This window comes from Lepidochelys olivacea (genome assembly GCF_965140295.1).
Source record: "Lepidochelys olivacea isolate rLepOli2 genome assembly, chromosome: 7".
Classification (NCBI taxonomy): domain Eukaryota; kingdom Metazoa; phylum Chordata; order Testudines; family Cheloniidae; genus Lepidochelys; species Lepidochelys olivacea.
In genome coordinates, this window is record NC_140417.1 from 99,120,327 (window position 1) to 99,192,415 (window position 72,089).

Genomic DNA, 72,089 nt, shown 5'->3' on the forward strand with positions numbered 1-72,089 from the left:
GTCTACTAAATAATGGAGAAGTGGACAAAAAAACTCTTAACCCTCCAAATCTTTGCTTAGAAGATATTTGGTTTGAAACTGAGGCACAACCATGCCCAGCAGCTGATGTGGATTTATTTTAGTTTTCTAATGTGAGAAACACCATGGGAATAATTCTCATGATATTTCCACTCCATCTCTTCAGATTCTCACTTGGAAAAAATTGAACTCTTGAAATATCATGACACAGGCTCCTTGTCATATTTCTTTGATGTCATGGCAGTGATAACAAAATGAGGAGAGTAGGTGTAACGGGGTGGCGTGGTGTAAAGGGATGGCAGGGGAAGACCGTTGGAGCAAGTAGACTCCAGCAGGGAACCCTGAGAATTCAGGGAAAAGGTTTCAGGCAGGGAAGGTTTGAAAGGCCCCCCGTAGGAAAGACTGGAAGCATGTGCTTGATGGGTACTTTGGCTTTGTTTTGGGAATGAGTTTATTTTAATAAATCCAGCCCCAAGGATGGGTATTGCTGAACCAAAGAAAAGTTGCTTTGATTGTTTGATTTAAGGGACCCTGAGCTAAAGAAGCAGGGAAACTGGGGCATGGTGCCTGCAGAGCAACTTCAGGTCATTAATGGGGACTCGGGAGGCAGCTGATCAATTCCCAGTGGTGTGATTTTTAGGCCTTTCCTTAATGTGCTCTTGTAGAAGTTGGTGGTGTACTTGATGCATTTGTATTTTATTTTGCTGTATTTGTAGTGTGTTGCATGTGGTGTTCTAGTGTATTATTTGTATATTTTGCAAGAATAGTGGTTTGTTTTTAATGGTATCTTGTGTTTGGTCCAACCTCTGCTCAAGTCCACAAACACTTCTAAGACCTCTTATACTGGTAAAACACTTAATGTAGTTTATTTATAGTATTAGTGGCCACCATCCTTACACACTGTGTAACCGCCCCGACCCAAGGTGGAGGGGGATAGGAGAAGAATTCACATGCTCTTTGCTTCCCCCTTTTCCCACTTCCTTCCTGTGCCTTTTGTATTCTCTGGCTAATGGCTTAATTAGCCTCTTAGGTGTCTTCAGCCTGCCAATTTGGCACAGCTCTCCTTAATGAGGTTTGCTGTAGACAGAATAATTAGAGTTCCAGTGATCAGAGTGCTAGCACAACAGCTGTTGCCCAGGGTGTAATAGCCCCACTAGCTAGAACCCCTCTTGCTGTTTCCCTGGTTGCTGTGGCCTGGGAGCCCTGCTGCTGACCTTAAGGAGGAGGAGATGCTTCTACTGCAGAGCACAGTGGAGAGGGTGCTTTGGTTAGTCTCTAAGGTGCCACAAGTACTCCTTTTCTTTTTGCAAACACAGACTAACATGGCTGTTACTCTGAAACCTGTTGGACTGAGTAACTTTATTGTCATCTTTGCTATCTCCTGGGCCTGTGGTGGTTGCTGCTGTTGTTGCAAGGGGAGTGATGAGTGGCCACTCATCTGGGAGTACCTCCACTCCCTGGCCTGGCTGCTTGCCTTGATCCTGCTTCTACCTGGGACTCAATCAGCAGGGGTGGTAGTGACTTCTCTTTGCAAACGCATGTACCCTCCCACCTCCCCCTGGGATTTCCCTTCCCCTAGCAGTGCTAGGCTGGTGACCCCCCCCCCGCCCACTTTGTTTGCCCATCCACCCCTCTGCCCCTGTTTGTCACCTTTTTCTTTTTGGTACCCCACTGTCCCATAAGACTGTGAGGAGGGCAGCCCCTGCCGAGCCTTTCACTGTGCCTCCTGGCACGTTCCAACGTGTGGAGTTAGCTGAGGAGATCATAGCAGCAGAAGGGGGTGGTGTTGCTCCTCCGTGCCCCCCCCAACACTTGGAGACCCTTCCTGAGGAGGCAACCCTCACCTCTTTGTTATCTGTGCCTCTATCGATGCAGAGGTAGATATAGTCTTGGTCACTGACTGGGAGAACTCCCTTGTGGTGGGCAGGGACCTGTACTCCATCTTTGAGGAGATCAAGGCCCTGTGTCTGACCCCAGTTATCCATGGGGAGGACAGCCCCTTGCCAGCAGGCCTTGGTCTGGACAATGACTTTGTCAGAGCACCCTCTCCTTTCTCCCCCTTTCCTGGGGTGCAATTCCTGCTCCTGCTTTCAGGGTGTCCCTAGGCTCATCCACCTGCCCAACTGTGTAAGCACCCTGCTTGAGGTCGCTGTGCCCATTCTGGCATTGACTGATGCTGAGTGGCTGGGCTTAGAGCTGTTGGGCATGCTCTGTGCCTCCTACACAACCCCCAATTCAGTGTGCAGGTGGTGGAGTCCCCCTTGGTGCACCGGAGACTGGTCCTGGCTTTGGACCAGGATTGGAGATCTCCTGGGCTATGACTGGGAGGACTGGGTGGATCCCCGGTACTCAGCAGGTACATGCGGCTCTTCACTCCTTGTGTCCCCCAGCGCATGCTCCAGGAGGCGAGGGCAGTCTTACTTCCCTCCTCATGGGTCTTGGTTGAGCGGGTCCTGTGGGAGAGAGCTTCCTGTCCACCCCTTACCTGTGCCTTCCAGACATCATCATTGGGTGTGAGCCCCCCGGCCATCCTCTCTGCACCACCCAAGCCAGCTGCATGACCTTCAGCTGGCTTGTTTCTGAGCTGCACTCAGGAAACAGGAGTATGCGCTTGTGCTCCATACCCATCATTTCCTCACTGTAGTGTGTCCCACCCCAACACCAAGTGGCAGGACCTTCTACCACCTGTGGTATAGGTATAGTTTGACTTCTGTATTTGTAGGGGCAAGAGGTGGGGCGGGGTTTAGACTTGGTAGGGGATCCAGGTGTGTGGCAATGGGGGCGGGGGCATTGGATACTGGGGGGAGTCTGTTTGGTGGGGATTCAAGTGTGGGAGGGTTGGGTGGGGGATGGTTCTGGGGGTGGGGAATCCAGCTGCATGGGGGTTGGGTAGCTGGGGGGGGGTGGGCAGCTCCCCATACAGTGACTCCTACCTCCAGCAGCTAAGGAGTGATGGAGTGGGGGGTGCAGAGCTACCTGGAGACTGGGGAGTTTCCTGTGGAGGGGTTTGAGCTCTCCCCTGTGGATCCCTGCAGGGGAAGTCCTGTCTGCCTCTTCTCTCTCCTTCCCCTGCCCCCGCACTGCCCCCCCCCAAAAAAAAACACCCTAAAGAAAACATCTGGGACTTGCAGCTGAGAACTCACCTGAGTTGGGAAGCAGCTCAGCCTCCTGACTTTTGTCGAAAACGGCCACCAGCTAGATCTCTGCTGGAGGGTTGCTGCACTCCTGGCCTCCCCTCACACAGCTCACGTGGAGAAACTGACTGGCAGCCTCTCCCCCACATCATTCCTCTGTGCTCCCGGGAGGGGTGGTGAGCAGCAATGCCAGGCTCTGTGCATCAGGAGCTGCTTTGCTGTCCTCCCCTTACACAGACCACGTGGGGGAAACTGCCCAGCAGGCACAGAGCTCCTGGTGTCACCCCTCGCCTCCCATCCCCAACATTCCTCTGCAGGGAGAAATCTGCCCCCATACTGATATGACACGTGGGGGATGGATCCAATGTTCTCCCCTGCCCTCCCAATCTTGGCTCATGGTGGGCAGCCCCGGTAGACCAGTCTGTATTCCACCCTGGCCGACAGAGGATATGAATTGGTGGCTCCTTCATGGAGTCGTGAGCATGGTCATGTACCTGAGTTGTTTCACCCCATTCCTGACCTCTTGCTGCATGAGGGAGACCCTGGTGCACATTTGCATCGAGCCCCTCTTCCGGCTCCTCCAGAACTTTCTCTTTCGGTTCCAGCTGCACTTTTCCTTGCACCTCCTGATGTACACTCACCCCATCCATGGCCCTATGAAGTCAGAAGACTTTCATCAACCTCCCTGTGGTGTTGGCCAAGGCAGCCATCCATCATACCAGGAAGAAGATGCTGGATGGGGAGGCGCTCTGCGGCTGTGGGGCCTATTTCTGCTCCTCCCTCAGGTCATGTATCCAGGCAGAGTTCCTCTGAGCTGCGTCCACTGGCTCCCTGGATGCCTTTGGAGGAGTACTGTCCAGGGTTCTCTGCTTGGTGTCCCACTCTGGACCCCTTGACTTTGACCCTATGACCTCACTCCTGTCCCTGTTTTTCAGTAGTCGTCCCCTGATCTCATCAGAGCCCTGAGCTCAGTGGCTTCTCAGCTTATGCTGGGAGAGGGGCTGTTAGTTCCCCCCAGGAACTCAATAGTGCTTTTGCCAGCATTCTCACACACCTTCATAGATTTCAAGGCCAGAAGGGACCATTGTAATCATCTACTCTGACCTCCTATATAGAACAGGCCATAGAACTTCCCATAAATAATTCCTAGTGCTGAGCTTCTAGACCATTCAATCTTGATTTAAAAATGGTCAGTGATGGAGAATCCACCATGACCCTTGATAAATTGTTCCAGTGGTTACTTACTGTTACTGTTCTTGTTTTTGTTTTTAAATTATGGTGGTTTCCAGTCTGATTTTGTTTAGCTTCAACTTCCAGCCATTGGATTGTGTTGTACCTTTCTGTGCTAGGTTGAGGAGCCCATTGCTAAATATTTGTTCTCCATGTAGATATTTATAGACTGTAATCAAGTCACCACTTAACCTTCTCTTTGTTAATCTACATAGAGTGAGCTCTTTGAGTCTATCCCTGTAAAACATGTTTTCTAATGCTTTATTCATTTGTGGGTCTTTTCTCTGAATCCTCTCCAATTTATCAACATCCCTCTTGAATTGTGGACATCTGACCTGGACACAGTATTCCAGTAGTGGTTGTACCAGTGTCAAATATGGAGGTAAAATAACTCAGACTTGAGATTCCCCTGTTTACGTGGCATCTCCAAGGATCTCTGAGCATATACAAACATTAATAGAGATTGCAGCACACCTGTGAGGCCGGGAAGAGTAGAAGATTCCCATTTTATAGATGGGGGGGGGGGAACTAAATAGCAGTGATTATATGAGTTGCTTAGTATCACAGTATATTGTAGTAGTATTGAATGCAAGTTGGTCCCAGGATATTAGAGAGACAAAGTGGGTGAAGTAATATCTTTTATTGGACGATCTTCTTTTGGTGAAAGGCAAGCTTACCAGTTATGGCATAAATAGAACCCAGGAGTCCTGACTCTTAAGTTTTCCCTGATCTTGTCTCCAGACACACTACTTTTGCTGTTACTACTAAAATAGTTTCTAACCCTTAACTTGCTTTTCTCTTCTTTACAGTAAAGGCAGACTCAGCTCAAGTGTGGGTAGAGAGATCTGATAAGTGAACCTGATGAACCGAATGAAGATGAGTGTATGGCAAAGTAATAAGTAATTTCTGGCTAATACTCCAGCAAGAGGAAAGAGATACAGGAAAAGACCAGAAAAGATTCAGTATCCCTCTTATTACTAGTGTGTCCTTTTTTTTAGAGGCCATTGGTAGTTTTATACCTTGGTGAAATCATATATAATGTGTTTTACAGACATGATAACCTAGAGCCTGTCAGCAACCTGCAATAAGAGATTAACTTCCTCATACATTATCAGAGTCTGGATTTAACCCTCACTCTTTATTCTATGTATAGCATCCTTTATTTAAAGTCATCTGATGATGAAATTCTGTATCTCTACATTTTCCCTGCAGAATGAACAGCAGCCACAGAGGTCAAATAGTCTCTTTCTTGAAGATGAACAGACTGCACATGAAACAGAGGATCTGAAAATGGAAGACAAGTAGGTCTCATTGTAGTGTGACACTGTCTGTAAAATTAGGTGTTTCAAACATATGAAAATTTAATTTTTATTGCTAAATAGACTTATTTCTATCTACTGCTGTTCTGGTTTTATCAACTCCTGCACAATATATGGTTTATACTTAGAACATGAACACAGAAATATGAACTTTCTTGTATTAAACATTTCATATTAAGTCCCAAACGCTGCAGGGGTTTTCCCACCTCGTCTTGTCCATTACACACTTGTTTAAAGAAAAGGAGGACTTGTGGCACCTTAGAGACTAACAAATTTATTTGAGCATAAGCTTTCGTGAGCTACAGCTCACTTCTTCGGATTTTCCACTGAATGCATCCAATGAAGTGAGCTGTAGCTCACGAAAGCTTATGCTCAAATAAATTTGTTAGTCTCTAAGGTGCCACAAGTACTCCTTTTCTTTTTGCGGATACAGATTAATGCAGCTGCTACTCTGAAACAATTGTTTCAATCTCTCAGTAAGGTACCTGCGTATGTTTTGGTTTGTAGGAGAGATAAGCCAGAACCAAGTCCCCATTTGAATGCTTCCAACACTTGGGAGAGGAAGATAGTATTGTAGTCATAATAATAATACAATATTAGCAATTGTACAGTGGTTTTTCTGTCCATAGTCCTCAAATCTCTTTACAAAGTGGTAAAACATGATTTTCTGGATCCTAACCCAGACCTTAATTTTGTGACTCCCCTACATCTAGGGATTTGGCTTTTATGCAAACTAGCATCAGTTCTGCAGGAATTAGAAAATCCATAGATCCATATCTAATCTACTGTATTTTAGGTGTTTTGAGGACACCTATCATCTACATATAGCTAAGAGTTCAATACAGTTAGACAATGTTATCACAAGAACTGTTACTTCTATGTTCATTCAAGTATAATTTAAAATGGCTGTCTCTTAACAGTGTACGCTTCCTGGTAAATAAAGGAAGTGGCCATCTTTGTTGTGATGGCACAGGACACTACCTTTGACAACTTTTCCAAAGAGCGTTTAACACAGTTTCAATTCTGTCCTATCTACTTTCTCTTGTCTACTCCCAACGTACGTTGGTTCTACCTCCGTTCCGCTACAAAAGTGTGAGGGAGGTCAGATTTTCAGCTCAAACCTCTCATCTGTTGGAGAGCCTTTAAAGCTACAGAGATGTTTTTTCATTGAGCCACAAAACCTTCCAAGCCTTGCAGGTCGATTGCAGCCACTCTGTCACATTAGCTCCTTAAATATAAAGGGAAGGGTAAACCCCTTTAAAATCCCTCCTGGCCAGAGGAAAAATCCTCACCTGTAAAGGGTTAAGAAGCTAAAGGTAACCTCGCTGGCACCTGACCAAAATGACCAATGAGGAGACAAGGTACTTTCAAAAGCTGGGAGGAGGGAGAGAAACAAAGGGTCTGTGTGTCTGTTGGTATGCTGCTTTGCCGGGGATAGACCAGGAATGGAGTCTTAGAACTTTTAGTAAGTAATCTAGCTAGGTATGCGTTAGATTATGATTTCTTTAAATGGCTGAGAAAAGAATTGTGCTGAATAGAATGACTATTTCTGTCTGTGTGTCTTTTTTGTAACTTAAGGTTTTGCCTAGAGGGATTCTCTATGTTTTGAATCTAATTACCCTGTAAGGTATCTACCATCCTGATTTTAGAGGGGTGATTCCTTTACTTCTATTTCTATTAAAAGTCGTCTTGTAAGAAAGCTGAATGCTTTTTCATTGTCCTCCGATCCAAGGGTTTGGGTCTGTGGTCACCTATGCAAATTGGTGAGGATTTTTACCAAACCTTTCCCAGGAAGTAGGGTGCAAGGGTTGGGAGTATTTTGGGGGGGAAAGACGTGTCCAAGCTATGTTTCCCAGTAAACCCAGTTAGAGTTTGGTGGTGGCAGTGGTTATTCCAAGGACAAAGGATAAAATTAATTTGTACCTTGGCAAAGTTTTAACCTAAGCTGGTAAAAGTAAGCTTAGGAGGTTTTCATGCAGGTCCCCACATCTGTACCCTAGAGTTCAGAGTGGGGGAGGAACCTTGACAGCCCCAGTGACACAGCCTGCAGGTCCTGCTTCAGCTGCCACCACAAGCAAGCAACATTCCAAGGCTGTCTCACAAGATTTGTGAGATGTGCACCCTTTTTATACCCCTCAAGCACAGCTTTGAGATCCCACAACAGGATTAATGGCCTGGCTGCTGGTTTCTTATTGATACTGCTTCCATTTCCCCTCCCCCCGCCCTCCTTTCCTTTCTGAAGCATTTTACAAATAGCAGCTGGATAATGAAATCTCTCAGCACTCCTGTGAGTAAGTATTCTCATTCTGCAGATGGGGTACCTGCAGCACTGAGGTTAAATGACATTAATTCTGTTTCCTTAGGAAAGTCATGTCAGAGCCAGGGCTAGAGCTCATGTTTCTTGATATCTGCTTGCATAGAAATTTAAGTTGTCAACTCCAAAACATTTAAAAATCATGAATCGGGTCCAATGAAACACTATTTAAAATTACAGTACCTTGTCTCCACTGAGATTTTATAGAGGAAGAGCTGATAAGCACTAGCTATCCGATGGTAATGCAGCTTTTTGTAGCAGTGAAGAGAAAATCTCTGATTAATGGCAAGGCTTTGAGAGGGGCAAGGATGAAGTGAAAGAATTATGGTTATCTTGAGTTTGTTCTGTGAAATGCAAATAAAGACTGTTCTTAAACTTACCATTCCATTGAATTTCTTCATAGATCTCTTCTGAAGTCATTAACACTGGGAAAGGATTTTAACTGTAATTAGCTTTAAATTTTATCTCTGTGTTAACACAGGTGATATTCAAACAAATTTAGTTTCTTACAAGCATATATGGAGCTCAGATATGCATGTTCTACCTTAATTTCGCTCAGTGGGAGGTCAAGGAACTCATCCCTTCACAGGATCTGGCCCATGTAATAACACTGAGGGTGTCAGTATTATTAACATTAAGTTGATCATGTTAGAGAATTGGCACATCCATATAGTGGAGAGGAATGATGGCAGTGGGATAATGGCTGGAGACTGGCAATGTCAGGATTTCCTTGCTGGTGTTGAGAGAACATACTTGAGCCACCTTCATTGTCTTTAACAAGTGTGTGTGTGTGAGAGAGAGAATGATACTGATCTATATAGCTGTATGCCTTTTTAAACCACTCTTAATATTTAAAAAAAATCCCTTCTCCCCTCATTCCTTCAGCTTAACTATTAAAGGTATTTAACATCAGTAAGGCCAATAAAATATGTTATGAGTTGGTAGATTGCGTCCTTTTGGAGGTACAATGAACAAAAAGAAATCTGAAATGTTAGGAAAATATACCAAAATACCAGGCAGGAATATTTTCTAAACACTGACTTTGAAGCATTTTTTTTTTAAACAAAACTAAAATAAACAAACAAAACCCCTCTCAGGAAGACTCCAGCCTCAGCTGAAATGCAGCATGTGAAATTTCCGAAAGATGGGTTTGTATGTGCAGAAGTTGCAGGGGAAGAGTTTAAAAACAGGATTTATAAAGGGAAGCCAGCTTCAACCTTAACGCTGGAGTTGTTACAGCCATGCCATAATGCAGCCTATTGTTTTTGGAACTTGCCTAAGAACTTGAATGTGTAGAACAGGTGTTTTGTTACTGCTTGGCTTATTGGATGACTATCTCTGTGGATTTAGCAAGAGAGATTGCTTAATTAGGGACTGTCGGAAGTCTGGACACTCTTGTCAGGGAATTTATTTTAGTAATTTACCTCACAGATGGCATGGATATCAGTCACACATTAGCTGCAATTTAGGTTTGCAATACTTTTGGAGAATCACTTTTGGGGGGAGACACAGCCGAAAAATGGATGCTGTGGTAGCACAAATGGTAGGATGATGGATTATCATAGGGAGATACTGGTCTTTTTAAGAGAGAAGAGGCCAGTGAATCCGTGAGTGGTCAGTTGACCCAAATTAGGCCTCAGAGAGCACTGTGAGGAAAAGGGAGCAGGTGAGCACTACCTGAAAGACTCAGGAAGGAGGCAAGTGACAGCTGCTTGAGAACAGAGGAGTGGTAGAAGAAGCAGAGAGTTGCTTGAGAGGAGGAGCTGCAGGAGAGCAGTAACTGAGCTGCTGGTAATGAGTTCTGTGGAAAACAGTTGGGAGCATGGGCTTGGGCTAGAGCTAGGGCACCCTGCCACGTTGTAGGAAGGCTTATGCATGGCCCCTAGGAATGAAGGGAAGAACCAATGTGGGCACTGTAAGCCATACCCAGAAGCAAGGGGTTGACTCTGGAGGGAGGTCCTGAGGAACAGGGGTCAGACTCGCAGACAAGGAGGCCTGGCGAGTATAAAGCTACAGGGAGCCCTCCTAGATTTATAGATTCCAAGGTCAGAAGGGACCACTGCGATCATCTAGTTTGTATAAAAAAGGCCACAGAATGTCCCCAAAATAATACTCCTGGGGGAGTGAAACACTGTAGGGAGCCCTCTCCTGGAAGTCCTGACTGGGGTTAGCAAAACAGGTTGTAGAACTCTCAGGGAGTAGGACCTGGGAATGGAGGCTAATGGAACTGCTACAGTGGTTACTGGAGCTGGAGTGGGTGATCTGGGAATGGTGACCTCTGAATGACATGGAAGAGCTGCTTATTGTAACCTTGTTTTACTTAACGGTTTTAAGAGGACCCATCTTTGCTACAAGCAATTTGCAGACCACGGCAGTTTATATAAAGGGTTTGAAGTTGCTGCTGCAAGAGACTAATGTTCCTTTGTATGGCCCTTATAAAGGGGAAACTGAGGCAATTGTGCATGGTGTGCCATGGTTTGCCACAGGAGGGCACCTTAGACATGGATGTTTAGGACTGCACTATACAAAATCAGATCTGTGCACCAGATTTTGACACACCAGGTTACAATCCAGACCAATGAGTAGCTGTGTGACTCCTGTGCTGTAACCTAGGATGCCCTTGCTGCTGTAGCCTCCAACCTGGACTACTCACAAACAACCTCCAGCATTTAAGTCCCTTCCAACTACATCTGTGTGTGCTGCAGCCAGCCACATCTTGGCTTCTACCAGCCTTAAAGATTTCTACAGGGTGACCCCAGCACATTCCCAGTCTCAGATTTTCCCCCCAGAAATGTATGTCCGATACTGCCCAGCCCTCTGCTGTACAGTACAAATTGAGTCCCTTTATTCCTTAAGGAAATAATATGCGCACAACTTGTTACCCAGACACTTCACCTTAAACACACTTGAGTAGATAAAACAGTAAAACAAGTTTATTAACTACAAAGAGATTTTAGATGAATAAAAGTAATGAGGCATAGGAACCAGAGATGATTACAAATGAAAGATACAAAAATGAAGATAAAACACTCACTGGTGCCTAATTTATTAAACTGTATTAGGTTCAAAGCAAAGTTTTCTCACCACAAGCTTCAGCAGATTACTGACCAAACTCTCAGGTCAGGACCCCTCCCAGAGAGTCTAATGACTGCTTCCTTTGTCTCTTCAGGTGCAGTGAATGAAAGGGAGCGGGTGCGCTTTTTTTTTTTTTTAAATAGTCCTGTCCCCCCTTTGAGAAACATTTCCAGCTGGGAGCAAGGCAGTGTGTGTGGAAGGAAACTACATGCTGTTTCTTTGCTAAGATGTAAATTATTATTATTTTTTCCCTGCCCATTTTCTGCAAAAGAATGGACACTTAACAGATTAAATGGTCTATCAGATTTGTTTGCATGTGCCTGAGGCATCAGTTTATCCTTGGTCTCTGAGGAGCTGGTTTGGCCATTCCCCAGACTTATCTGGAAAACTTACTTTTGGTCATGATTTCAGCTTATGTTTATAACATAATATATAACATTGCTATGTGCATTTTGCCATTATATTACTGATTATCAAATTACAGTATAAGTTTTTAAATGATACCTTACAAGACATACTTTATACAAAGATTATGACAACAACATATAGGGTGGGAACACGGCTATATTCTGTTACACAGATATGTAAAACTTTCAATCCAGCTTCACTCTGTACTGCATGCTCTAACTGGATGCAAGTGGTGCATATAATGCAGGTGCATGTACCCTACTTCCCTCTAAGGGGGAGAATGGGGCTTCCAAGCTTCCTTGTAGGGGAGGGAAAATACCTGTTGCACCCAGAATTGAGTGTCAAGTTCTCAGTCCTGGAGGAATGGGCTGCCAGCTGATTCTCATTAAGCATGTAGGCCATTAAAGAAATTGTTTGGGCTATGAGACAGACCCTTAGCTGCAGGGTTGCCCATACTGGTCCTGGCTCTGGGTCAAGAAGACCTCTGCCTAGAATTGAAAGGCACAAACAGACCATGCTGATGCTGCTTGCGAGTCCTGGGAGCTTATTACAGAATTCTACTCAGTACATATGACTAGGCCATGCCTCATTCTGTGAACCCCAAAGTCAGCTGGATGCTGTCTCCCCCACTGAGTTTAGCTGAAGCTGCATTGAAAAGATTAAAATCCACAACAGAGAAGAATTGTATTTTCTTCTTCCTTCCTTCACATGCTTGGCTTTTTCACTGACAATGCCTCTAGTGCTGTAAACTGATTCAACTTCAGTCAAACATTTTCAGGAAACTAATTCACTTATAGGAGACATGAGCAGTAATAGTGCAAATGTCCTCACTATGTTCTCTGTCTCTCCCCTGAAAACTGAAAATTTGGCTCAGTAGTAACAATAAAACTATATTAAAAAGATATAAAAGAACGTTAAGGTTGAAAAAGTCAAGCACTCAAAAGTCAGTTATGGTTGTCCATGCAACCTTAATTTTGTTCCATATTTATTATGAAACTGTCTCTCTAATTACATGATCAGGTGCTATTTTTCCACAGGGTTGTTTTTTGTTTAACTCTGAACTGCTGTTTATAACCAGAGGGGAAAGCTGTAGGGGGTGATTCTTGGCTAGTACATGCAGGGGTAAAAATAAGCCGAGTGACTGACTGGGGCGGGGCCTAGGGCGGAAGGGGTGGGACTCCCTTGCTTCTACTGCCCCAGTCCCTTAATTAGCCGCTGGAGCCCTAGAGTAGTGGCGGCAGGGCTCCGGCGGCTATTTAAAGGGCCGGGACAGTAGAAGCAGAGGAGGCCTGGGCCCTTTAGATAGCCCCCGCTACCCCAGGGCTCTGGGGGCTATTTAAAGGGCCTGCGGCTCCCCTTCTTCTACCGCCCCGGGGTCCTTTAAATAGCCGCTGGAGCCCCACAGCCGCTACCCCAGGGCTCCAGCAGCGGGGCTCTGGAGGCAATTTAAAGGTCTTGGGGCTCCAGCCACTGCTGGGAGCCCCAGGCCCTTTAAATTGTCCCTTGGGGAAGCCGGGCTGCACCAGTACGGTGCATCGGCTCTTGCCGGTACGCCGTACCGGCTTACTTTCACTTCTGAGTACCTGTGACCATGGAATCTTCCCTTAGCTTTAGACAAATTGATTAGCCTCTTTGAAGCTGCTGTCCCTGGACTAGGGTTCCTTATTGTCTCCTGTTTTCCTTTACTATTGTAGCTAGATTTTCTGAAAATCTTCTAGGTGCCCTAAGCACAAGGAAATTGCTGAGTTAGTGTTTCAAATTTTTGTTCCCACTTCATTTGTCAATGACTGCATTTTTTAAACAGGTGCAATTCCTAACCTTCAAACATTATTGAAGCTAATGCTTTTATTTACTTGATGGACACGTAAGGCATCTACAGATTGTTTGAACACATGACTGTGGCCTCTGCATTTTCAAGAACCTAGTCTGTAATGTCTAAACATAATAAAAACAACAATTTAAGAATGGGATAAGTCTCTCTGAACTCTCCTGCCATGTACAACAGTAATAAGGCACATTCCGCTACACATGAATCAAAGAAATAGTTTGATATATAAGATATGTCTGTGCTACCTGCCAGATCGTCAGGTAGCGATTGATCTGGGGAGGGGGGGACTAGACTAGATGCGATAAATTGACCCCCGAGCGCTCTCCCCTCGACTCCTGTACTCCACTGCCACGAGAGATGCAGGCAGAGTTGATGGGGGAGCAGCAGCAGTCGACTCGCTGCAGTGAAGACACCGCGGTGAGTAGGTCTAAGTACGTTGACTTCAGCTATGTTATTCACATAGCCGAAGTTGCGTAACTTAGATCTATTCTCCCCACCCTACTCTAGACCAGGCCATAGTTCACTAACAATTCTGCAAACTAATTTAAAAAAAAAATTGGAGCATCAGAACAGAAAATAGATAATACCAAAGGTCTAGTGGTTGAGATGGAATTGAATGGTAATGACTGTACAGGTTCCTAGAAATGACTTTGCTTGGAGGACACCGTGAAAGTCCATTTGTTTCATGATTCTAATATCACCAAGCCTCAGCTGGGTGGGAGAGTATATGAAACATATTCTAGTGGAGACATTACTTTATGCTACTTTCCATGCATCTGCTATGATCACAGTGTCTGTGGGAGAAGCTGATGCTAGGAAGTTTTTCCTGACCATTGTGTGCTTGAATTCTCAGGCTCTCTAGCTAAGTCCCCAGCCTAGTAACATAGGAACAATTACAGTAGAATTCACTGCATAGTGCTCTCTACTAAGGGTTTGTTTTGGAAGTACAAAGAAGCAGATGTCTCTTGTAGTCAGGGAGCTGCACAGCCGTAAGAAAATTAAACCCAGCACATTCTGAATAGCTACATTGCAGATTTAGCCCTAAATTTAGTCCCAATTTTTATAAAATCTTTTAGAAAGAAGAAACAGAATAAATGAGCTGAAAATCCACACTGATATGATGGCAGGATAAAGTACAGAATCCCAGTCAATGAACAGAGAAAAGAACAGAGACGTATCCATTGCCTCTTCCCTAGAAAATCTACTGTGGAGGGACTTGAATAGTTTATAATTAATAAGCATATTAAACAGAAAATGCATTTTAAAATATTCATACCGGCTTAAGGTTGCTGTATTGGCTATGCAGTACCTGTACTATATTAATCAGATATATAGATTGTGCTATTGCCATGAAACAGGATTCCTTACAGAGATAAAACATTGGGTCAGATCCTGGCTCTGGCTGTATCCATTTTGCCATAAAACAATGAAAAACAACAACAAAACCAGTTTAACTGGCTACCTAATGATGCACACATGCTGGGAAGGGATCCTCAGGAGGTATAAAGCTGGCATGGCAGTTCCTGCACCACCCTACCTTGACTGCTCCCATCATAGCAGGTTCCTGGCAATGCCCTGCTATTTCTGTCTGGCAAAAGAGTTCTGTAGCATTTATTACAAGCCAGGGAGTGCTGAGTGTGCTTTAATTTGTGCTTTGGTCTGGCCTGGCATCCCCAGATCAGGAAGGTGTAGAAGTGTCTTAATGTCCCTTTCATGACTTTGGAAGTCACTTTGGAAGCATTATGTATATAAAGCATTATGTATATAAATATATATATTATGGTCTGGTCTACGTTGGCGGGAGGGGGTGGAAATCTATCTAAGTTACACAACTTCAGCTGTGTGAATAACGTAGCTGAAGTCAACGTACTTAGATCTACTCACTGCAGTGTCTTCACTGCAGCGAGTCGACTGCTGCTGCTCCCCCATTGACTTTGCCTGCACCTCTCGTGGCGGTGGAGTACAGGAGTCGACGGGTGAGCTCTCGGGTCGATTTATCGCATCTAGACTAGATGCAATAAATCAACCCCCGATAGTCTGTGTATCATCTTGATTTTGGAAGTAAATGGCAAAGTGTGATTCCTGAGTATTTTGTTCTTGTTTTACTTATTGACAGCAAATGAATTCTTTCTTTTTATTTACCAGAACACCTTTTGACTATTTCCTTGTGTGTATAAATGAATTATTTTATGTGGTTGCTAAACTCTGCGTCAGATCCAAGAAAGGCCCATTTGAACAGACTACTTATGCATTTTTAATGCATTCAAATAAGGCATTCTTAAGACTCAATATACAACAGCTCAGGTCTTGGTTTTTATATATTTGGTTGGACACGTCAAGAGGAGATTTAGGATTTAGTCCTTAGGCTATTGGAGAAATCTATAGAATAATCACAATCAGCTGACTGCTTCCGGAGACAAGAGAATCTTAGTATCTGTACACCCAATAGGACAGATTATTTTTATATCACAAGCATTATGACCTATTAGAAATTTATGAACTATTACCCAGAATGGTTTGCCCCCAGATACCTTTAATCTAACATCAAGACGACAGGAACACTGATAGTATATGTTGGTAATTAATTTTGCAGTTACCTTGGGACCCCTGTTCCCCACCCATCACAGTTTATTAAACAATGGATCAAAAGGTTTTCAGTCAAAATGCAGACACAGCTGCTTTTTTTACTAGTGGTTTGGGATGCCTGCAAGGTGGTCTTCTAATAGAGAAGCGATTATATATTCAACTAATGTCACAGTGGGATTAAAAAGGAACTATTAAATAGATAAGGAAATATCAGCATATCCTAACGGATACAGTTACAGGACCCCAAATCCTCATTCTCTCTGAGCTGTCTCAAAAGAGACATTAACAGATGCTAAGTGCCACATCAGATGAAAGGGCCATATTACACTCTTAGCCAATTATTATGAATGAGAAAATAAAACTAGGAAATTGTTAACTTGCCAGATAAAGAGAGTGAGAGACAGTCTGGTAAATAATGAGATTGTTTTGTCCTTTCAGGTAATTACTTCAGAGTCCTGTGAAATAAATAGTGTAGTAAAGAATTTCCCCACTCCTTCTGCAGCAGGGATTGGAGCTGAAGTTCTGGGCTTTCCTCCAGAGGCAGTACTTGATAGCCAACACTGATACAGACTTGAGGGAAATGTCTTTTAGGAAGAAATACGAGAGATAATACAGGAGTTACAAGGATAAACACCAAGTCCTGCAGAATAAGCTCCCTGTAAAACGATACAAAGTTTTCTAAGATATATTGGCCCCATGCTGAAAGTTGCACTGTACTGAATTACATGATACAAAAGAAAAAAAAAAAACCAACAACCCAACCCAGGGTAGAAAATGTTTATGTCTAAATCAGCCCAGTATTACATTAACAGTGGAAAAAAAAGGTAAAGATGATTCAGAAGCTGAGCAGTCAGAACCTTAGATGGTTTGATAAATGCTATTTATAATCTTCTCTCTACATGCCAAAGCTTTTGATTAAGTATGTGGGCATCTTTAGCCTATTCACACCTCAGTTTAATTTATGAATATGTAAAGTGGTATTCTTTCCATTCTATCTTGCACAGGTGTTGTGAGCTTAGTGTGCAAGGAGATATGATGTTATTGAACAAAAGGAACGGTATAAATACAAAGTGTTAATTGTTTAATTGTTAATATGTTTAATGAAAAACATATGCTTGATAGTTTAATTTATATTCTTTGGAATTATCCACCTGATTCTGTTACTGTTAGAGGCATGTCCTAAGTTTTCCCCCTTTCGTGGAAAAGGGGCAGAGTTGCTCCCTTTCACATGTATCTGGACTCATTATGTAATACAACAGCTGGCCAAGACAGACCAAGGGCGGGGGGGGGAGGGGGTATGTATTGGGGTAAAAAGAAAGGACAACTGGAATACTATATCAGATTTTCTAAAGGCCCTATTTCCTTCCCTGTATTAGTAGAAGATTGACATCTCATTTTTGAGTTAAAGATTAATCAACCAAAAAGGGAAGTGATACACATGCTTGCATATATGAATATTAAACTCTGACAATGGTATCTTTGAAAGGAGACAAGAACACTAAGCTCCAGTTATTAGGGAGTGAATAAGAGTGCAAATTACAATGATCTGAATTTGAACTATGCCACATTCTTCTCTAAAGGTCTTTGAAATTAAACTGATCTTTCCTTGCACTGTAGAAACAAATAGATGGTTAAAATATTCATTTTAATTATAGTACTAAGTGTTTCTTTCTGCCAGCTGCCTTGCTGATGCAGCCCCTCTCCTGATGACATCAGGTGTCCGTTTGAGGGCTTCACACACCGCCTGTCCTTGGTTGTCTTTTGTTCCCGCTAATGTCATCTGTGTTTAATTTTGTATTAGGTGACATCAAACTGTGTTTCAATTAGAAATCTGGTCTGGCAGCTGTCAGTGGTCCTGCATGCCTGAGACTGTTCCTGCCCCACCATTTTGAGCCTGAACTCAGAGGAGGAAAGGACAGCAGTTGAAAACTGGTCTTCCTTGCAGCTGTCATTCCAGCTGGCCAACTATAATCAGGTCCCTGTGATGGGGTTTACAAAGCCACACCAAGCAGGAAGGGGTTAAGGAGTTAGTATTGGCTCAAGTGATGCTGCCCTGGAGCACCTGCAAATTATGTTGGGAGTGGAGGAAGAGTTCAAAAGGTGAGAAACTCAGTTCAGTACCAGGAAGCTCTGGGAGGAGTGCTAATCTCCCCAGCTCCCAGGGAGAGGCCTGCCTATAAATGGTCCTATGGATGATTTTTCTTCGCACTGTATAAATGGATAGTACTATAATTAAAATAAATATTTAACCATGTGTTTCTTGCCTATGGATGGTTCAAGCTTCCTGAAGTGAAGATAGGATCGACTATTGTTTCTGGTGGCTAACCAGCGGGTACTGAGCTGGACTGTGGCTTGACCAAGGCCTTCAACCCCACACACACCCTGAACAAAAAGGGGTTAGTGGCTTGTCTGGGACTGGATGTTTATTGTGCGTGAGGGTTCCCTCTTTCTTCATTTCTTTTTCCTGGAAAGGGTAAACTCCTGAGGAACTCATCTGAAGGGCAGATCCTAGGCCCTATTCTACTACCCACCCAAGTCTAGATGACTGGAATGGGAATGAGTATATAACCCTGTCACACCCTAAGGGGGGGCCTGTTGGGTGACTAGCTTTTTTTAGGCTCATGTTTCATTTATCCCAGGACTTTGAACCAATGGATAGGGGGCTTTCCTACATTGGTTTGCCTATCTGCTGTTGGACTTCAGGGGCAAATCTATATTTTCAGTTCTGATCTTACTATATTTTTATTTAATATATTTTTTTCATTCTTTTTTTCTAATTCCTTAGGTCTATGTTAGGCACTGTCCAACCAAGGATAGATGCCCAGGGCGCACACAGCTATATTTCATGAACTCCAAGAAATAAATAATGATTTTGAAATATTACTGGCTTTTTTTTGTTTTCCTAGACATTTTTAATATATCTTTTTGGGATGTAATGTGCAATTAAAGTGGCCTCTTTCCCTTTGTCCATTCCTCTAATTATTGTAGTCTTTAAAAGGAATGAGGAAAGAGGGGAGATGCAATGGACAAATTTATATCTATATCTAAAGAACCTTCAGCCATGATGAATTCAATGGCTGAATTGACACAACATAGTCTTTATTTCATTCCCTTTACAAGTACAAATCCCAATAGAAGAAACAAGCATAATACAAATAATGCATATTCTTAATAATCCAGCTAAAAATAGCCCAAGGATTTGATAATGCTACAGAAAAATCTTACAATGGAAGAGAAAATAAAGATATAGGATGTTAAGATTTGGTCCTTTCTAAGATTTTACTCAAACTCTCCTTGACTCCAATCTAAATACAGATCTCAGAATTTCTCCCATGTTTTACTAAATAACATTTCAGTATCTGTGAGATCTGGTTACAATGTGGCATATGGAAGGAGAGCAGCAGTGTGTGAGGCCTCACTTTAGGCAACCTTACATTTCTGTACCTGGGTAAGGAATTTGGAATTCAATATCCCCCTCCCCTACTCCTCTAACTTGCTGATCAGCCAAATAATATGAATCAGTCCATTCACCTTACACATTCTAAATGGCAAAATGTAGCAGTGATACAGATCGAGGTCATATCTTTTCATGACAGCTCACAGTCTCCCACATGCTCAGTGCCACGATCCATATCACAGGAATTAGTTTACTTATTAAAATAAATGACAATGATATAATTTTACTTCCCATTGTCAGAGGGATTGGGGCATAAATGGGTGAGGGGTTGCATTGGAGTGCTTGGTTTCTAATTTGACATTTTTTGGTTGTACATGCCACCAGTGATTTTTGCTGTGGTGGATACTTTAGGAATAAAACAAAGTGATACCTACTCAACCCCCCATTATACCCATGCAGTTTTTCTTTCAAAGTTGCAAGTTAACTGTTGCACGAGTGGCAAAACCAAGTGCTCTGCAAGCTTCCCCATGCAGCTCTGCCAGTGCACCTGCAACACCCATTAGTTTTTTGGATTAGACACAACACAGTGTAAGAGTCAATGAAAGGACTCCCATTGGGCATTGGATTGGGCCTTTCATGAGCAGAAATTGCTAAGACTATGAAACTGTGTGGCACATTTATGACATGGGCAAATGGGACAAGTATGACATCACCAACCACATTTTCATTTGTGACCCAAGGTAGGATCTGAAGACTGGTTTACAGACATGGAAGATTACCCCTCTGTTTCTGCACCACATAATGTCCTACCAAAAAAGTACTTTTTTTTGCATGAGAAATCCCATACATAATCGCATGAACCCTTTCAACCGGATGGCTAAGTCATTACTTTGTATTTTAAATACAGATGTTTTGCAATTCCTGCCTGATCATGTGAACCATGATCATTGTTTTAGCAGGCACACAAAATGTTGTGAACAAAGCAGTACAGTTTTCAAATGCAAAATGAACCCAGATCCAGCTGTGCCATACACTTCAGGATTCTCACAGTGTGTCTGCAAGAGGTTGCTTTTCTGCTCCAGATCTGCCTATTAATTTTTTAGATGATCTCTTGGCAATCTGTGAAACTGAGAACAAAAAGAAAACCAAGCAGCAAGCCATTGTAATCCAGAGTTAAATGAATAATCTTTCTCTTAAACTAGGATTAGAGTTAGAGCTTTGAATTCATATTACATAATGCTTGTGACATGGACATAAGTGGAGAACAAACTTCTGGTATGGTCATACAATCTGACATCTACCTTAAAAGAAGCATCTACAGATGTATATTAAAATCAGTTCAGGGGTACAAGAAAGGGTTATGTTCAGGCTGGGATAGTTTTTTGTCTTGTTTTTATCCTATATATAAGATTGTATCAAGTTCATGCAACCAAGTAAGGGTTCCAATTAGAGCCATTTTATAAGATCCTTTCAGGGAGCAAACTGTTCTTGGGACTCTGCTGGGGTTAGCGTTGAGACCAACTTGTTTGCCTAAAATAGTTAATTGTATAGTAGTTCATGGATGTGGGATAGGATTATGCTGAGCCTCAGTTCATGAGACAGGACTAGGTTTATGTTAAATTTATGAGCCAATTTAGGATTAGGATTGAGGCCGGTTCATAGGTTTAGTCTACCTTTAAAGTGTGCAACATTTTACATGTCCAATCAAGGGTCAATTTTGGGGTTTGTTCTTGGAATAGCTGAGGGCTTGAGATAGGTCAAAGGTGTATTCTGAGACTACGTTTAGCACCAGATTGTAAAACCAATTTGAAGATGAGGGCTAGGATTAGCCTTGGAGCCAGACCACATGCCTGGGATAGGGTGGTGGCTAGTTTCTGGACTTTGTAGGGTTAGAAGTGAAGTGAGATTAAATTTGATTCCCATACTAAGAGTACAGAAGGTCAAGTTTGCTGGTCTGATGTAAGGAGAGGGTTGGGGCCAGTTAGCTTCTAGCCTATTGTAGTACTAGTTCATAAGCATAGGCTAGATGGCAAGTTCATGGGCCCAGACTAGATTTAGGGGGTGTGCCAGATAGTGTACTTTGGGTAGGAATAGAATTGGAGCCAGTAAACAGGCCCAACTAGGATTAGGGCCATCCAATTACAGTCTCTGACGTGTGACATTTATGACCCTATGCAACTACTCTGTAAAATTTACTTCAGAATGAAATGCTAGGACCAGTAGAAATAGTAATCTGTGTATTTTGATGTGTAAAAATTCAAATGGCTTTAAAGAAAATCTTGAACAATTAAGAGAATTAAATAAAGTCGCATATTCCTGATTAGCACAGATTTGATGTTTACAGTAAATTATGAAGGAAACTTCATTTAGTAATTATGTTATTTAAATCACCAAGAAACATAAAACACTACTATACTTTTAGTAATGAATTGGGGCTGTCTGTGCCATTTATGAATTCTGATTGATATTACAGCAATTTTTTTTAACTGAAAAACTTTGCATCATGAATACCTCTATGTATGTGGATCATTGCTGACCGATCATGTAGCAGGGACATACCAGCTAGATACAAAGGGAAATACTTAAGGTTAATGATGTTACTTAAACCTTACAAAGACTATGCTAAAAAGCTGCTCAAGTCTTGGAAATCCAGTTTAGTTGGATTAGGCAGGAAGGTAGGACCAGTAGAAATTAGGCTCAGTGACCAGGAGGGATTTAACTGCACACAGGAATAGTGGGATGCACAGGAAGAGGAAATGTGGGGCAGGACAGCATAATGTCACAAACTGGGTAGGGGGCTTCCTGAGGGGCAGAGACCAGGCAGCATGTAACAATTTACATGAGGAGGGGATGCTCTGCTAGCTTGTCTTTTTGGATCCCGATGGTTCGCCAAGGACTCACGGGGGAAGGTTGAGATAGAAGTGAGGGACACTGGGGTTTGAGATGCTTATTGTTCTGTATGATCAGTACTTCCTTGTGCTTTACATGACTAAATGTGAAAGAGCATAAAGGTGTTGGACACTGACTTTAACTGCTCACTACTGCTGTATGCCCCTTGAGAGAGTTAAACTGTAAGCTAGAAGCTTCACATGTTTTGCGTGGAGTTCTGGGGGAGAAGTGTTTAAGTAACTGGCGTGTATCAGGGATCAGTGCTGGTCCTGGGGCTTAGAATAGGTGGGCTGAGGAGCCCCATTTCAGAGAAGGGATAGCATACTGAGAGTCAGTGCCCAGGAAATGTGCCAGAAAGGCCAAGGAAGGAACTAGTCTGCATCCTGCTGAGGCCCTACAGCTCAACACATTACAGGGGAGCCAGAACAGAGATGTTTGTATTCCTCTCATGGGTGACGTAGTGGTTGGCTGGAAGGGGGAACTTGCTAGGATCTGTGGCACTGAGACACCTTGATTTCTCAGAGGTCAACAAACAGAGCTAAACTCTGTTTCTGTTACACTTGTGCAATCCTGCCCACTTCAGTGGAGTTGTACGAGTATAATTGAAGGTAGGCTGTGTTGCACAGGATGACAGTAAGGGGAAGAAAGTCAGGACTGGTAGGATTATAAACTACTGGGGTCAGATCTTCAAGATCAGCTGAACTGTCTCTAGTGCAGGACTCGAGGTGGGAGGACAGAGATTCTTCAGAAGGGAGGCCACTTTGGTCTGAAGTGCAGGTGAGGCTGCTATAAATTACCCGTTTATGATTGCCAGAATGCAAGTACTCTGAACACCCCTGATGCTGACGAGGAAGGAGACAGGATCAGCTAGCTTACAGTCTGTTCGCCATCCATGTATTCCGTTATGCAAGGAGAAGGTAGGGCCTCTAAACTTCCAGGAAGCTTCCTCTCTTTCATTGTAGATAACAGGATCCTTCTTTGTGCAGTTATATTTTGTAAATTCCAGTACTCACCCTGAAAATAAGAACTAAACAGCTAGCCGGAGAGGACAGTGAAATGTGCAAACCAAAGCCAAGTTGGTAGATCTAATTTGAGGTGTGAGCCTTGACAAAATCCCTTTAATGCAAGCATGTCCTTATTATTGTAGGTTTTTGTCTCAAATATAAAGTTTTATTTAAAGACAAAGTCACCTGGAATGAAATCCAAATGATTTTTGCCTTTTACAGCTGCAAATTGCTAAACAAGATTTGAACTACTAGTCTTAGTCGAACTTGGGATGACTCCTTACATGTTGTTTTAATGTGATTTGAAATGTGGATACACTGAGCCATCCATAGTGAGCTCCACTTTAAGTAGAGCAGTGTTACTCGTCTTTATATACTTGCTTTGTTAGTGTTTTTTCACTCTGCATACATTACATCAAAGAATTTTCAAGCAATTTAGAACTTAATATAAAATTCATCCATTTCCGGCATACCTTCTTAGCAAGTGTGCTACAGAAATGGCACGCCTTGTTCCCTTTACAAGGTTACCAGCTGTCATAAAATATAATGCACCAGTCTGCTGAATATCACAGAAGAAATGGATAGAGAGGAAGGGAAACAAAGAGCAAAGTACTGTGAATCAAGAGAAGAAAGATAAACAGGAACATCTATGAAAAAAAGCAATTTGTATTAATATTGTTACTCCTTTTTGATCCGAGCAGTTATCCAAAGTTCAGGGCCCTGCAGTTGGTTTCTGCTAGGAAGAGAAATTGATGATAGTCTGTTTTGTATGTGTGTGTGATCTCTTTTTTTTGATGCAATTTTTTACAAAGAATAAAGTTCTGGTTCTCTGCACACAGCAGGAATCAAATAGGAGACCATTTATTTGTTCAAAGTTCCAAACCTCTTTTCAGCCAATACTTAATCCAAAAGCACTCTCTCAGCTTTTTCCTAGGGCCACTATACTGGTGCTCCTGTGTCTGTCTGGAGCTTCTCTGGTCTTTGCTTCTCTCTGAGATGCAGATGTACGCCGCTCCACCACTCTCTGCCTTAGACTCTGTGTTTGCTATCTCAGTCCCCACGGAACTCTCTTGGGCCACACAATTCAGTTTCTACTTTAGACTTGCTATGTCCCTGTGTTTTGAGTAGTGCTCCTATTATTTCTGCTGCCTGGTTACATAAAAGACCTGAATGGCTTCTTTACATTTATCATGAAAGAAAGGCAGTGATTACGCCCACTGACTTCCACAGGGTTTAAACATTTAAAAATATTTATGCTTCAAAGATCAAAGGCAAAACTTAATATGGTTGAACCAAACCTCTCATACATAAGTGTAAGCTACAATGGCTTGGATCTTTACAGCTGGGTTTTATTTATGGGAGTTATGAAATGTCTCTGCTCCTTTGGGATGGCTTATGGGAGCAGCTTTTACTCTCAGGGAAGCACAAGGAATCGTGGCTCGCATTAGAGATTAGGTTTTGTGTAATTTCAGTTGGATTCTTATAGGACATCAGGAAACAAAAACAAACTAAAAGAACCTGAAACAAACACCAGGCAATGACATCTCACACAGAAGATCTGACTTGCTAGTGTGCTCCTACAGTATACTATTTAAATGAAAATAAACGAGTGTGGTGAAAAGTCTAATTCAGCTTGTGGAAAATAGATGGATAAAAGAGTAATGTTGAATTGATCATGATTCTTAATGTAAAATAATTCTGCAGCCAGGTATTTAGGATTTTATTTCACTCTCAAACTGAGGTTTGGTGAGAATCTTGGCTTCTGAAGAGAGAGAAGGTTGTGCTTTATGTGACTATTATTATGAGCTGGGTGAAACCTTGCTATGGGTTGAGCTAAAACCTCACAGAGATCAGCTTCTCTGTGATACACCCTACAATTAACATATGTGTAAGGATGAGCTAATCAGAAGAACCCCCTAGGACAAAAAGGGGTTGTGAACTCACACAGAGTTTTAAACTGAATGGGCAAAGGGCTTTTTGTGGGAAGGGAGGAGGAGACTAAGGGAAAGCTATAGATACAGGAACTGAGAACAGAGAGAGTTAGAGGCAAAAGCATGAAAGCAATAGTTGGTGAGCACAGTGTGACCCTGGAAAAAGCTTAAGGGAGAGCTTTTGAGTGAGTTGGCTATAGTGGTTTGGGATTATAAGCTAAGACCTTACTAGAGTGGCATAGCAGTGGCACCATAGCTGTGCCACCATACTTCCATAGTGTAGATGCAGACTACAGTGATAGGGGTTCTTCCATTGATGTAGGAACTCCACCTCTCCGAGTGATGGTAGCTAGGCTTCTGGAAGCATTCTTCTGTTGACTTAGCTGTGCCTGGTTGGGTCAACATCGTCATGGTGCTCAGGAGTGTGGATTTTTCACATTTCACGAGAAGACAGAGGCAAAAAAAGCATTGAGTACTTTAGCTTTTTCCACATCCTCTGTCACTAGGTTGCCTCCCTCATTCAGTAAGGGGCCCACACTTTCCTTGGCTTTCTTCTTGTTGCCAACATACCTGAAGAAACCCTTCTTGTTACTCTTAACATCTCTGGCTAGCTGCAGCTCCAGGTGCGATTTGGCCCTCCTGATTTCATTCCTACATGCCCGAGCAACATTTTTATACTCTTCCCTGGTCATTTGTCCAATCTTCCACTTCTTTCTTTTTTATGTTTAAGATCCGCAAGGATTTCACTGTTAAGCCAAGCTGGTCGCCTGCCATATTTACTATTCTTTCGACACATCGGGATGGTTTGTCCCTGTAACCTCAATAGGGATTCTTTGAAATACAGCCAGCTCTCCTGGACTCCTTTCCCCCTCATGTTATTCCCCCAGGGGATCCTACCCAAAGGTTTCCTGTGACTATACATTGTCTGTGGATGGAATACAAATGCAGATACTGGGACAGAATCTGGTCTCAGTTGCACCAGTTCTACCCTAACGTATCTCCACTGACTTCATTAAAATCATTCTGTGTTCACACTGGTGTAAACTGGAACAGAATTCAGCCCTTCACCTATTTTCTAAGGCTTAGCTGTCCCTGCTAATTGTTTTTCAATTAAGTTTGTGTTGCTATATGTTATCTTACTACATTGGATTACAGATGTTTACATCATGTTGGCTGTCAAACTAGGTTATGACAGTTCACAGCTGCTAATAAAATAAAGGACTTTGGCCAATGTCAGCATTGCCTGGTACAATATACAGTAGAGTAACTGAGTAGCACAATGTGCAAGAGACCTGAAAAATCAAGTCTACTACACATGCAGAAATTTCTGTTTGCTGTAATTGACTTACCTAGGAAGAGTCATAATCTGTGCCTTTTTACTATTTTCCAAATGAGTTAACTGAGGTCAGTGGAGGCCAAGTTATTTGCCCAAAGCTATTGAGTGAACTAGTTGCTCAGTTGGGATAGGAACAACCTGGATCATGTAGGGAGGGCATATTAAAGTAGTTCAACAAGCACATTTTATTTTAAGTGCTTAGAAGAGATTTTAACTATGTTTCTCCCAACCCCCGGTTTCCTTCTTCTTTAAAGCTGGTTCTGAATGGTTGAGAGAGATGGTTCTAGTATAAAGTACAATTACCTAACAAGGTTGGCCTCTATTCCATTAATCTAACCTCGCTGCTTTGGGTAGTGGGTTCCCAGAATTGTTGGCAAGTCATAAGGCATATAGACAGAAAAATAAATGTTCAGAGACATCTTATCACTTCATTTTGCCTGGATTCATACAACTCCCAATACTGCTAATGAGAATTATTATGGCCCGTGTATCAATTTTCTCTCCATCAAGGTGAGAAGATATAATTCTGCCTTCTACTCAGCAGAAAACTACTTGGTTTAAGGTGCCCACATTTATTTCAGCTTTTAACACTCCTTCAATAAAAAAAACCTCACATCAACAAATGAAAAAAAACAAAGAACAAATGAAGTGGTCATCATTCATTTACTCACCTCTTTGTAATGAACAATATGTACTGCTGAAAGCAACCCCAAGGAGAATTGTAAGACAGTGTTTTGTTCAGGCAGAATTATAATATTGACATTTCATGTGCTAACTTATCCTACAGACATCTGTGAGGCTGAAGACTAAATACTGATAATTAAATTATTTTGCATTCTAGCAAGCTATTGCTATTGACAGTTGTCATGTAAACAATGAATTTTAGTCCACAGGGATTTTGCTTAGGATCCAATTTTTAAAAACAGTCTGTCATCTTTAAATTGTTCAGAATGTGAGATCCATCTGCCATGTTGATTTATTTACTACACTTAAGAGTCTGATCCAAATCCCCTTCATATCAAGAGAAAGATTCCTATTGCTTTCAGTGGGCTTTGGATCAGGTCCTTGAAGTGTCATGAACTAGCCAACTCTCACAATCTACTTTTCCATTTTTGTGGGAGTGAGGAGATGGAGGGAGAACTAAACAAATTCTCTTAAAATATGAATTCTTTCATCACTTGTGCCCACTAACTTTTGAAAATTTCATTTAAAAGAAATCTGCAGTGTATGGATATATCTTTGTGGGTAACTGATATTACGAGCAGCAGAATCTAGAGCCATACAACTAATAGCACTATCCCTTTGTGAGCTGAAAGTCAGAAAATTTTCCCTCATTTGCTACTATCCAAGTTATAAACACACACTGACCTACTTATAATAAAAGACGCAGCTAAGTATTGCACAGACTTAACCTTTGCAACAATAAAAGTTTAATGTGGGAACAATAATAAAATTAACCAGAAGATAGTGTGAGGGTTCTTGGGTCATCCAGGACTGAATCATCTTGATACCTCCTGCTTACATGGAGACGGAGTCTTTCTTGGGTGTCAGCTCCCTAACACCACCAGCCTTTCAGCCACTCCAGCACTCTCTTCTGGGCTATGCCAGCCCTGTGTTTACCTTGCAGGCAGTGGCGTAGCCAGCTTCTAACATCAGGGGGAGTGAACACATAAAAAAGGTACCATCCAACATATTAAATTACTAATTACATACTTTTAAATTCGTTATACATATTTATTTTGTACTTAAAATAAAAACACAAGAATGATATTGTTTTACAAGTACGTGTGTTATTTTGCATTTAAAATATAAAAACAGTTTTACAGTATGACATCTATTTATATTGTATATAAAATCAAAACAATAAAAACAAATGTTGTTTACTTATTTTATATGTCAAAGCTAAGATCAAAACAATATGATAATCTATGAAGCAACTACAACTACTTCTTTTGTCTAAGCTTCATTCTAGCAAAGTTATCTATTACATTATTATAATCTACTTCAGTAGCCAATTGTCTTTCAATGGAGAGCAAAGCTAACCCAGACAATCAAAAATTCTAATTTGTTCACATTATCCACGTTGTCAAAATGCTTTGGATCTAAACCACTAAATTTGGCAGCCACATTTTTAAAATGCTCGAATCTTTTACTCGTGCTATTTATAACAGAATCTAAGGACACTAAGTAAGATTCAACTATGAATTTTTCCCGGGCATCAAATATTCCTTCCTCTGCAATTTCCTCATGGAATCTTTTTCTCTTACGTATTCTGTGCTGCTTATATTCCGTAGTAATGTCACATTTTTGAACTTGGTGGCTTCATTCTGAATCTGCTTGAATTCAGATTCAAATTCACTTTGAATGTTTTTCATATCATTTTCAAATATCTGAAGCAAATGAGAAGCTGTTACCAGATCTAGACTACTTTTCTGTAAATATGTGGATAAATGGAAAGCCTTCTCTAGCACTTTACTCCAGAATATAAGAAGAACTAAGAATTCGTAAGTACCGACTGTTGCCTGAATACCCTTTGCCTCAGTGAGCTGTTTAGGAATACAGTTTTTTATCTCACCATCCACAGTTCTTTGCAGGGCAATTACTCGTGCTGGTAAATTTTGAAAGACTGCCTCTACTGCTGACTTTCTAGACGCCCATCTGGTATCACAAAGTTTCTTTAGAGTTAATGTGAAAGATTCAATAAGATTGCATTGTTCTTCTTTTACTATTGAAAGACGAGGTAAACTGCCAGGAAAAAAAAAAGTATACAGACTTTCTAGAGTTCCAAAAAACAACCGAGTTTGAATATTGGAGCTTAATGCATCAATCAGAATTAAATTAAAATTATGTGCACAGCAATGCGTAAAGAGTGCATTTGGAGCAATTTCCCGTTTCCTAGTTTGGAGACCTGACATTTCACGCAACATGGTGCTTGCTCCATTGTTAGACTGACCATAACACTGAATGCATCCGATGAAGTGAGCTGTAGCTCACGGAAGCTTATGGTCAAATAAATTTGTGAGTCTCTCAGGTGCCACAAGTACTCCTGTTCTTTTTGCGTAACACATAGTTATTGATAGCCCCAAGTTTTTGGTTGCTGAAAGAAGAATGTTGAAAAAATCTTCAGCACTTGCTCCAGGTAATTCGCTGAATTGTATAAATCGTTCCACTGCATCACCATTTACTGTTACATGTCATAAGGATAAAGAAAATTGATCAGTTGAGTCAACAATTATGGCAAAGTACCTAGCTACTTTGATTTCAGCTACTATCTTTGATAGAAGCTTGGCTGATAAGGACTGTATCAGATCATTTTGTATGTCAGGACTGAGATATGTTGCATTTCAATCACTCAGTAATAAATGTTGTTCCAGTAATGTATCATTTTTAGCCAACAGCTTAATAAGTTCCAAGAAATTGCCTTCATTTGTACTTGGGGAACCTAAACCTCAATACTCGCAATGACCGCGGAATGCCAATCCCTGAATTCCCAAAAAGAGAACTGCCTCTATAATATGTTGTAAAATCATCCTATTTTTTTCCTCTTTCCTTTCCGCCATTAGAAGACCAGCCAAGACTGTTCTATTGTTGAACAAATGAAATTTGGTAAGGAAAAGTTCTTTCTCTGCTTTTTTGTGACTTTCACTTTTTTCATGATTTTCAATTTTGTGCGTACCTTTAGCAAAATTCTTGCAACCAGTTTTTGGATCACTCTGAGCATCCAACCGATTTGCAAAAAGCCAACAAGCAAAACAAATCATAGTGTTTGCTCTTGGTGAGTAAACCAGCCAGTGCCAGTCGATTGTATGAACACTTTTCACTTGTTTTTATTTGTACCAAATTGCACTGAAATGGCATCCAGCTTCATCTTTTGGAAAATTGTCAAAATTATCTTTTAAGTCCTGGCTGACAAAGGTCTAACTCAAGCAGAGCATGTACTAGATCAGCTGTTACAGGTGTGTCACAAAACAAGGGTGGATTTGTTGGGTATTCCCTATGTGTGTCAACAATAGCACGGAGTCTTACTGTGTCATTCATGTCCTCTGCATGATAGTCTGCTGAAGTAATCAGGTCTTCTGAGGACTCCACTGCCACTACCTGTGCAGCTGCTGCAGCCCGGATGCTGTAACCAGCTCCTAGGTTGAAGGTAGGTACTAGCAAATCTTCAGAGGGTTTTACCTCTGGTGAAGCCGCAATGGCCGGGGCACCGTCTCCAGCTCCTGGGCTAAAGGTAGGTAGCAAGTCTTCAGAATGTTCCACCTCTGGTGCAAAAGATGTAGTGGGTGTGTCAAATGAAAAGTAGGCCTCCAACCGCACATATTTTGACCATTCTTTTACTCGATTTGCATCTTCCTTCATCTTCTTTCTGTCCCACCTTGATAGTTCCTTCTTCTTAGTGTGCTTATCCATCCCTTATCAGAAACAAATAAAATAAATATGAACAATATACAATTGTTTTTAAAATGTGATTTATTTAAAAAACTGTCCACACGGCAGCCAGGTCAATTTCACAGCACTATGAATTTGATGCCCTTCGAATTTGGTCGGCAAAGTGTTAAATGATTTGTTGAAAAGGCACCACTTTATTCAAAACTAGAGGAGAAGCGAAAACAATCCGCAGATTACAAAGTAATCAAACAGACTGAACTACTGGAAATTATCCAAAGCGTTCAGCATTTGTTTACACTGCAGGAAACAATTCTTATGAGTACGTGTGCTTGTGTGGGTGCCTGGGTGAGTGAGTGTACATGTCAACCGATAAAAAAAGCGCCAACAAAAGGGCGAAGACAAAATGTTTTAAAAAATGTGGGCCTCTTGGTTCTTGCAAGGGATTCAAGTGTTACAAGACTGACTAATGCTGTAATGGTAAGTGTCACAAGTGTACAGATGATGTTTCTACCACATTTGATTATGTGATGGAAGCTTGTCCAGAAGAAAATGACACCGCTCAAAAATTATTTGGAGGTACCTGTATTGGAATATGCTCTTTCGTCAGTGTTCTTTTGTTGGCGCTTTTTTGTCCTGCGTTATTTTTTCATTCAGCCACAGGTGCCAACTCTCCTTGGCGCCAGTGGGAGCTCGCGCCCCCACCTGGCCCTGCCCCAACACCACCCCCTCCCTGCCCCTATTGGACCCCTCCACAAATCCCTGCCTTGGCCCTGCCTCTTCCCCAGAGTGCCGGCGTTCCCGCTCCTCCCTGCTCCCTCTCAGGCTTGCCATGCGAATCACCTGTTTCGCAGCGCAAGCACTGGGAGCCAGCGGGAGAAGAAGAACGCAGCTGCACGCTCAGGGGAGGAGGCGGAGTGGAGGCAGAGGTGAGCGGGGGGGGGCAGGGCGGGGACCGGGGAGCTGCCGGTGGGTGCTCAGCACCCACCAATTTTTCCCCATGGGTGCTCCAGCCCCGGAGCACCCACAGAGTCAGCGCCTAAGGCACCACTTTTGGAGAATGTGCTCAGTGGGAACGACCACTCCCCCTACTCCTCCCCTAGCTACGCTACTGCTTGCAGGTGTACCTCAATCCTCAAGTCCCTTTGAATTATTCCACTGTTATATCCAGCCCCTGATACTGACTACGCTCAGAAACTCCAGCTCCTCTGCACTCAAAGGTTTAGAAGTTTACCGGTTTTACCTTTAAACCACTTCTCCTGTGAGCCACACAGTACTGGAGAACACTTATAATAAAGCAAAAGAAGGTTTATTTAAGAAAGGTTAAGGATTTATTTAACTAGACTCAAGAGAAAGTTGTGGAAACAAGTAGTCACAGTACAAAACAAAATCATAAAATACAAACCTGGATCTACACTTATTAATAGTTATCTTTCCAATTGAATGAAGTTCATTTCCACCCCCCCCCCCAACCTACCAAGTTCAGCCTGTTGCAGAGCTGGCTGGTTTCTCAAGAACCAGAATCCAAATGCTTGTGAAAACCCTTCCCATCCCACAAAGTATTTTCTTCAGTTATGGATCCAGAGTGCCTCTCCCTCCTCAGTCATACTGAAAATAGTCTCTTATTTCTATTCACAGACAGCACAAACTTTTGTCTTGTTAAATTTCCTTTTTACCTTTAAGTGGTTTTGTTTGTCATTACTAGCAATGGCTTCCTATTCAAACTCTTAGGCCTGGTCTACACTAGAAAATTAGGTCAGTTTAACTACCTCGGTCAGGGATGTAAAAAATCCACACCCCTGAGTGGCATTGTTAAGCCAACCTAAGTACTCCTGTAGACAGCACTAGGTCGATGGAAGAATTCTTCCATCAACCTAGCGACCACCTCTCGGAGTGGTGGATTACCTATGCGGATGGGAGAACCCCTTCTGTTGGTGTATGTATTGGTGTACATATACACTGTTGGTGTACGTGTAAAGTGAAGTGCTACAGTTGTGCAGCACAGTGGCCAGCCCGGCAGAGTCGGTGTTTCATGACCTTCACTTCTGTACCCCTGATGTTGGCTGCAGAGAGAACGCTGATGTTAGGCCTTGTCTACACTGCCACTTTACAGCGCTGCAACTTTGTCGCTCGGGGTGTGAAAAAAAACCAAACCCTGAGCGCTGCAAGTTTCAGCGCTCCAAAGTGGCAGTGTGGACAGTGCACCAGCGCTGGTAGCTACTCCCCTCGTGGAGGTGGTTTTTCAATAGGGCTGGGAGAGCTCTCTCCCAGTGCTGGTGCTGCGACTACACAGCCACGTTAAAGCACTGACGCGGCAGCACTTTAATGTTGCTAGTGAAGACTTACCCTTTGTAAGGCAGTCTTCCCAGCTGATCCAGAGAATCCTCCTGAGGCAGCGCTGTTGGAACCATGCCAGCTGCTTGAGATGTCGTCTATAGGTTACCCAGGTCTCACATCCATAGAGAAGGATGGGGATGACAACTGCCTTGTGAACCAAGATCTTGGTGCCTGTTTGCAGATCCCTATCATCGAAGACTCGTTTGAGTCCTATTCCAAAGGATGTTCTGGCACAGTGGATCCTGTGTACAATTTCTGTGTCAATGCTGGCTGTTTGGGAGAGGTGGCTGCCAAGGTATGGAAAATGCTCCACATTTTCCAGGGGTTCTCCACTGAGGGTGATTTGTGGAGTACGAAGAGTGGTTTGTGCAGGTGAGGGCTGGTAGAGTACTTCGTTACAAATTGATAATCACTGAAACTAATTGTTTTACTCAGACATAGAAATAAGCACTATTGGGGAGGGAGAGGCAGATTCCCTGTGGTAGTGAAGTTGCACTGATTTGCACCAGCTAGGATCTGGCTCTATATTTCTAGTGTCTTCTTTCAATAAAAAAAATTAATGTTCATGATTTACTCATTCACTCATTGATTGATTTTTTGCCTTGATCCACCCTGCTCAGGCAGATGAAACTGAGAGGTTCAAGCATTTATCAATGTGCAGAAAACACTTCAGGAATTTACAAGTGTAGTCATACTAGGAGATCTCCTATCTGGAGCATTTAATTCCTAAAGAGCTCTCTGCATTTTTATTCATCATTAGCAAGACAGCAATTTGCCACTTTACCAGTTGTCTTGTAGGAGAGAAAAGCTGATAGTCAGGTGTCTATACTTGCACTGTTGGGGTCTGTCAAAGCATGGTCTGTCCAAAATAGTTCCCACTGCATAACACAGAAGAACAAGGCTTTTATTTTGCAATTATACATTGACTTTGTTCAATTTAGACAATGTATAATTGCAAAATAAAAGCCTTGTTCTTCTGTGTTATGCAGTGGGAACTATTTTGGACGGACCATGCTTTGACAGACCCCAACAGTGCAAGTATAGACAGTGAGTGTCATAGTCTGTTAATACATAGAATGATGTTGTAACCTCTTTTGACCTGAGCAGCTAGCCAATATTTGGGATCTTGCAGGTTGTGTCCATTAGAGGAGAAAGTGATGATGGAGTTAGGTATTTCTTTGATGAAGTTCTGATTATTTGCAAAAAATGTACATAAAGTCCCATTTCCCTGCACGCAGTTCCAAGCCAGTTTCAAGCCAGCACTCTTTCCAAAAGGTCTCTCTTAGCTTTTTCTCAGGACCATGCTTCGAGTGTTTCTTTTGCTGTCTCTGGAATTTCCTTTAATTCCTTGCTGCCTTCTCTGTGCACTTGTGTCTGCTTCTCTCACGCTTACACAGCAATCAGATCAGTCAGACCCTGGGAAACCTCTTGGTCTGCATGGCTCAGGCACTAGCCAGTTTGCATGCGCTCTAGTCCTTGGGTGGTGGTTTTGCATGGTTTCATCTGTCGCCAAACTAAGGGACATTTAATTGTTCCCTCATTTAGCCTAAAAGGAAAACAACTATCATGCCCAACAGCTTCAATGTGGTGCCCGGCATAACAATATTATGTTTAATACAACAGTAGTAATATCTGCATTTATTTAGCACTATTTACCTTCATGGACCCCAAATACTTTACAGACTGTATGTACAAGAATCATTTTACCTATTACTGACATGAAGCATCTCTAGGGTGGAAATATTACTGTTTTATATACCTGAAACTTTTACTGTCTTATATACCTGAAACAGTAGACCAGACCCTCAGCCGTAGTAGTGCAGCTTGGTGCTGCTCTGCTGGAACAAAACTACCTTAAGGCTGCCTTAGACAGCTCCTAGTAGAACTCTCTTGCGAAGGATCCTTTGGTTTTCTAGAGCTGTTGTAGTGGCTCCTAACAACCTGTTTCCTGTGAGTGGTACAGAACATGTGGACATAGGAAAGGAGATATAGCTGGGGGTATTCCTGTATCATGCCAATCCTGCTTCTGGATTAGACCTTTGAGCTTGTTTCAGTCTGTGCAGCTCAGAATAGTCTTCAAACTAATATAAATTGTGCCAATCCCAGTGCAGATTAGAACAGGGTCATGGATCAGCAATGGTCCTAACGACGCCTTTACACCGTTCCTTCTCCTTCATCCCTACCATCTTGAGCTGTGCTGAGTGCTCCTGGGCTGCAGCTCAGGTTCTCAGTGTACTGAAGATCCAAAAGGAATAACCCATCATATCGAAATCATAGGTGCCCTTAAGGCAGCCAGACTATCACTACAGAAGTTGAAATGTGGCCAGTGGTTTAGCATATGTATTTTGTTGGGTGTTAAAGATGAGATATTGAGTCACAATTCCACACAATTTATTTGTAAATTTTGAGACAGAATTATGGTCACTTATAGTTTCTGAACATGTTTGTGCCAGATAATAAACTGATAAGATGAAACAGGTAGTGGCCCAAGTTACTGATTTCTGAGAAGTTCTCCTGCACTTCATGATCGTCATCTCAGCCTTTGATCTCTGGTTTGGTCCTTCAATCTCCCTCCTTCAGTTTTTGGTCCAGTATTTTTCCTAGTTGGGCCTTGTTCACTTTTTTTGGGGATACCTTTCCACATTATATAATCTTTAGCTTTTCTCCACTCAGCATTAGGCATTTGTTTTACAAACTTCAATTTATACTTTTTTGCCCTATTTTCATGTCATTATGTTTCCATGTCTTCTTTTTCCCAATAAAGGGACTTTTAGCACTACTTTTTGTGTAGTATACTAATTAACCTTCTTTTATCTAAATCTTCCAGTGCAATAACAGAACATCACCTTTTTATTGTCAGGAATAAGCAAAGCATTATCTACATAAGTCTACATAAGAAAAAAATTGGCAAGACAACACTCATCATGTTAGGCAAAATGTAGTCCGAGGCCTTGGTGTAGATATTGTCCTATCCAAACTCATTCACTATCCATAATTATAAACTATTCAAGTATAACTAACAAAACTTTTATTTTTACCATTCAGCAATTCTTAATCTTTATATTTCAAAAATATGTATTGACATAATCTTTGTTTTTTATTTGAACGAGGAAGTTGCGGTAGTCTTTATCAAAAGTTTTTCTCTTGAACATAAATTTTAGGGGACTTTTTACTTGAAGTCCAACATCATGTTTGTACTTTATTAAAAATGCTTTGTCAGTAATTTGCCCAATGCATTTTGAGGGATACTTTTATCATAGTTTAGTTCAGGATATTTAATTGTATTCATTCATTTCCTAATATTTTATTGGTTAAATACTAGAGCAACTGAGAGAATTCTAAAGCTGTGTTTTAATATCCCTTCAGTAGCGTTGTTGTCATAATGAGTTCAATATAGAGTACCAGATTATAAAACTCAGAAATAGAAAAGATGGGTCCAACTATGTGTAAGTCCTGAAATTATTAAATAATATTGATCCAGTAGAATAAGTTTCCTCTCTATTGCAACTGAACTTTAACTCTTCATAGCTGAGCCAAATATGATTATAGATCAGAACAAAAGAAAAGTTCTCTACTCTACTGTTATAGGGGGAAAATAATAATTCAGATGTCTTCAGAATTTATATTCTTTTAAGAGATGTCATCCAAGACTTAACCAGTTGGAAATATTTGCCAATAAATATCCACTTGAATATCATCCAGCAATATGAAGATACTTGTTAATATTTTATCTTTAAACAGGCAGAGGGGGGCTGCACCAGATCCTTCTCCCTGGCCTAAAAAAAATTTGCGGGAGGGATAGCTCAGTGGTTTGAGCATTGGCTTGCTAAACGCAGGGTTGTGAGTTCAATCCTTGAGGGGGCCATTTAGGGATCTGGGGCAAAAATTGGGGATTGGTCCTGCTTTGAGCAGGGGGTTGGACTAGATGACCTAAGGTCCCTTCCAACCCTGATATTCTATTAATGTATATTAGGTAGATGTGGCCATCAAATGGCCTGATGTGGTTTGATAAAACCTCAGTCACCGTTTTGGTTTCAAAAGAACAAAAAACATCTTGATTTCATCCCATTCCTCCTATTTATGCCCCATTTGCTACACTGAGGCATGGTGTGGGGAGGAGGAAAGAAAGTGGCCTTCCTATGTTACCAGCAAAATAGACATGTCAACAGACTAGCAATCTCATCCCTTTGACTAGGTCTAAAAGCACAATGCCCACCATCAATTAAAAAAAATCTACAACACAATTCCAAATTCCACAACCATTGTCCTGCATATTGTAGCAATCAGACCAATATCCCATTTATATCACTATTGTTGCCTTTTTTATGGCTGAGTTAATTGCAGAATAGTGGTGTCCTCCTCTTAGACTTGCTTTTATGTCTTCCTACAGGTACATCTGAAATTCCTTCTCGGTATTAAAAGGGAATTATTCTGCTGAGGGAGTTTCTACTCAATGCTCTTCTTCTGCATCGACAACTAAGTTCATTCAGTTCCCTCAGCCATTCATGTAACATAATAATTAAGACAAGTTATCAGTACAGTATTACTACTAGTTGCATTAACTTTTTTTAAAGAGTAAAACTACAAGGTGAGATTATGATGCAACAGCAATTTTGTTTAAAGATAAAACATTAATTGCAGCAAATGGAATTACTATCAATATACATGCATGGTGGGAATCAGGGCTGTGTTGTCAATCTGATAATTTCTCTGATAATGGTAAACTTGGGTTTGTCTATTTCAATGTACTTTGGAGAAAAGGGTAAGATATTATAGTAAGTGATCTAAAATTCAGCCAAGGGCATCTTAATCAACACACATAAAAATTAAATGAGCAATTCAGCATGTTGTAAGATGAAGTCATTTTTCATCATGCTAGTTATACTAATACTGTAGATTTTTCTGTGATGGCTTTATTAATATTAAAAACCATTTTAGTGTGGAAGTGTTCCATTCTTCTTGAAGTTCATTCTGTCCCAATCTACATTTGAAATTTCAGTCCTATCCAGCCACACTAAGAAATGCAATGATTTTCTATTAGTGTTATTGAGTATAAACATAGCTAATGCTTCAGCATGAGCAGGGCAATTCATCCTTTCATGGTATGATGAAGTTACTTGCAATATGTAAGAAATCCACATGGGTTCAAAATAGTAAACAAGGTAAGTAAATTTGCAAGAAAACACCTGAAATGCATTGCATATACATCTAGTCTCACATGTCAAACCCTTTCTGCATTACTACTTCAATGAGTTGTAAGTGGTATTTTGTAATATGAGGGGAAGTTCTGGGCCTGCTGAAGTCAATGGCAAAATTCCTATTGACTTCAATAGGGCCAAGATTTCACCCTTAATGCTTTGGACATGTGATATAGCAGATTTATATCACCAGGACAGAAAACTTTGGGTCAGATTCTTCAGTGAGATTATGGCTACAGCTGGTCTGGAAACAGGTTCCCCATCCTGTGAAAAATGTTGAGATTTTGACATTTTTTCACCATCCCGATTTGGGACAAAAAGCCAGAATCTCAAACTTTTGCCAACCAATAATAAGAAAAAGGTGCAATTGAATCAAAGCAGTAGTTTTGGTAAATTCAAAATGTTTTCTTTTTTATCTTGGCTTTTTTTATTTCTAATGTTTTAAATAAAGATTAAAATATTCCAGGCAAAGATATTTTAAACTGAAAAATAGAAACATTTTGTTTCAAAAATTTCAAAATGGGGCATTACAACATTTTCTAAATTTTGTTTTAAATTAAAAATTCATTGAAATCAACATGTTCCTGTGGGAAGCTTTTATGAATTGGCCTTTTCAGATGAAAAAAAAAACCATCAAAATTTTTCCAACCAGCTCTAATTGTGGCCCTTTTGTGGTGCTCAGGTGGCAGAAATTCACAGTAGCACATTTTCCTTGTCAGAGGCAAATGGTAACTGCTGATGTGAGGAGGTGGGAGGGGAAATGATTTAAAGTTTCTGGTGGTATGTAGTGAGGTTCAAGGCAAGTACTCAAGAGATAAAAGAGTTTTGATTTTTAGAGCTACTTTTGATGTCATGTTTTAGGATATGTAATAGCAGATGGAGACTGTTCCAAAAGAGAGTTACACATATAGAAGCTCTGGATTGCACTGGTGTATTATATCAGTTTGAAGGACAGAGATATTTGCAAACCAATCCTTTGACATGATCTTTTAGAGCTTCTATGATAACATCAGTCCCTAATAATTATGTCAGTAATCAGTTCTATTTTAACCTTATAAAATTAGGTTAACTTTTAACTGGAGCTGGACTCAAAACTAGGACATAGAATCAAAACCACTCAGAAATGCCCCTCATGTGGGGTTCCGGCTGTAGGCCCCATGCTTGAGGCTCTGCTCCTGGCCCCATGCCTGCCTCCAGCCTTTGCCCCCTTACCTCGTCCAGGTCCTGCACTCCCAGAGACATAACACTGCTCCTGGCCCCAGCTGGGGTGGCGGGGGGATGAGGGGTAAGAGGGCTGGCTTTCAGCACCCACACTATTAAAAGGGTTCCAGTGCCACTGCTTTTGTGTATGTGTTGTTAAAATTTGATCCCATTTCCTAGAAGACAAAAATAGACAAGAACGGCCATGACAGCTCCAGTCCATCATTGAAGATCTCTCTAACTTCCATAGTAATGTAGTACAATGATTGACTAATAATAAATCTAAATGAATACATTTGCATTTATATTTATGTAAAGACAGCCCTAACACATCATGAAGCAAACAAACAATTGGAGCAGCAGAAATAGAAATAAAGGTGACATTGGTAGTTTAAAGTAGTGAGTTTGTTCTAAAAAGTGTTAAATGTCAGAGGCATAACCAAGAACATCAGTACAATATTTCTAGCTGAAATCTATCCTGAGGATACTTGAGCAAATTTTAGTTTAGAAAGTGACCCACTTCACAGATGCAGGGCGTATTTTTGGAGGATTCATTATTTTGTAATATCTTATTTTGATGGGTATGTAAAGTACCTGCTGCAGGGGATCTTACCAGTCATTCCCCGTGCCATATTTTGTTCAGGCTAGCTAAACCTTAACTACTCTAGCTTAGAAATGTGTTGTTTTTTGTCCTTCAGCTTCTCCCTTTTTTTCCCTCACCCACAAACTGCCTCTCTTCACTGTCTCAAAAAGGTGTTTTCCCCCCTTTGTCTTCTCCAGTCAATGTTTCCCTCCTGCCACCACCCATTTATTTAGCATAAAGGTACAGGGATTTTTTTTTGTAGATTCTGGTGAGTTGAAGTTATTTCCTTTGCTTTTTTTTGGTCTAATTCTTTAATTACATATTAGCCAGCAACATTAATATAAGGATCCCTTCCTCAAACTTTCCAAACTATATATGATGACTGACAGGGAAATATAATAAAATGAAGAAGCAGAAATAAATATCATTCACTAATGCTGTATGCCTTTACTTCCTCTCTTCCCCTTTTTCTCTCTCCCTTTCTTTTTCTCTCCTCATATCTTTGCTTCCTCACTATCTGAGCCCATCTCTTTCTTCAGTGCCTCAGGAGAAACTGAGAGAGAGAGAGAGAGAATTACCCACAGGTGACAGTCACATCACTAAATGCACTATTGTACCCAAGGCTACATACAAACTCCATATATAGTATATCCATGGACTTGGGACTTTCAGCACCCAAAGCAATCCCCCCCACCATTTGTGCTAAAGGAAAAACTCCATTAGCAATGACTAAGTAACAGGCTCTTACACTAGCTGGGAGCAACTAGTAATGGAAGATATGATCATATGCCCTAAAAAGGCTGATCCTGCTCCCTTTGAGGACCAGAGCAAAGCTCCAGTTGATTTATGAGGAGCAGAATTACACCAAAGTTTCAGAACCTTCAAAATGGCTTATCTTGGGTTTGGTGGAAGAAATAGGTAAAGGTTTGGAAAGGTGTTAGGTTCTCAGCTCAGGTTGTCCATTTCTACAAATTCTACACAAATCATATTCCTTCTTGTAAGGAGGAAGAATAATTTTAATTCAGCACACAAGGCAAAATGAAACATTACAAAATATCCTATTTAAATGCTGTCATATTTCAAGAATTTTTCTCATTTTTATTAAGTCTTTTCATTTAGTACACTAATATTACTCAAAATACTACTGATTACAAAAATCAATCACATTAAATGGGAGCTGTATAGTTTAACCTGTGAGTACAATATTCAGTATCATTTCATTAATTAAAATGCCTTTGGCACAATGTGGAATATTTGCCTCTCTCTCTCACAATAATTTTAAAAAGCAACTTTCTGATTATTACTATGAAATACATGTGAAGGACTTTGGTTAATATTCTTTAAACAGAACATCAAAACTTGTTTCAAAGTTTTACCCCAGCATTTGTAAACAGTTTGATACAATTATATTCTTGTGGGATTAGCCAAACTCTTCTGACAACAGCTTTCAGTTTGGAGTTATATCAACTGGGTATTTTGCTCAGTCTTTTCCCACTAGTGTACTAAGATGCTTCCCTCCTGAAGTCCATGTGGGAGGGGTTTAAGTTAACAGTGTTGTTAATTTTTCATGCTATCAAAACAAAATATACTAGTCCCTATGATATATGCCCAGGTAATAAGTCATGCTAAAGTTTTTACAAATGTTGTTATTCCATTTCTGCATAGGGAAAAACTCCAACAAATAGGTTAAGTAACTTTCCTTTGGCCACGGAGGAGTGAATGTGAACACGGATGTTAGAATTCTGGAGTGCCTGCCCTGTGTTCATATTAGGCCATACATCTCTCTCTCTCTCTAATGCCTTTATCTCCAACTTCTAGAGTGTCTATTTAACATAATTATGTGCTTTGATTTAATCACCTTAAGGGACGGGTTATCCCACATGCTTATTATTCTTTACATGAAATAGTTCTGCCTGAGTTCACTGTTCAGTCATCATTTTTATATTATACCTTAGCCATTAGCTTTTCATCTCCTCACCAGTGTGAAAAAGTATCTCTAGCATGAATTCCCTTAGTGATTTTGAAATCTTGTTGCATCTCACTTTGAAGTCTCTTTTCCCATGGGAATAAACTCAACAACTTTAGCTCTCAGATTCATAGATGCCAAATCATTGTGATTGTCTAGTCTGACCTTCTGTATAACACAGCCCACAGAACTTCCCCAAAATAATTCTTAGATCATATCCTTTAGTAAAAACATCCAGTCTTGATTTAAAAATTTTCAGTGATGGAGAATTCACCACAACCTTTGGTACATTGTTCCAATGGTTAATACTCTCACCGTCAAACTTATTTCCAGTTTGAATTTGTCTAGCTTCAATTTCCAGGCATTGGATTGTGTTATGTCTTTCTCTGCTAGATTGAAGAGCCCTTTATTAAATATTTGTTCCCCATGTACAGGGCCAACCCTTGCCATTTGGGTGCCCTACACAGCGTCCCCGTGGAGGGGCTGTGTGGGGCCCCAGGCCTCCCTCCCAGGGTCTGGGAGGCAGGAGCTGTGTGTGGGGGGCACTTTTGGGGGCCCCACAGGCCCAGAGTGGCCTGGTGGATTATCGGGGGGCTGGGAGCAGCCCACTCCGCTTCCCTCGCCCTGACCCCAGCCATGTTGCTCGGGAGAGGGGGTTTGGGGGAAGGGATCCCCACACCCCACGCACTCACTGGCAGCGGTGGGAAGCAAAGCAGCCCGGCCCCAGCACGCTCCACTACTTCAGCTCCCAGCCGCAGCGCTCCGCTTCTGGTGAGTGGGGAGGTGGTGGGGGAAACCAGCCCCAACAGGGCCAGTACTGTTTACAGTGGGCCTGATTCTCATTTACTCTAAGGCCCTTTACGCTACTCTGGCAGTGGAAAGGAACCTCAAAGTGAAAGTAAATGTAATTTGTTCCCACTTTAAGGGCCCTTTCCACTGCTAAATCACTGAAAAAGGGCCTTAGTGTAAATGGGAATCTGGTCAATATTTTGTTTACGATCTAATGTGCATTCTATAGTAATTAGAATGATTCTGTGTTCTCTTGTAGTAGGAGTACAACCTACTATCTTGCTTGCTTCCCTGAGTGCTGCTGTGCAGTGGCTTGATTGTTCCAGCCCTTTTTTCTCTAACAATTCACCCCTACTTCCAATATTCTTTCTCTAATCAGCATATGGGGGTGATTGTTCGAGTTAGCATACGTTCCGTGGCTAGCCCTTTTGTACTCAGATGAATAATTATTTTATTTTATGTCTCTATTTCACTGTAGTTGCTAATCAACAACCAAGATTTTCAAAAGTAACTAGTGATTTTGAGTTCCTGAGTTTCTGGGTGCCCAACTGAGGCACCTTAAAGGGGCCACATTTGCAGAAGGTGGGAACGTAGCATTTTTTGGAAAGTCAGGCCACTTTAAGCAGTTTGAAGTTGAGCACCCAGGAATGGAGGCATCTAAAATGGTGACTCACTTTTTTGAAATTCTTCATCCAAACCTTTTGAATCGTGTTGTATTGTTACTCGTTATTTGCTCTGCTTCCACTTTTAGTGACACTTCTATATTCAGAGCTCCTGTTTTTAATAACATTGTCCAAATCATTTATACATAGCATGAATAACTGAAGTCTTAACATTAATCTCTCATACACTCTACTCAACATCTCTTTGCAACGGTATAAGGTTAAATCTCTGCACATTCTTTGCTGTCTTCCTGTAAGCCAGCATTCAGTTTAACACCTTCTTTTTACTTCATGGGGCATGACTCTAATTTAGGCACTGATCCTGCAAACTGCTGTACTTGGGCAGACCCTTGCACCTACTTCAACTGGGTTCCACATGAGCACAGGGGTTTCCCTTAATGGAGCAGTTTGTAGGATCAAGGGTTTAGTCATTAATCCATGAAGTTGAATTATGTCAAATACTTTTAGAAATCTAACTATGCTTCATTCACTGATTGTCCTCCATTATGACAGTGATATAGTTCAAGGACACTAGCAGGTTAACAGAGCATAGACATTGCTATCTGAATCCACTCTGATTATACTTAATGAAACCATGTTTTGCCAAATAGTTTTCAAGCTTGCACCCACAAACGAAGTTAAACATGTTGGCTTAAATTTTCTTGGTTTATCTTTCTATCTTCAGACTAAAGTGTTCGTGTTTTCCATTTGCTCTTTCCAATCTTCAAGGAACTTTTCTGAAGCTTGTGAAATTACAAAAAATGTCCCTTCATCAGTTTTCTGGGTCACTTCTATTAATACATGCACATTTTTGTATCCATAAATGGCGCTTTGTCTACTTTAAGTGCACCTAATGTTTTAAAAAACTAACTACTTCTGTTATCTGTTATGTACAGCTCAGCACCAAACCTCAATGTCATCCTGGAATTGATCCACTCATTTGGCAGAACTCCATCTTCTTCCACTGTGAAAAGTCTATGGCTGAATTCCACTTAGCTCTATGTCCTTATCCCTGTCTCTCAGCTCCCTCTACTGTCATTTTTAGCTCAACTGTCCAGTGGTTTCTTTTATATTTTGTCTACTGTGTTTATAATTGGAAAAAGGACATTTTAATGGAGATATTTTCTACAATTTAATTAGGTTTTGATTCAGAAAGTTATGCCTGTTTTCTGATTGTAAAAATAACTTTACATATTTTCTACCTTTTTGTATTTTAGAACAACATCTGTTTGTCATAAAGGCTCTGTAAAACTAGTGGGAGTACTAATGTGCTTTCAGTTAAGCACATGTGTAAGTGTTTGCAGCACTGAGGCATTTTAGACTGCTCTTGACTTCGCTACATAGTCACATGGGTTTCTGATGCATTTACATTTTTATTTTCCTGGGATGACTATTACAGCTATATTGAAAACATTTAACATTTTTCCATTGTTGATTTCCCATTCATTGCTGAATTGCAGCAAACTTTATTTAGGTCATTTTTGACTCCCTCAATGTCTGCTTTTATTTTTGTCTTCTTTTCCTTAAGACTTCATCACCATTTCAAACTGGTATTGTTGCTATTAGTTCTTAGATGATCAGCAACTTAAACTTTAATTTATCAGATCTGTCTCACTTCCAATAGTTAGAGCCAGAATAGATTGGTTGGATGGTTGTTCAATATATTTTATCACCGGGACAAGTCACTATAAGCATTACACTAGATCAGTGCTTCTCAAAGTGGTGGTCCGTGGACTGGTGCTGGTCCGCAAGCCATCGGCTGCTGGTCTGCGCGCACATTGGAAAAAAAAATTGCCAGTCCCCCACATCAGCTAGCTTGAGAAGCACTGCACTAGATAGCATTTACAGGATTGAGCCCTGTGGTGGGACAAGTTCCCACCTCATCCAAAAAGGGGTTAACAAGCCCCGCTAGGTGCAATCAGCTCAGACCTGGTGCACCTGTGAAACTTGCAGGAGAGTGGCTCCTTAACAGGGAGGAACCAAACAGAGTGAGGGGTAGTTGGACAGAAGCAGAGCTTATTACAGCTATGGAGTGGGAACTGCAACTCAGGAACCTGCTGAAGATCATCTGCCACCTGGAGCCTCTGGCTAAGTAGAGGGAACATTCCTCACTTTGTTTTTCTTTTCCTTTTCCTTTAGAGCCCAGGATGCTCAGCCTGGGCCTCTTAGACTGACAAAGGCTTAGAAAACCCTGCCCTTGCTCAGAGTATTATTTCATTTGCCTTATGAACTGGGGCAGGGAGAATCCAGACTCGTTGTGGGTTACAAGACTATTGTACTTTGCCTCTTTCATGTGGGCTACTGGAAAACCACAAGAAGAGGGAAAAGTGCCTCCCTGAGACTTGTAGCTGCTCCTGCTGCAGGCAGTCTCTAGCAGCACTTACAGCCAGGAAAAGGCATCAGACCAAGAAAGGTGCCCAACTCTGACCTGAAGAGCGTGGTCTAGAGGCACAGCCTATGACAGGTCCTTAGAAAGCAATCCTATGTTTTATGCATGTGTACTTCCTTACATGGTCAATCCCATTGACCTCATGTGAACATGAGTTCTTTACAGGATTGGGCTTTCTGATTTCTTCCCACATGTATTGTTTACATAACTATTCCTTTTTGCAATACCCAAATTAATGTTGTTCTGAATAGAATTTATTCAGATAAATTGGGTTCTAAAATGTTTTATTAGTCTATGCAAATCTATTAGACTCTTTAAAATCCCCTCTCACCCTCCCCCACCTTTTTCCTTCCTTCCATGTTCACAACGTTTGTATTCACCTCAGATTTTTGGTACCCAGTAATGTGCCAATGTGGAAAAATAATGAAAACAAAGAGAAATCAAACTTAAATTAAACATGGTATTAGCTTGTGTCCCTCTTATGCCTCAAATAAAACTCCTGACTTTGTGAAGAGCGTATGATGTCAAACTATATAGAAACCTATTATTTTGCAGTACAGAGATGTGTAAGATCTGTCAGCCTAGTGAGCCATTAGCCCTTTAAATAAATGAGGGGTTTATTGACCTTTCAGTGATTGAAACAAAACTAAAAGCCAAAAATACTGCAGCAGTGGATAGGCAGCAAGGGTGATCAGACAAAATTTTCTTGTTTGCACAAAATATTGCAGTAATGAAGGTCACTGTGCTGCTTATTGAAAAGCAACAAGGATTACATTGATTTGCTAGAAAGTTCTTCAAAAAATAGCCCAAAGATTGCCAGCTTTATGCCACTTAACTTTTTGAGTGCGTGGGTGACCTATATATCGCTCTTTCTCTTATTTGAAGTGGAGCTGTTAGGTCCTCAGCAGTTCTGAAAAATCAGACTACTGAAAGTGTGTCTACACAGCATTTTGGAGGGAGCTAGAGCAAGCTTCCCAGGTTGGGTTGACAGACTTGTGTTGCAGAATTTGTTCCAGTGCTCTAAAAATATCTATGCAGACATACCCTTCAATTCCCATCCTGCAGACACATGCATAATGAACTTTATTGTTGTGAGAAGTCTCAGTGACTTTGATTGGGACTACTTACTGTAATAAAGTTAAGCATGTTCATGTTTGTAGGACTGAGACCTTGTGAGGTGCCTAAATATTGACCTAAGATCCTAACTGTAGACATTCCATTTTGAAAATCTTGGCCTGGATTCTGTTGAATTTCCTTCCTTGAAAATTATTGCTTAAAACTCCCACTATTTTAAATAATGAATTGCAATGCAGCAGGGATGATTTGTGAATACTTCAGACCCTCCTAAGTTAAACTTCTTTCACACACAATCCTCCTGTACATGAAAGTTGTGCCAAAATACTTACACTGATGCAATCATCTTGAGTTGATACTTTTAAACCAAAATAAGTGTGCCCACACAAGAGGGTTGCACTGATTTAATTAAATCAGATTTTTTTTAAATTTTGTTAATCCAGTATTACTTTTCCATGTAGACAAGACGAGAGAGTTATTTCAATGCCTGGGTGAAGGATAGAAGCATGTAAAAAACGCTTTTTCTTAACTATATTGAGCAGTTTTAAAAGGCTTTTGTTTTACAGAACAAAATAGAAACAGGTCATGCTGAAAATACAGCAATATTAAAAATACAATAGTAATAGGGGCCAAATGGGTTAAGATAGATTTCAGCAGGGGAAAAGGCTAAACTTTCAAGATGTTCAGCCTGAATGTTATTCCCCCACAAACAAGTGCATGATGAGGGAGAGGGTTAGGCAAGCAGAGACTTTTAGTTAGACACAGGGCTGGGGACGAAAGGTCCAATCAGGCCATCAGAGGGGATGCAGGAAACCCTTTAAGAATAACTTCCTAAAAATCAGAAAAGGAGCAACACCTTCAGAAGGTGATGCTCTATAGGTAGTGATCACAGGACTGGGTAGAGTGTCTATTTCCACAGAAGTCACCTACTACAGGACAGGCCCAACAAAGAAAGTAACAGAACACCACTAGCTGTCACCTTCAGCCCGCAACTAAAACCTCTCCAGCGCATAATCAAAGATTTACAACCTATTTTGAAAAATGATCCCTCACTCTCACAGATCTTGCCAGACAGACCAGTACTCACTTACAGACAGCCCCCCAACCTGAAGCAAATACTCTCCAACAGCCACACACCACACATCAAAAACACTAACCCAAGAACCTATCCTTGCAACAAAGCCTGATGCCAACTCTGTCCACAAATTTATTCAAGTGACACCATCATAGGACCTAATCACATTACCCATGCCATCAGGGGCTCGTTCACCTGCACATCTACCAATGTGATATATGCCATCATGTGCCAGCAATGCCCCTCTGCCATGTACATTGGCCAAACCGGACAGTCTCTACGCAAAAGAATAAATGGACACAAATCTGACATCAGGAATCATAACATTCAAAAACCAGTAGGAGAACACTTCAACCTCTCTGGCCACTCAGTAACAGACTTTAAGGCGGCAATTTTGCAACAGAAAAGCTTCAAAAACAGACTCCAATGAGAAACCGCTGAGCTTGAATTAATATGCAAACTAGATACCATTAACTTGGGTTTGAATAGAGACTGGGAGTGGCTGGGTCATTACACATATTGAATCTATTTCCCCGTGTTAAGTATCCTCACACTTTCTTGTCAACTGTCTAAATGGGCCATCTTGATTATCGCTACAAAAGCTTTTTTTCTCCTGCTGATAATAGCTCATCATAATTAATTAGCCTCTTACAGTTTGTATGGCAACTTCCACCTTCTCTGTATATATCTTCTTACTATATGTTTCATTCTGTGCATCCGATGAAGTGGGCTGTAGCCCATGAAAGCTTATGAATAAATAAATTTTGTTAGTCTTTAAGGTGCCACAAGTACTCCTGTTCTTATCACCATAAAACAAATTTATTTTCTTATTTCAAAATGTACTGTCACCCACCAAGAATAAAAATCAAACGTGTGGAAGGGAATTTGCTGGCCAAGTATTTAGTAGTTGTTGTTGTTTTTTTTTCTTCTGCTGCTTCTGAATTGTCAGATTCACCCCACTATCACACAAATCAACTGTACATCCAAAAAGGAGAGTGATTGCACTTTAGCTCAGGGGAGGACACTCAACAAGTGGTGCTTAAGAGCATACAACTCCATTCCAAACAGCTGGGAAGTGACTGCTTAAATAGGAGCTTGTCTTGAGCAGTACTGCTTTTACACATAATTTGACTGTGATTTAAGCTAAAAATTAGATATTACACAAGCCAAAAGCCTGCAGGCTATGCTGTGAAACTTTTGAAGTGGTTCTTTACAAGAGGAAAACATGATGAGTATGAAACCACCAGAGAAGATCTACTCCATTTCAAAGAAAAATCTGAGCAGTTAAGGGAAACTGATTATTCTTCAAACAGATATTTATTGGCTATGATGAAATGTGTCTGCTCAGGTGGTTAACATGAAGTTTTCCCTTTCAACCCTCAGAGAGTATCATAATGTAATGGAAACAGTGAAAAAGATGGCCAGGGACTTTGCATCAGGAGTGAAAGTTTTCTGGAGTAGAGATCAAGAGAAGATGTGGAGAAGTATAGCCAGCATAATGTATGCAGAGATCTTGAGTGTCACAAGGTTTCTGGTCTTTGCTGAAGGAGACAAGATTGTTTTATCTTTCCTGGATTATGGCTATGAAGGAGAAAAGCATTTTGATGTGAGAAGACCACTCTGATCTCCTTCTCTCAGTATTCCTAAAGAAGATGTTAATGGGAGTGAGGCATTTGTAGGACTCAATCTTGTGAACTGAGGCTAAAGGTAGCTGATACTATATTCTGCCTTCTTCAAATCTAGTGCAAGTGTGTTTGGTGGTCAAACAGAGGCAGTAAGGGCCAGATTTTAAAGATATTTAGGCACTTAAAGATACGTATTAGGTATCTACTAGGAGTCTGAAAAATGTGGGGGCACCTCACTCCTATTGAAATCAATAGGTGTTAAGTGCCTACATGCTTTAAAGGGGAAAAAGTCTACTTAAGTTGGCTGGTGTATGAAGCCTCCTCCAGTTTCTAGGTAGGATATAGGTTATGAAGACAGAACTCTATTAGTAAGGCTTCTTTTTCTGTTACTCTTGGGTATATTTTGTGCTAAACTGTTTGTATTTAATATGACTTACAGTAAACATATTATAATAGCTATTGAAACTTTCATTTTCAACAGCTATTTTTATATATATATATATATGTGTGTGTGTGCCTGTATATTTTTTTCTGTGCTGTGACTCATCTGAGAGGGTGCTGTGGTGGACTGAATGGGCTTCAGCTGTTGCTATAAGTTGGTATAACAGTCTTATCACATTTGTTTGACCCTCTTAAGATTTAAAGGACTATTTGGAATGGCTGTTACAGGTAATGCCAGTTCAGAAGGCCAGGCACTTGGATACTGTAACAATAAAAAACTTAGGTAGAGAGATTGGAGGAACAGGTCCCAGTTAAGTAGCTGTGGTCTCCATTTGGCTGGAGCATTCTGTAACATAAATTAAAAACTTTTGCTGAAACATGAACAGAACCAAAACAATACATACCTGCAATTTTGTAAGGGACTAGTGTGTCACTAAAACAATGTAGAATTTTCATAAGCACTTTTGAGGCTTGCCCTGAGTATTCCTGAATGGTGCCTGGCTGAAGTGCTCAGATCCTGTTTTTGTCTTATTGCTTTATCTGTGGTGAACACTACAATAGAACTACATCTCAAGGTCAAAGCTGCCTTTAATAGCACATGGATCTGCTGGGTAATGATCATCCTTCTGGACAAGCTTAACTGTAAACTTGTGCAGGATAAGAGAGAGCCAATTCAGTTTAATAACCTATTCCTTATAAAGGGCCCAATCAGATCCCATTGACTTCTTTGGAAGCTGGAACAGATACTTTCCTGAGTTGGAAACTAGTATCTCTTTGGGGATATGATATAAGCACATTCTCAAATGTTTTCCAGAATAGGGATGAACTTAAGCACATAATTAAGTGCTTTTCTGAATTGTCCAGATTCTTAACTATAATTTCTTATAGCTCTTTCTGGAATCTTTTTTTCTTTAAAAAATTAAGAATTAAATAGCTATCTATATTACCAACCCCTCATTATTAATGTCACGGAAACAAGAGACATGAAAGGGCTGAGTGGATGATTGGTGGGTGAAGGGGGGAAAAGGAAATTATGCACCTTTCTTGCAAATTTGTTAGCCATGCTTTACCCGGTCACTATAGTTTGTAGTAGGAAGTGAGATATAATGGCTGATCCAAGCTCTTTAGAATCAATGGAAGTGTGTAGCCCCCTTCATTTTCCGACTGCAAGTATCCAACTGTGCAGAGAACTACAAAACAACTGAATGATGACTAAAAAAACCAAAATGTCTGCTTTGGGCAATAAGAAATCTGATTTCTTTAAATAAGCAACTGATGGAAAAATTGTTTGAGAAGAGGTTTTGTTTGTTCTCTGTAGACCTGTACTCGGTAGACCTAAAAAAGCCTGTCTTTAATTGGCTGCAGATATGAAACAGGAATCATATATATTATTATAAAGGTTTTTAGCTGTAATGCAGACTTATTTTTCCATTCTCTAATTTTCTAAAGGGACACTGTCAGTTTGAAAATCAGTTAAAATATCAAAGTGTATGTCTATGCTGGAGCTGGAAAATGTAATCTCCAGCTTACCTGTACTAGCTCTGATTGACTCAGCATCTTAAAAAGAAGAGTAGCCATAGTGGCACAGGTAACAGGGGTGTGTGCAGCTGCCCGAGTACATGCTTCAGGTCTCAGATGGGCTCATACTGAGGTGGTAAGCCCCACCTGTTGCTTGTGCCACCACAGCTATATTTCTATATTCAGGATGCTCTTTGATCCGGGCTCATGCAGGTATTTCTACTCAAGCTGAAAATTAAACCTTCCAGCTCCAGTGTAGATCTATTAGGTATTAATAACACTTCAATTTAAATCTGAATCTTAAATATCTAGTATCCTTCTTGCTGTTGTTTGTATATTTAATTCCATACATCTCCCTCATCTCATGTGAGAGCTGTGTGTGTGTGTGTGTGTGTGTGTGCATCCACAACATGCTGCATCTTAAAACAAAAGGGCAGCTACCTTTGCAGCATTTAAATGTGCAGCACACTGAACCTACCTTGGGTATTTATATGGCCCCATTGCCATAGTATCTGAGATCCTCAGCATCTTCCTTGTCTATAATCTCACAATAATCCCATGAGACAGGGAAGTGCTATTAGCTCCATTTTGCACACAGGAACTGAGGCACAAAGGATGAGATTCACAAGGGGGACTTAGGCATCTAGAAGGGGCACCTGGGCACCTATGGTTAACATTTAGGCACCACTGGCATTCATAGAATCCCTGCTCTGCTTCTGCCTAGCTCTGTAGGCACCAAGTCCCCAAGGCACCTAAATTTTGGGTGTTTGGGCATGCACACAGTTGCCTGATACCATGTAATAAATATAAAGGGAAGGGTAAACCCCTTTGAAATCCCTCCTGGACAGGGGAAAGCTCCTCTCACCTGTAAAGGGTTAAGAAGCTAAAGGTAACCTCGCTGGCACCTGACCAAAATGACCAATGAGGAGACAAGATACTTTCAAAAGCTGGGAGGAGGGAGAGAAACAAAGGGTCTGTGTGTCTGTCTATATGCTGGTTTCTGCCGGGGATAGACCAGGAATGGAGACTTAGAACTTTTAGTAAGTAATCTAGCTAGGTATGTGTTAGATTATGATTTCTTTAAATGGCTGAGAAAAGAATTGTGCTGAATAGAATAACTATTTCTGTCTGTGTATCTTTTTTGTAACTTAAGGTTTTGCCTAGAGGGGTTCTATATGTTTTTGAATCTAATTACCCTGTAAGATATCTACCATCCTGATTTTACAGGGGGGATTTCTTCATTTCTATTTACTTCTATTTTTATTAAAAGTCTTCTTGTAAGAAACTGAATGCTTTTTCATTGTTCTCAGATCCAAGGGTTTGGGTCTGTGGTCACCTATGCAAACTGGTGAGGCTTTTTATCCAACATTTCCCAGGAAAGGGGGGGTGCAAGTGTTGGGAGGATTGTTCATTGTTCTTAAGATCCAAGGGTCTGGGTCTGTAGTCACCTAGGGAAATTGGTGAGGCTTTTTACCAAACCTTGTCCAGGAAGTGGGGTGCAAGGTTTTGGGAAGTATTTTGGGGGGAAGGACGCGTCCAAACAGCTCTTCCCCAGTAACCAGTATTAGTATGGTGGTGGTAGCGGCCAGTCCAAGGACAACGGGTGGAATATTTTGTACCTTGGGGAAGTTTTGACCTAAGCTGGTAAAGATAAGCTTAGGAGGTTTTTCATGCAGGTCCCCACATCTGTACCCTATAGTTCAGAGTGGGGGAGGAACCTTGACACACCACATTTGGCACCTAGCTCACATTTAAGCCTCAGGGATTCACAAACAAGATGTTTCACTGCCTATCTCATGGTGGGTTTAGGTGTACATTGAGCCCCAGTGGTGGTGGTGCCAGTGTCCCCCTTTATAACCTGTAGTCCAGTGGCTAGAGGACTCACTCAGGATGTGGGAGACTAGGGATTCAAACTTTAGTGTGCCTTAACCACTGGCTGGAAAGACATTCTCTGCTCCCTCCCCAGCACCCCCCCCCCATCGCCCCTGCAATGCATCTTTCCACCTGTTGTGCTCTGGAGGCTGCAGGGGAGCAGCAGGCAGACCTGCCCACAACTACAGCTATTGCATAGGGTCACCTATCTGGCTGTGCAGAAATGAGTATAGGCAGCTTCCTAACCATGGCTCCCTGTTTCACCTTTCCCATGCTTACAGTATGTATGCTGGCTCTCCTGTGCTGCTGGTGTCTGTCACCAGTTTTGGAATTGGAAAGGGATTTTCTCCACAGATTGCTGTCTGTGTGGTTATTCCTGCCCCCCCCCCCCCACCTTCCTGCTGGCATCCCAGACATTAAATTGTTTGGTTTTTTTGGCAAGCTCTAGTGCATTTTGATGGCTTGGAAGGGTCTTTTTTGGGTCTTGTTGAATGTTGTTTCTGAGCACTCACGTGGCATGGTTAAGGGAGACAGAGGATCTGGCTATGTGTCTGATGCAGATGCAGCTCCCTTTATCTTCCCTCCTCACCAAAAGTAGGAGAAATGAGGTAGTTGGAACTATTGCTTCCAGTCAGGATCCAGATGCAGCATGTGGTGGACACATACACGGAGGCATGAGGGTTGGCATGGCTTCCAGCCTTGCCCCTGGGTTCATAATACATTATTGACCATAGGTTGTTCTAGTGTAGGCCGCAAATGGCACCAAAGTAACCACTGTTTGTTAAATTGGTGGCCTCTACGTTATGGTGTCTGCATCTCATTGGTCCTATGACCATGCCAATGCCCTGTGGCAAATGTAGTTTATATGTAAAGATATATTGATATTTTACACGTACTTGTGTGTGTATAATAAATATCCTGAACATCTAAACCAAGATTTGCTCAGTGAGTGGTCCATGTTATTGTGGTCATTGTTAGCTTTTGGGTAACCTGAGTTATGTTTATCTTGCCACCTGTGGGATAGAAATGCTACTGAATACACACACAGGAAACTTTGGTAGATTAGAGGCTTTGGAAAAATCCTACACAGATTTATGAAGTAGGGGAATGGTTTTTTTCCCTCACTTCTGAAAACAATGCAGATATTAGCATATGCTTGGGGGGTGGGATGGAGAATAGGCTACATTCAATTATTATGCTTTGTCCCCTACTTGAATTTGATTTTCTTGTCACGTTTTCTATAAAAACTCGTAAGTTAAAATGAATAATAGAGCTCAGTCTATAAACCTTTACACACTTTAGCAAGGGAAAAAAGTAAAGTGCTCAACTGAGCTGCAGGAGTTCAGTGTCACCGCATCAGTAGAAATGAGCAACTCACAGAAAATTTGTGCTTTGGAGACTTTCAACCTGAGGAAAACACTCATGATTATAAAAATAAGCATGAGACTGCAGATGAAGTACTGACCTTCACTCGTCATAAACTATTGCCAGTTTATTTTCCTTTTTCTGTTCACTAGAGGTTCATATCTACATCCTGAAACAACTCTGAACCCATATTGCAAACCACAAGGATCTCTTCCCGCATAACAATTGTAGAAAATGACTCTTAAACTTTTACAGATGGCATTTGTTAGGGTTCCTTCCCCACTCTGAACTTTGGGGTACAGATGTGGGGACCCATATGCAAGACCCCCTAAGCTTATTTTTACCAGCTTAGGTTAAAAACTTTCCTAAGGCACACATTCTTTGCCCTTGGAGGGTATGCTGCCAGCACCAAGTGATTCAGACAAAGAATCAGGGAAAGGACCACTTGGAGTTCCTGTTCCCCCAAAATATCCCCCCAAGCCCTTACACCCCCTTTCCTTGGGAGGCTTGAGAATAATATCCTAACCAATTGGTTACAAAGTAAACACAGACCCAAATCCCTGGATCTTTGGACACTGAAAAAATCAATCAGTTCTTAAAAGAAGAATTTTATTTTTAAAAAAAGAAAAGGTAAAAATCCCCTCTGTAAAATTAGGTTGGAAGATAACTTTACAGGGTAACAAAAGATGCACAAAACACAAAGGAACCCCCTGTAGCCTTAGTTTCAAAGTTACAACAAAACAGGGATAAACCTCCCTCCAGCAAAGGGAGAATTCACAAGTTGAGAAAACAAAGATTAAACTAATACTCCTTGCCTGGCTGTACTTACAATTTCTGTAATGTGAGAGATTGGTTCAGAATGGTTTGGAGAACATGGATTGATGTCCGATCCCTCTTAGTCCGAAGAGCAAACAAACACAAAAACAAAAAACCCCAAAGAAAGCCCCCCCCCCTGATTTAAAAGTATCTTTTTGTTCCCATTGGTTCCTTTGGTCAGGTGCCAACCAGGTTATTTGAGCTTCTTAACCCCTTACAGGTAAGGAGGCTTCCCTTCTGGTTATGACAGCATTATAATAAAAATGCTGAACAGAGAGGGGCTTTTCTTGTCAAGCGTGTTTCATCCATATTTGAGAGACTATAACATTTCCACTATTGGTCTCTGAAAGGTGATTCTTGTAATCAAAGTAACAAAGAAGAAACACCATTCCATCTCTTCAATGCGCAGATAGTTTACTTGAGCAAGAGTAGCAGTCTGGTTGAACAAAGGTTAGAATCTGCAACATTGTAAAAGTAGAAAAATTATGAAAGCTATACACAGTTTACAAGGGGCAAGGTTAATGTAAGACTAATTACTACTTGTACATTTTTATTAGATACACTGTCGTGTGCTTTGTATCTAAAACAGTGATACTCAGACCTAGGGTCCCAGGCTGCAAGTGGCTCTTTGATGTCTCCTGTGATTCTTTACACCAGGTGAGATTAAAACACTGATTTTAATTATTAACCAATCAGGATGCTTTTATTGTTACCCAATTGCAGTTGATAAAATAATACTTGGTCAGTCATTTTGCTGTGCGAATAAAACTAAATATAACTAAATATTTCCCCTGTCGTATTGTTTTAATGAAACAATGAATTCACACTCGTATGGCTCTTTTTGGGTCCTGAACCACTGAGGTCTGAGTATCCCTGATCTAAAAGTATATTTTCATCCTAAGCATCCACACAAGTTTCTAAAACAAATGAGTCATATTGAAGGGTTAGGGAAAGCATCAATTAATCCATTTTGCTACTATCATACATTTGGGGGTATGTGTGTGGAATCTGAAACAGAACTAAACATGGGACATTTGAAAGGTTTGGAAAGAACCTCTTTCTGCAGAAAATACATTAACTCTTGTTGGTAAACTATTTTTCCGAGGCTTGAACACTATTGGCATAATGACACTGAAAAGTTTAGAAAAAAGAAAAGGAGTACTAGTGGCACTAGTGATGAAGTGAGCTGTAGCTCACGAAAGCTTATGCTCAAATAAATTGGTTAGTCTCTAAGGTGCCACTAGTACTCCTTTTCTTTTTGCGAATATAGACTAACATGGCTGCTACTCTGAAACCCACAAAGTTTAGAGGATCCATTGGTGTTTGAAGTAAAGGACTGGGATATAGTAACAGTTAAGGTAAATTCTGCTTCTCAGTGCACACATGGCTCTGATTGCCGGCAATGCAAGTGCATATGAGGGCAGAAGCCTTATTTCTTGTATTCAATAGACTAACCTGGGGGGACTTCTCAACCTGGGGATTGTAAAAAGGTATCAGTGATTATGACTACACCTACCCTTCCCATATTGCTAAATGGGAGGAGGCTCAAGCTAAACCTCAACTAGATGGGAGGGGCATAGTATGGAAAATGTAATGGGAGGGAGGTCCTCCTGTGGTAGAGGTTGAGAACTACAGGTCACCCCTTTTTGCAGAATAAAAGCTAGATAATGTTAATGAATAGCTACAGTATGGGGGGGAAGAGGGGACTGTGGGAGGCCAGAAAAATAGGAGAGAAGATTGGCTATATCAGTGGGAATTAAGGTGAGGCCAGTAATGCAGAACAAATGAGAATTTTGGACCGAGCTTGATGGCAGAGAGCGGGAGGCTAACTATATTGGGGAAGGCAATGAAATACAATGAGAGGGTCATAGAAGCAATAGGGGAGGAGTGTTGTGACAAAGGGGAGAGACTAGATGACTAATGTGCATGAGGGGAGCAGGGGGATGAAGACTTGCCATTTTGAGTAGCCAACAGCTCCCTGAATCATGTGCAGCCACCTAGGCTGGGAAATCCAGGTCAATACTAGTTTGGTTGGGAGAGTTTGTGTGGCTTGAGCATTATTTGCTGGTTAGTGAATCTTTTCTTTTGGATTTGAGTGACCTGGTCAATCCTGAGCCAGGCAGGTCTTCACCACCTGAGGCAAGGTGCAGGAGCAGCAGAAGTGCCCTGAAAGAGTGCGGGTGGGTGGGTGGGGAGGCACAGACACTTGAACTGTGGCCCTGCCCCCCCACCCTGGCACCACTTCTTTGCCCTGAGTCTCCACCCCTTTTCTGTTCCCCCCTTCCCCTGTTGCTTTCCCTTATGGCTGGTAAAAAGTGTGTGTGTGTGTGGGGGGGGGTGTCCATGGTCCCCTGTTCTGGTGCCCCTGGAAAGGCAAGTGTGTAAAAGAAAAGGGATTAGGGGTGTTTGGATGGCTACTCAAATTATAGGAACAATATAAGGAGTGATTTCTTAGGGTTTTTGGGATGAGAGTTAGGATGGATAAATGTATATGAAAATAAGTAACCTAAACCTCAGTTAAGGCATGAGGGAAGGGGGGGTCATCAGTGAGCTGGTTATGCTGTACGCTGGCCCTAGCATGCATTAGAACTGTCTAAGGTCTGCCATAACTTACATTGCTTGTGAATGATTTTATGGAACTTTGGAGAACTGGTGAATCTGAATTAAGCTTCTGACATGCCCCATGGTTCCCCTGCACGTTCTCTGTGCCGGGGTGCAGGTGGATGGCTAGCACAGTAGTCTACTATAGAAGATTTGCACCTTCAACAATGGTCATAAGTTATGGTGACTTCTAGTATATAGGAATGCTAGAACACTCAGTGCTGAGACTGCAGCTCTTAAAATATTGCCAGTAATGGCAAGCAGACTGCCATGAAATGACTATCAAAAGCAAAAGAGAGGATACTTTAGAATGGAGCTTAGCCTTTAAGCAGGTAAATCCCTTCTTCGACCAGATCCCAAGGGCATTACTCAGCCTTTGCTCAAGTAAACTCTCGTGACTAAAACCCTCAGTTGGCTGAACGAGAGGAGAACCCCAGATAAAAGGCTAAGCTGTATTCGGATGAGTTGTATGTATAGAAAAATAGGTGTACAGCAGATATAATACAAAATAAAGACTGTGGCACAGTAGGCAGGCAAAAATGGCACATAGGATTTTTTTTAAAGTATTATGGAAGGGGAGTAATTCCTTAAACAAAACAACCCCACAGACATGTTGGGAACAGATGAAATCTTCATGTGGAAGCTTGCTACAAACTGTGTACCCTTTATACTTTTTTAAGACTGGGATTTTCAAAGAAGCCTAAGCTAGTAAATTATCCAACTCTCATTGAATTTCAGCAAGGGTGCTTCACTCCCTTAGGCTCTTATCAAAACCCCAGCTTTAAAAAAAAAAAAAAACAACAACATAGAAGGACCATTCAGAAAAGACTAATCTGATTGGCTGGTGATGGTTCTGCCGTGGTTATTTAGAACCCGATCAAGATTTATTGCTTATTTTTCTCTCTCAAATCCTACTTTTATCAAAGGGAGAAGATGTATATTAAAATTAATGTAATATATATTACAACTACTAAAATTACACTTTGGGCTAAAATGTACTTTCTATTTCCTGTACTGTTGCTGGCTGCATTGCTCATTGTTTCTATGGCAACCAATGGATTGGCAAAAGGTACATGAAAGTTTTTTAAGTCACTGTATTACAGCTCTTACTTTGTTTTTGCTGATTGGAAGTTTGTTTTCATAGAATCCCACTAGTCCTATTCAGCTGTTGGCTGAGAGCTGAAAATGTCGTTTTACAAACAGCAGACTAAATTCAGTCCTCTGTTACATGTGTGCAAATCTCATTGATTTCAACTGTAACAGAGTGCAATTTTGGTCCTGAGATGTCAGCAGGCTCCTGAATTCTGTCGTGTTTCAAATTTTCAGTAATAATAATGAAGACAAATTTTGGCTGAACTCTAAAATGGTCTTCCTATAAATTACATCCTATTGCATTATAAGCGAGTAGTGGACACCCGAAGTTGACCAAATCAGTGGTATGTCTCCACTGCAATTGGACATCCATGGCTGGCTAAGGGGCTGTTTAATTGTGGTATAGACATTCAGGCTCAAGTTGCTGCCCAGGCTTTGGGACCCTCTCACCTTGTACCTCACTCTGTGTGAGTTGACCACTCATTAATTCCCAATCCTACAATTACAGTTACACTACTTCATCTTTTCATGTCTGTTTGCCTAACTAATCCTTTCTTCATAAAGTTTGGTTTGATCATTCAAAGTGTCACCTAATGGGCCTCTACTAAATATATTTTCTGTAACTGACCGAGAGGCTGGAACCTGAAAGCCAAGTTGGGTTTTATTGTACTCTTTAACAGCTTTTCAACATCAATGTTATATTACTTTAAGATGAGGTCTGATGTGGAACTGTCAAGTGTTGCTGTAACTGTAGAAATGGGGGATAAACAATGTCACAATCAACACATTAAAATGATCACCTTTTGAATGTCAGCCAACACTTGCCAGACAAATGTTGGAACTACATGTGTACCTCCTACCTGTTCACACCGTTCGACAAATGAATAATATTGCAGAACCCTCAGGGCCTCAAATGTGAGAGTCAAGTCACACAGAGCACAGTTAGATTGCTTACCAGTAAGCATTTGATCCGCAGTACAATCTGTGTACATATCAGAATCAAAAGAAGGTCTCATAATCCTGTGTCTCCCCCAAAACTTCCCCATACTGCAATAAAATAGCATCGGGTGTGAAAATGACCCAGGTGAATCACACTTGTACCAAGTTCACTTGGGAGAGTCCATTTCACTTTCTGAGCAGCAACACACAGGCTGATCCATGGCCTGAATGGCTTTCTGCTGACCTAGAGCTGTTGACATTTCCTTACATTTCAGTAGTATAGACTGTGGCCATGTCAGTTGGTTTGGCATCCACAATAGGCACAGCAACTGCTGGGCAGGTGCTCTCTTTTGTTGCAAGTTTGTTGTTGAACCCTTCTAAAATGGAATCACCTGCATGTGAATAATATCTTCCCAGATCTGGTTAAGCGCTCTATAAGCTTGAAAGCTTATCTCTCACCAACGGAAGTTGGTCCAGTAAAAGATGTTACCTCACGTGCCTTGTCTCTCTCATAATCAGTGTCATTTTGTATTTGTAGGACATACTGAGGTAGTAGTCTTACAGCACCATGAGCCATTTCAGACAACCTTCATTTGTAGGTAACAAGCCTTTATTTTCTCAAGTACTATCTCGTGGTGAGTCAGATCATAGAATCATAGAATCATAGAATATCAGGGTTGGAAGGGACCCCAGAAGGTCATCTAGTCCAACCCCCTGCTCAAAGCAGGACCAATTCCCAGTTAAATCATCCCAGCCAGGGCTTTGTCAAGCCTGACCTTAAAAACCTCTAAGGAAGGAGATTCTACCACCTCCCTAGGTAACGCATTCCAGTGTTTCACCACCCTCTTAGTGAAAAAGTTTTTCCTAATATCCAATCTAAACCTCCCCCACTGCAACTTGAGACCATTACTCCTCGTTCTGTCATCTGCTACCATTGAGAACAGTCTAGAGCCATCCTCTTTGGAACCCCCTTTCAGGTAGTTGAAAGCAGCTATCAAATCCCCCCTCATTCTTCTCTTCTGCAGGCTAAACAATCCCAGCTCCCTCAGCCTCTCCTCATAACTCATGTGTTCCAGTCCCCTAATCATTTTTGTTGCCCTTCGCTGGACTCTCTCCAACTTATCCACATCCTTCTTGAAGTGTGGGGCCCAAAACTGGACACAGTACTCCAGATGAGGCCTCACCAATGTCGAATAGAGGGGAACGATCACGTCCCTCGATCTGCTCGCTATGCCCCTACTTATACATCCCAAAATGCCATTGGCCTTCTTGGCAACAAGGGCACACTGCTGACTCATATCCAGCTTCTCGTCCACTGTCACCCCTAGGTCCTTTTCCGCAGAACTGCTGCCTAGCCATTCGGTCCCTAGTCTGTAGCTGTGCATTGGGTTCTTCCGTCCTAAGTGCAGGACCCTGCACTTATCCTTATTGAACCTCATCAGATTCCTTTTGGCCCAATCTTCCAATTGGTCTAGGTCCTTCTGTATCCTATCCCTCCCCTCCAGCGTATCTACCACTCCTCCCAGTTTAGTATCATCCGCAAATTTGCTGAGAGTGCAATCCACACCATCCTCCAGATCATTTATGAAGATATTGAATAAAACCGGCCCCAGGACCGACCCTTGGGGCACTCCACTTGATACCGGCTGCCAACTAGACATGGAGCCATTGATCACTACCCGTTGAGCCCGACAATTTAGCCAGCTTTCTACCCACCTTATAGTGCATTCATCCAGCCCATACTTCCTTAACTTGCTGACAAGAATACTATGGGAGACCATGTCAAAAGCTTTGCTAAAGTCAAGAAACAATACATCCACTGCTTTCCCTTCATCCACAGAACCAGTAATCTCATCATAAAAGGCGATTAGATTAGTCAGGCATGACCTTCCCTTGGTGAATCCATGCTGGCTGTTCCTGATCACTTTCCTCTCATGCAAGTGCTTCAGGATTGATTCTTTGAGGACCTGCTCCATGATTTTTCCAGGGACTGAGGTGAGGCTGACTGGCCTGTAGTTCCCAGGATCTTCCTTCTTCCCTTTTTTAAAGATTGGCACTACATTAGCCTTTTTCCAGTCATCCGGGACTTCCCCGGTACGCCACGAGTTTTCAAAGATAATGGCCAGTGGCTCTGCAATCACAGCCGCCAATTCCTTCAGCACTCTCGGATGCAACTCGTCCGGCCCCGTGGACTTGTGCACGTCCAGCTTTTCTAAATAGTCCCTAACCGCCTCTATCTCCACAGAGGGCTGGCCATCTCTTCCGCATTTTGTGATGCCCAGCGCAGCAGTCTGGGAGCTGACCTTGTTAGTGAAAACAGAGGCAAAAAAAGCATTGAGTACATTAGCTTTTTCCACATCCTCTGTCACTAGGTTGCCTCCCTCATTCAGTAAGGGGCCCACACATTCCTTGGCTTTCTTCTTGTTGCCAACATACCTGAAGAAACCCTTCTAGTTACTCTTGACATCTCTGGCTAGCTGCAGCTCCAGGTGCGATTTGGCCCTCCTGATAACATTCCTACATGCCCGAGCAATATTTTTATACTCTTCCCTGGTCATATGTCCAACCTTCCACTTCTTGTAAGCTTCTTTTTTATGTTTAAGATCCGCTAGGATTTCACCATTAAGCCAAGTTGGTCGCCTGCCATATTTACTATTCTTTCGACTCATCGGGATGGTTTGTCCCTGTAACCTCAACAGGGATTCCTTGAAATACAGCCAGCTCTCCTGGACTCCTTTCCCCTTCAAGTTAGTCCCCCAGGGGATCCTGGCCATCCGTTCCCTGAGGGAGTCGAAGTCTGCTTTCCTGAAGTCCAGGGTCCGTATCCTGCTGCTTACCTTTGTTCCCTGCGTCAGGATCCTGAACTCAACCAACTCATGGTCACTGCCTCCCAGATTCCCATCCACTTTTGCTTCCCCCACTAATTCTACCCGGTTTGTGAGCAGCCGGTCAAGAAAAGCACCCCCCCTAGTTGGCTCCTCTAGCACTTGCGCCAGGAAATTGTCCCCTACGCTTTCCAAAAACTTCCTGGATTGTCTATGCACCGCTGTATTGCTCTCCCAGCAGATATCAGGAAAATTAAAGTCACCCATGAGAATCAGGGCATGCGATCTAGTAGCTTCCGTGAGCTGCCGGAAGAAAGCCTCATCCACCTCATCCCCCTGGTCCGGTGGTCTATAGCAGACTCCCACCACTACATCACTCTTGTTGCACACACTTCTAAACTTAATCCAGAGACACTCAGGTTTTTCTGCAGTTTCGTACCGGAGCTCTGAGCAGTCATACTGCTCCCTTACATACAGTGCTACTCCCCCACCTTTTCTGCCCTGCCTGTCCTTCCTGAACAGTTTATAACCATCCATGACAGTACTCCAGTCATATGAGTTATCCCACCAAGTCTCTGTTATTCCGATCACGTCATAGTTCCTTGACATCACCAGGACCTCCAGTTCTCCCTGCTTGTTTCCAAGGCTTTGTGCATTTGTATATAAGCACTTGAGATAACCTGTTGATCGCCCCTCATTGCCAGTATGAGGCAGGAGCCCTCCCCTCACAGACATTCCTGCCTGTGCTTCCTCCCGGTATCCTGCTTTCCCACTTACCTCAGGGCTTTGGTCTCCTTCCCCCATGAACAGATCTGGACAGATCTGGACATGTTCTAGGTTTTCAAATGCTGCACACTGCATAAGAGACTCTGGTTGCCTCAGGAGGATAAGTGACTTTTCTTTCCCAATTATCAGAAGAAACATCTGCAGAATGTTCTTAAAATATCATTTTAGCCATTGAATGGAAGGTCTTCTTTCCATTAATGGTCTGTACATTTATATCTAATTGTCTCCTTCATTGATGAGACTTCCACTCTGCAACTGAGAGGCAACTTCTTTGAATGTCTTCTGAAGGATGATATTCTTCGCTGGCTGAATTTTATATGCCTCTCTGCTGATCAGCCAAACAACAACGTCCTGCACCAATTGTGGAACAAAAGTGGCTGACCTCTGTAAGCTACAATCACCTGGCTTTGGATAATATTCTGAGGTTTTCATTTTTGGCTGTTTCACACTAAAAGATAGAAGTAGCACTATGCAAAGCTGCTTGAAAGCTATTCATCAGACTTACTTGCCAGAAGAACATCCACAAAAGAGTTGGATGACTTAAGTTCCTGCTTCGGATCACCATTTTTGTTGTGCAGCAAAGAACATTCGCTGATGCAATCTAAGCTTCTAGTAGACTTGCCTTGTCCATGCTGTGCACTGAATGAAACTGCAGAACCATAGTATCTTTCTCATCTTGCCTATAACTTGCTACTGGAATAGGTTGAAATTTCTACACCCGAGGGAAGTAAGGCGTTATATCTTTGTAGCAGCTTGGACAGGAGAAGATCCTTCTTGTTGGACATAAGATCATTGTATTTTTTCAGTTGATGGAATAGATATGACATTGTCATAAGGTAACTGTAGCATAACTAGATAGATTTGCTTTGATTCATTTTACTCAAGTAAGAAGGCAAGTTGAATGATTTGATTGCTAAGGATGCAGTTTAGTCTTTCACATATATTCTCTGCGACATTGCTTAATCTCCTCTTTGAAGTGCTGCCTCCCTTAGATTGGTTGCTTTCTCAGATGTTTCTATTTTATGAAATTTCTTGTCTGTCTTGTGTGTCCCGCCCCCCCCCCCCACTTCCCCCAAGCAAACAATACAACAGGACCAGTTTCTGGAGGACATGGTTGCTCTGGTGGCTGTAGAGCTAGGTGGACATAGAATCATAGGACTGGAAAGGACCTCGAGGGGTCCTCTAGTCCAGGCCCCTGCACTTAGGAAGGGCCTAGATCAGGGGTGGGCAAATGTTTTGGGCCGAGGGCCACATCTGGGTGGGGAAATTGTATGCAGGGCAGGGGGTTGGGGTACAGGAGGGAGTGCAGGGTATGGAAGGGGGTGCAGTGTGCAGGGATGGGCTCAGGGCAAGGGATTGGGGCAGAGGAGGGGTGCAGGGTGTATGAGGGGGCTCGGGGAAGGGAGCTGGGGTGCAAAGTGCAGGAGGGGGCTCAGGGAAGAGGTGCAGGAGGGATGCAGACTGCGGGCAGGGGGTTGAGGTGCAGGAGGGGTTCAGGCTCTGGCCCGGCGCCACTTACCTAAAGTGGCTCTGGGGTGGCAGTGGTGCACACTGGGGCCAGGGCAGGCTCCCTGCATACCTGCCCTGGCCTCACACTGCACCACTCTGGAAAGCGTCTGGAACCACATCCCTGCATGGCTCCTGGGAGAGAAGTGGGGTACAGGGCTCTGCGCACTGCCCTTGCCACACCGCCAGGTACCTCCCCTGAAGCTCCCATTGGCCCTAGTTCCCCGTTCCCGGCCAATGGGAGTTCCGGGGGGCAGTGCCTGGAGGCAAGGGAAACGCACAGGGACATGTGCCGGCCACTTCTGAGACTGGTGCGGGGCCTGCGGCACCACGGAGAGCAATTCCACAGGTCGAATCCAAAGCCCTGAGGGGCCAAGGCCGGCCTGCGTGCAGTAGTTTGCCCACCCCGGTGTAGATAATACTTAGGCCTGCCATGACAGGTGTTTGTATAACCTGCTCTTAAAAATCTCCAATGATAGAGGTTCTACCACCTCCCTAGGCAATTTATTCCAGTGCTTAACTATCTAACAGTCAAGAATTTTTTCCTTACATCCAACCTAAACTGCCCTTGCTGTAATTTAAGCCCATTGCTTCTTGTCCTATCCTCAGAGGTTAAGGAGAATAAAATTTTTCCTTCCTCCTTGTAACAACCTTTTATGTACTTGAAAACTGATATGTCCCCTCTCAGTCCTCTCATCTCCAGACTAAAGTAACCCATTTTTTTTCAATCTTCCTTCATAGGTCATGTGTTCTAGACACTTACTCATTTTTGTTGCTCTTTTATATGGACAAACTGGAAAAGTCCAGAGCTTTTCTGAAATGTGGTGTCCAGAACTGGAAACAATACTCCAGTTGAGGCCTAATCAGAGTAGAGTGGAAGAATTATTTCTCGTGTCTTGCTTACAATACTCCTGCTAATACATCCCAGAATAATGTTTGCTTTTTTTGCAATAGTGTTGACTCATGCTTGGCTTGTGGTCCACTATGATTTCCCCAATCCCTTTTGCAGTATTCCTTCCTAGGCAGTCATTTCCCATGTTGTATGTGTGCAATTTTTCCTTCCTAAGTGGAGTACTTCACATTTATCCTTATTGAATGTCATCCTATTTACTTCAGACCTTTTCTTCAGTTTGTCCAGATCATTTTGAATTTTAATCCTATCCTCCAAAGCATTTTCAACCCCTCCCAGCCTGATATTGTCCACAAACTTTATCTGTGCACTCTCTATCTAAATCATCTGAGGAAAATATTGAACAGAATCAGAACTGATCCCTGCGGGACCCCATTCAATATGCCCTTCCAGCTTGACTATGAACCACAGATAACTACTCTCTTGGAAAGGTTTTCCAACCAGTTATGCACCCACCTAGTAGCTCCTTCTAGGTTGTATTTCCCTCGTTTTTTTTTTATGAGCAAGTCATATGAGACCATATGAAAAGACTTACTAAAGTCAAGATATACCACATCTACAGCTTTCCCACCTATCCACAAGGCTTGTTACCCTGTCAAAGAAAGTAATTAGGTTGCTTTCATAGGACTTTTTCTTGACAAATTCATGCTGTCTGTTACTTATCACCTTATTATCTTGATGGGCTCTGATCAGATTCAGAGTCTGTTTTCTTTCTTGGCTTCAATACAACTCTGACGTGCAGAATTTGACTTGCTTGTATATTTCTGATGGAATATTGGTGGCACATCATCTAAACTAGAACACATATCCAGTAGCCACCAATACAGTTAATCTCTCCTGGCTTCTGCTGATAGCATCCCAGAATTCTGTCAAGCACTGGTGGTTTTTGACAGTTTCTTTTTTCTTGACAAATAGACTTACACTTTTCAACGTTTATGGAGTTTTCTCTTTGTGGGCTTGTCTTCGTAGACTAACTTTTCTGCAGAGGTAAAAATTCCCAAATTATATTGTTAGCATTATCATCCCAGCTACCATCACTTTGTATATGTATACAGACTTGTGCTAAGTTTGAGCTATATGTTACGTAAATTACTACTTTTGTTTAGTGAACACTTTGAAGCCCAATAGGAAGTTGTGTATTGTCAACTCTCTAATACTAACACTGACCAGTGCATAAGTGTCATTGAACTAAAAAGTTAGTTTCTAGAATATGTCAAAGTCTAGTGCTGCATGCATAGGCAATTACAAGTTAAACTAGATGCTAAATTATATGTACGAAAGCTTACAACTGGAGAAGCATTACGTTGGGAATTCACATACACTTGTATTTACCCCTTATACAGTACAAACTATGGGCATGCAGTCTACTACTTTCAATGGGAGACTGATCTGGTCAGCAAATTTCAGCTGAAAACAACTATTTTAATTGCTTATGAGATACTTTGACAATTAAGACTGATGTGAAAACAGTTCATGTGGCAAAATATTGAAATTCAACATTTTTGCCACATCCTAAACTGCTTCATCATTTTGGGGGAGGGAGAAGGGAAGCTTTGATTAGAAGAACATGCTCTCTGCTTATTCTGCTACTTTTTAACATTCAAAAGGCCTCCAGTGCTATTACCCCATATGTCCTATAGTACTGTCAAACTTCATACACTTTTTCTCTTTCTACCAGATTGGCAGTTCTTACAGTAATGGAGGTAATTTCCTCATACTATAGTACTCTATGGTGCATAACTTTTGGGCTTCATTTTAAAATTTAAAGTGGCAAATTAGAAGGATTGGTCATTTATCCTGCAGAGGAGCTCCAGGTCTCGTCTTACTCTAACGGAGGAGTAAGTTGAATGGATAACATCAGAAGAGGTGACCAAAATGTTCTAGACTAGTAGAACACTATCTGAAAGGACCACATGTTGGAGGATGAGGGAGTGGGCAACCTATGTTACTCTCTCAAATAAATGATCTTGGGATTACCAATCAGGTCTGCTGGAGTTTCCTAACTTCTTTCCCATGAGGTAGGAGGGCCTATTTAAGGCCTATTTAAGGAGACAGGTCAATGTAAGTGATTACAAGACAATTGGTTACAGAGGTGGTTAGGAAGAGAAGCATAAATCCTTTTTGTGGAGTCTCCAGCATTTGGATAATTGAAATGAGTATCTAAATTGTTGGATGCTTATCAAAACTATAAACTCCTTTCTCTCCCTCTCCCGCCCTCCATCCCTTACACACCTACGCTTCCATTATCACCTAAGAAGAAAACACAAAAACCTAAGCCATGCCTATTATTGTAGAGTATTCTTCTCGTTATCTCGTCATTTCTTATTTTGAGCCTTCCTTGAAGCTGTGATTTTTTTAAAAAGGTGGAAGAAATTTAATGCATAACTTTTTCAGAAACACTTTTTTTTCATGTGTATAATTTATTTCTGATACATTCAAGGACTGGTTTCAGAGTAGCAGCCATGTTAGTCTGTATTCATAAAAAGAAAAGGAGTACTTGTGGCACCTTAGAGACTAACAAATTTATTAGAGCATATGCTTTTGTGAGCTACAGCTCACTTCATCAGATGCATGCAGTAGAAAATATAGTGGGGAGATTTTATATACACAGAGAACATGAAACAATGGGTGTTACTATACAGACTGTAACAAGAGTGACCAGGAAAGATGAGCTATTACCAGCAGGAGAGCAGGGGTGGGGGGGATGGGGTGAACCTTTTGTAGTGATAATCAAGGTGGGCCATTTCCAGCACTCTACAAAAACAGTAGGAGGGGAAATAAACAAGGGGAAATAGTTTTTTCTGGTACATAGTAAGAACATACTAGTGCAGTTTAAGGAGTTTGTAAGAGGAACTGGTTAACTGGAAGAGACAATGGAGCAGTGTGAATTAGCTGTTGTTCTGATGTTTGCACTACTTGCGGGTATATGTTAATCCTGAATGAACTTCAGTGTAAGTCTGTGTGATTAAGCAGATGGAAAAAAACAAAAGTGTAATTGTCATCCAATCAGCAAAAACTATTCCATGGTGCATTACAACATATTATTTAACGTTTTGATTTTACATGAACAAATGAACTTCAATAAAAATCACTTCTGTATTGTTGGCTAGGGTGGAGATGGATGGTTGTAGAACAAGGAATCCAAATGCAATTTCTTAAATGTTTCAGGACGTGATCCTCCATTGCATTGTTTACCTGGTGCTGTCACTTATGCCTACCCCTACCATTCTAATATCATTTTACATCCAATTTGAGCTTGCAGTGTAAAAATCTTAATAGCTCCCAAGATGCAAGCCTTTCAAGTTTAATTTAACATACGATTTCTGGTTTTCCTGATTTAGCAAAAGTACAGCCCTAAAGTCCTGATCTACCCAATCAAATTTAACAAAGTTGGTTTAGAAACTGATTTAGCTAAATCAGTTCACCTTCCTTGTCTTTCAGTCTAAGAGCGCCTTATACTGATATAGCTGAGTCCCATAAGTCAATCAAGATCTGGTGATTAACCTATTTTAAAACAATGAGGAATACTTGTGGCACCTTAGAGACTAACAAATTTATTTGGGCATAAGCCTTCATGAGCTAAAACCCATTTCATCAGATGCATGGAGTGGAAAATACAGTACGCAGGTATGTGTGTATGTATAATACATGAGTACATGAAAAGATGGGAGTTCCCTTACCAAGTGGGGGGGTCAGTGCTAATGAGACAATTCAATTAAAGTGGAAGTGGGCTATTCTCAACAGTAGAATACCAAGGGAGGAAAAAAATCACTTTTGTAGTGGTAATGAGGGTGGCCCATTTCAAACAGTTGACAAGAAGGTGTGATTAACAGTAGGGGGAGAAAATGGATACAAATCAGACGTCAAGCATTATAACATTCAAATACCAGTCATAGAATCATAGAATATCAGGGTTGGAAGGGACCCCAGAAGGTCATCTGGTCCAACCCCCTGCTCGAAGCAGGACCAATTCCCAGTTAAATCATCCCAGCCAGGGCTTTGTCAAGCCTGACCTTAAAAACCTCTAAGGAAGGAGATTCTACCACCACCCTAGGTAACGCATTCTAGTGTTTCACCACCCTCTTAGTGAAAAAGTTTTTCCTAATATCCAATCTAAACCTCCCCCACTGCAACTTGAGACCATTACTCCTCGTTCTGTCATCTGCTACCATTGAGAACAATCTAGAGCCATCCTCTTTGGAACCCCCTTTCAGGTAGTTGAAAGCAGCTATCAAATCCCCCCTCATTCTTCTCTTCTGCAGGCTAAACAATCCCAGCTCCCTCAGCCTCTCCTCATAACTCATGTGTTCCAGTCCCCTAATCATTTTTGTTGCCCTTCGCTGGACTCTCTCCAATTTATCCACATCCTAGCTGATGTGGATAAATTGGAGAACACTTCAATCTCCCTGGACACTCAATAACCAACTTAAAAGTGGCAATTCAACAAAAAAAACTTCACAAGCAGACTCCAATGAGAAACTGCAGAACTGGAATTAATTTGCAAGCTGGACACCATCAAATTAGGCCTGAATAAAGACTGGGAGTGGATGGGTCACTACAAAAATTATTTCTTCCCTTGGTATTCTACTATTGAGAATAGTCCACTTCCACTTGTCTCATTAGCACTGACACCCCACTTCCCCCCACTTGGTAAGGCAACTCCCATCTTTTCATGTACTCTGTGTGTGTGTGTGTGTATTACACACACACACACACACACCCCGCCTACTGTATTTTCCACTCCATACATCTAATGAAGTGGGTTTTAGCCCATGAAAGCTTATGCCCAAATAAATTTGTTAGTCTCCAAGGTGCCACAAGTACTCCTCATTGTTTTAAAATAGGTTTACCACCAGATCTTAATTGACTGGGTGCTTGACGATGCCAGTCATATTTTACTCACCCTTACTTGTGCAGGTATGTCAGGTTTAATTGTCCTAAATGAATGTCTAGGCCACAGGGCATTACAAATCTAGACCTGTCATGGCAGACAAATTAAGCCAAGAATACCAAATGCTGGAGAATAGATACTATTATTTATGAGATTAGTATTTTTGTGTACATTCAACATAATTTATCAGATGTATATCTGTAGTAAATTTAAACATCAGGATCATCTAATCTTTCTATTTGTATTCCCTAGCTAGTCATGTGTTGCATGTCCTTTATACACCGTGGGCTTGAGTCTCCCCTGTATCTAAGCTCTGCTTGGCAAGGGAGGTAGCCGTTATGGTTCGGTCTGTGCCTGCATGGTATCAGCTAGAAATTAGAATAGCCTAATGGGAACTTGGGCCAGCAGAAGATCAGTGGAACGGAGCAGAACTATGCTATGCACCAGTCATGACCTATCCCTCCTTGCTCTGATAGTTCCCTATGCTTAGGAAATGGATTGGCTGGTGCAGGAACTACCTGTGTTGGCTTCCTGCCACTGAGGAGTCCCTCTTCATAAACAGAGTTCTCCTTGGGCCCTTTATGGACAGGATTCAGGCTTGTATGTAGCTGAATAGAAACAGAACTTCTAAAAAAAAATAAAAAAACCTGTAGTGCTTCTCAGGGAGATGGATTTGATGCCTTTATAGATCTTTTTCACTCCAGCTTCTCTAATAGTTTCCTATTAAATCTGCATATATTGACTTGACTAGTTGTCATTGCATCTGGAGCACCC

At 41.7% G+C, this 72,089-nt stretch overlaps 1 protein-coding gene across 1 annotated transcript; it reads right to left on the bottom strand.

Moving 5' to 3' along the window:
* Positions 1-29,274: 29,274 nt before the first annotated feature.
* Positions 29,275-55,840, bottom strand: LOC311523860 (uncharacterized protein). The gene is made up of 3 exons (XM_084634346.1): positions 55,779-55,840; positions 39,603-39,766; positions 29,275-30,881 (listed from the first exon to the last, which is right to left on the bottom strand). Exon 3 carries the CDS (start codon positions 30,877-30,879, stop codon positions 30,358-30,360), a length of 522 nt encoding a protein of 173 aa, XP_084490472.1. The 5' UTR covers positions 30,880-30,881; positions 39,603-39,766; positions 55,779-55,840; the 3' UTR covers positions 29,275-30,357.
* Positions 55,841-72,089: the final 16,249 nt, after the last annotated feature.

Bases quoted from the DNA above. Each gene is read 5' to 3' on its own strand.
- LOC311523860 (XM_084634346.1), bottom strand. From the start codon at position 30,879: ATGGATAAGCACACTAAGAAGAAGGAACTATCAAGGTGGGACAGAAAG.